A 72,089-nucleotide genomic window follows, 5' to 3' on the forward strand; every position below is an offset into this window, starting at 1 on the left:
ATATATAAAACAAAACTATTAAAGAATATCATCGTAGAATAGCTTTAGAATATATATATTTAATATATATATATATATTAAATAATTCGTATAATAGTAATATTATTACTGAATAATGCTAAATTATGTTACGTAAGTCCGTCTTAATAACTTTGTTACAAGGGACGAAGGCTTCTAGTTCATTACTAAGGGTTAACGATAATAAGCTTTGACAAAGGTAAACATATCGCTAACAAACACAATATCTTATATCTATCTTTACTTTTATTTATCTGCTATCAGAAAAGATACTATTTGTAGAAAAAATTACTGTCTTGATTTCAGGATAGAGACGATGGTTTATATACAATATCAAAATTTGTATGCGAGGATGAGGGTGACTACGGAATTTGAGAAATCCATGATTAATAATAATATTTTATATTTACTATACTAATAAAATTACTAATATGCTTTATATAATATACTTATTTAAATACTAATTAACTCATAATTAAAACAAAGAAATAAAAAAATATTTGTTTACATATTTATCTGCTGACGGTAGTACAACACTACAAACGCAAAAACTTCACTAAGCTGAGTTGCTTATAAACCGTCGGCCGTAATTAATCAAGTCACGATTCATCGAAATAGTGTTATTAATATACACATTTATCTGGTGGATTAACAACCCTTTTTTTTATTGTTATATTGGTACAACATATACGAACAATATTTTAAGTAAACTTGAAACTAAACCAAAATATTGTAGAAAATCTTATAATGGTATAGCGCCTTGATTTCCTAGTTTAAATATTTGTTAAGTAGTGACCCAAATGTTCTTACATACATACATTTATATGTTTCCAACATTTGAAACTTTATTAACTTAAATATAGTTTTATGTATCAAGATCAACCCACACACAACACTTATATACCTTATCCGAAGATCTTGGGTTTGTTACGAGCCACTAAGTTTTCATAGGCTTAATGTGTCGTAATCCATCTCTTGTTCGGAAATATCCTGCATAATATGTTATACATTTATCTATTGTAAACATAACTTTATTTTATAAAATTTATTTTCATAAGAAATATTACACTGTACAAATTAAGAGATAGCCACTGTACGGTGGCAAAAGTGTTTGGAGATTTTTTCCGTTAAATTGCGATCCACTAGACGAAAAATTAACCAGCCCTGCTGCCACTAGTAGAGGCAATAAGAGGAGGTGCTATACTTTTAATAAAGATTTTAATATATGTTATTAAATAATAAAAAGGCATAGAACATATAAATCAGTTTGGAAATGTTTTTGCGTTTGTAGTAGTGTAATACACACGGTGACTAAAGCCGGTATAAACAAGTTCGCGCTAACTAACACGTGCCTTGAATTCTCGCTAGTAGCGTTAGTAGTGTTATATTGTTTATTATTTTCATACTAATTAATTAAATATATGGTAAAGAGTGAAATTTTACGCCGCAACATAAAATGACACAGAGAATATAAATCATAAAATAACATTAGCAGGGGAAAAAAATATTGCCATAACTGTAATGGAAAAATGTTTGTCATAAAGTAATTTTTTTTTAATGTAAGAAAGGGCAAGCGAACAGGAGCTTCGCCTGATGGAAAACGACTACCACCGCCCATGGACATCAGCAACACCCGAGGGCTTGCATATGCGTTGCCGGCCTTAAAGGAATGAGTACGCTCTTTATTGAAGGTTGCTATGTCATATCGGTTCGAAAAAGTAGCCGGCGAAAACCGGTTCCACTGAGTAGTTGTGTGAAGCAGGAAATGCCTTGAAAATCGCGCTGTTGTGGATTTCCAGACATCGAGATGGTGAGGATGGAATTTAGAGTTCTGGCGCGAAGTCCGGCGATGAAACAATTTATTTTCCTCATACTATTGGTGAGGAAATAGATGGACGGATCAACATGAACCAGATATATCAGTTAACAGAGGTACAGAAAAATATATAGAGTACCTACCACGTGTCCCTCCCTCCTCAAACACGGGTGAAACTGCGGACGGTAATTATTTTATTATATATAAAACAAAACTATTAAAGAATATCATCTTAGAATAGCTTTAGAATATATATTTATTTTTTGAATAGTTATGCCATTATATATAAACAAACCGTCTGATTGACGAACAAGCTATAACTTTAAGTCGCTTATCATTTAAGAAGTTCGAGAAAGTTCTGTATTTAAAACCTCTCGAGATTTACTTTGAACGTATAAGATATCGTAGCTGATAATTTATGCCATAAATATATCAAAATAAATCTAACTTAATTGAAATTAAATATCAGATGTTGTAACACAAATACCCCCGCCGCGGCTGTCTGTGTTTCTATCTGAACGCTATAAACTCAAATACTATCGAACGGATTTTCTTAGTTTTTTTCCAATGGATGAAGTAATTCATGATTTAAGCGTCTTATATAATTGTTTTTTTTTTGTGTAAATTGGCTAAAATATGACAATAATTGTTGAAGATGTCGGTAATAATTGTAAAATTATCCCGGATGAGAGCTTTACTGGCGCACACCGCGTAAGCAAAAATAGTATTATATATTACTTTATTAACTTTATTTTATTAAAATTTATGTAGACAAACTAGGACGGGTACCTAGTTTATATAATAAGTTAACTTAAGCGAGAAACAGAAAAACTTCTTAATAAAATATTTTTATTAAGTTCCCATTTGGATGTTTGATTTTTAATTTCAGGGTTGAGCGATTGTACCGTGAGTAACGAAACCCTTATAAGATCAATCTGTCAGTCTATGTGTTACCGATTATTTTCTAATTTACTCGATGAAAAATGTATGCGTAACCAACTATTATAGAGTTCAGAATATAGAGGTTCATATCAGCAAGTTAGGAAATTCAAAAAGATATATTTTATATTTTTACGCCGTATTAACATAACAATAACACGTTTTTAGAAACATAAATAAAATTTTTATTATTTTTAAATATATACTTTAAAAATCATTACATAAAATGGACCTCACCTTATTTCACATGGAATGGCCTTCTGATGGCAAATGATCATCACCACCCATAGATATTGGAACGGTATGACCGGTATGAAATATTAACCATCCCTTACATCATCATTGCGCCCACCAATCTTGGAAACTAAGATGTTAAGTCACCTGTGCCTGTAGTTACACTAGCTCACTCACACTACAAATTGGAATATATCAACACTAACTAAGTATTGCTGTTTGGCGGTGGAATATATGACGTGTGGCTGGTACCTATTAAGAAGGGTGTACCGCCGTGTAAATTTAATTTGTCACCGATTTGACGTCTTTTGGATTCAATTATGTCAGAAAGAGACAAAAATAGTACAACAATAATTTATTTATTAATGTTGGTATATTTTTATTGTTAAGCTCTGTGAGTGTATAAGAAGTAATCAAAGGGCGCTAGCAAAGTGCTTTTACAAACCAGTTACAAGGGTTTAAATCCGACCCGCCGACATCTTATCCAGTTAATATTTGATTTAAGTAAATTCACTTAAGTAGTAACAGCGCCTTCTATTGGCGACTTACCACAAAGTTTATAGTAATTATAAAGGTAAGTATAGTAATTATGAGGTAATAACCAAGAAAATATCTTAATTCTATGCCAACTTTAACGGTATATATACAGTTGAAAATAAAACATATACACCGAAATATACACCGATTAAAAAATATTTGTTAAAAAAACTACACTAAATCCAATAAAAACTTAAAAACTCTTCGAATCAAAAGCTCAGAAATACTCTCACACCTGTTAATTGAACGTCCTGAGTTCAATTCCGGTTCAAAAGATCTGAGGCAAGCGTTTGACCTATATTGTTAACTCTGCTGTACCATCGCCTCGGAATCACTTCGCTTTAAGAGAGGTCTGCAGTCTGCATTTTATATTTCGTACTTCTTTCGGATTAACATCGAATAATCTTAAGAATTTTGAATTTCATAATCATTTTCGGAAATGGTTTTGCCCGTGCTTATTTTAAATCGATTTGGAATTTTCGAATTGAAATTGGAATATTCAATGGATAATTTCTTCGATTAAGCCATTTTAACGTATTTATTTGATAACGAATTTGCGTCAGAAATATATCCAGAGATATCTCCAATGTTGCTAAACAAGTTTGTCTAATTCAATTTCAGATTGTATTATTATTTTTAATCCAATCCACTCTTCTCCTACCTACAGACATTGACACTATCAGAAATATTAAACGAGCATATGGGCCACCTGATTTTAAGTGGCCACCAACGCCCATAGATATTGGCATTGTAAGAAATGTTAATCGCTTACATCGCCAATGCGCCACCAACCTTACTGGTGGTAGGGCTTTGTGCAAGCTCGTCTGGGTAGGTACCACCCACTCATCAGATATTCTACCGCAAAACAGCAATACTTGATATTGTTGTGTTCCGGTTTGAAGGGTGAGTGAGCCAGTGTAATTACAGGCACAAGGGACATAAAATCTTAGTTCCCAAGGTTGGTGGCGCATTGGCTATAAGCGATGGTTGACATTTCTTACAATGCCAATGTCTAAGGGCGTTTGGTGACCACTTACCATCAGGTGGCCCATATGCTCGTCCACCTTCCTATTCTATAAAAAATAAAAAACCATGGGTGTCCAAACAAGATGTCATGTCCCTTGTGCCTGTAATTACACTGGGTCACTTACCCTTCAAACCGGAACATAAAAATAGCAATTACTGCTGTTTTGCGGTAGAATGTATAATGAGTGTGTGGTACCTACCCAGACGAGCTTGTACAAAGCCCTAACACCAGTAAATTACTTACAATGCACCAAAAACCTTGGAAACTAGGATCACTTGTGCCTTTAGTTAATTACTTACTTTTCATACCAGAACACAAAAATACTAAGCATTGCTTTCTGGTATTAGAATACGTGATGAGCGGGTACTACCTACCCAGAAGGGCTTACACAAAGCCCTACTATCAAGCTTAAGGAAACAAAGTTTTTAAATATTATTTAAGTTAACTATATGCAAAAATTAATTACTCACTAAACCAGAGTTGTAAATTTCTTATCATAATTACATTTTATTTAAAATACGTTTAAAAAATAAAGTCTTCCCAATTCGTATTATTCTTTATAGTATTTTCCATTTCAAATTGAAAAAACAATCTTGCAGTCAACTCTCCAAGGCAAATTATAAATCAAGGAAATTAATTTAATACTCGAACACAATGGTTCTTTGGTAAAGTTTGAGGAGCCGTATTACAAGTTTATCTGGTCACAAAGGCCCTTGTTATTATTCGAATAGCTTCAGTAATTATCACTCCGTAGAATTTGATTATTGTTACTGGGAGTTAAGCCTTAATGATTCGACCTGATACGTGTCACCGCAACTTGGAAGTTGCAGATTTAATTCTGATCCTTTTGGCTATTGTTGTACTTATTTATTGAATAGTTATTTAAAATAATGGTTTATGTTTATTTCATTTGTATGGCTGAATACAAGTAAGCATGCTTTTGCAATATAATTTATTGCACACTTGTAAATGTTATCTTTTCAGATTATATAGTAGTTAATGTTGTATCCTTAACGCCGCCTTTTATATCATATAATATATTTTATAATGTGTTATAGAATATTTAATAAACAAATAAATATTTACTTGCTATTATTATTTCTAGATTTACTCTATTCATAAATTTCTATGAAGTTTTGTAGAGAATGCCTACATGAATACAGTAAGCGTTCCAGCTATGTATATAGCATACATCAAAGGTATTTTCAACAGAGATATTATTTGAGATGAGACTAACAAATGTGCAACCTGAAGGGAAGTGGTCATTATTTTTATAGACATTGGCACATACTAAGGAGGGTGTCTACTTACAAGTATGTAGCAGATGTTCCACCTTCCGCCATTATTAATAAAAAAAGTCTTAGTATTCTTCATGTTCGAAATTTAATTTTATGATTCATCGCAACATGCTTTACTATGCTTCACACAAACCATTCTCGACCATTCTCGAAAGAATGGTCTATAATAAACAATGAATAACTAATTTCAAGGTTATGATATTCTTTTTCATTGCCAGTACAAAGTACAGAAAAAAAAATATCTCAACATTGTCTGGCTTAGTCAACTAAATATTACCCAATATTCGAGAAAGTACTTAAAATTTCGTACTAATATTATAAAGCTAGAGAGCTTTGAGCGAACTAAGCTCAAGAATTACTGTCCTTTTTTCGTTAGATAGCCCATTTACGAAGGAAAGTTATGTGCAATATAACTTCACGATACAACCTTAAGGAGCGAAGCTTTGACTTTAAACGCCAATCAATAATCACGAACTCAAAAACGCACGAAAAGGCAAGTTTATTAAAAAAAAAAAATAACAGCCTGTCATTTTCTTTATGCTGAACAAAGACAGTTTCATTGAATGGAAGAGTTCGTTCGGAGCTTAATCCAACGCGATGCTCTAATGCAGATTAGTATGTATTTGTACAATCCAAATTAAACGTGGGTGTAAGCAATAACCATCAACAGTTATTTTATATTAAAAAAAATCTTAATTTAAACTCACAAAATAGTTTTTTATCTGGCAACACTGAACTGATTTCATGCGGGCAAAGCAGCGGGATTGCTGTTGTATAGAATTTAACGCTGTCATAATAAGATTATTCAGACTCTTCCCTTATTTAATATTTTATGGTGGTGACAGCGTTAGACTGAAATTATTTTCATTAAAAACAAAATAGTGAAGTGTAAGCTTAAATACATTTAGATGAATGTAGAAAAAACGTTTATGAATCTGTTCCAAATTAAGGCGATGTGTGATAATGAGGGGTTCGCTACGTGACAGTCTTTTATGCAATCAGTATCGGGCTGAGCGTTTTCATCTCTAATACTTGTAATACTGGATGTAATATAATACTATTGTGCGCCGCGTGTTATTTTTATTATGTTTTTTTTTTCAAACTAAATAAAATTCGAAATTCGATCGATATTTATATAAATAAGTAAACGTGCATAATTTTCATGCATCGAACATTACTTTTTAATCCTATTTCCAAAATTGTATTTATTGATGGGTCAAAGAAAAAAAAATGTTGACAAACAGGATAAATGAATACTAAAAAGATTTTATTTTTAAGCTTTTATTTAAATGTTCTGAAAATTAAGTTTGAAGCAAACAACGCATAACTTTGTTATTATATTATTCAATTTTATATGATATAAAATCTGTGTCGACTATGTCATACAATCAGTTACTGAGAAAATGTATAAATATAAATAAAAAAGTGAACGACGAACTACACTAAGCTAACTGGAGGAGTATAATTTTGATTTTAAGTAAAAAACCACAAAATAATAAGAATTCAATGCGAAGTACTTTCATTAAAACATATTTACAAACCTGTAAACACACTAATGCTCACGAACATCGCTACACATTGTTCAACTACGCTGTCATAATACTCGTACTATTTACACGCGCCCTTAGGTAAATAATTAATCAATCAATACAATAATAAATTAAATTATAATAAGAAATATATAGACCAATAAAGTTTATAATACTATATAATTCATTACAAGAGTAAAAAATAAGCAGAGCAGAGTATAAAAATTGCGTGGCATGTTTATTATTTAGTTTATTCCTTATGCGTATATTACACATAATATAAGCTGCATAAATGTATAAACTTTAACGTTTTTTAGTGATCTAAACGTAACGTAACGTAATCACCTTCTCTACAAAATATATTTACTCGCTTCCTGTCGTAGAAACTTCCGCATTCTAAGTTACACGCAAGATCTAAATCCTGATACTTTTAATCAAGAAACAAATCGAGTCGGGCAATCTGTAACGAGCAGTTTGTTTCTTAGACAAGGGTCCAACGAAACACGTGGTCTGAATTGAGGTGTCACGCTCACAAAGGTTTAAGGAAGTACGTCACGGAAGATTTATGTTTTAACATACGCCATTGTGTTATTAAATATTACAAGATTAAGCTGTATCGTGTACTTTGTTAGACTTGGGAAATTAGGATTTCAATCAAAATCAAAATGTACTTAATTAAATATGATTCATTGCACAATTGCATCGCCATAACTACCACCGGTTAGGGATGTAGATAACTCATGTTGATAATTAAATTTGTAAAATCTATTTTTACCTAATTTTAAGTCTAGTCTCTAATTCTAAGTATTAATGTGTGTATATTAATGTGTTGAAATGTAAATTGTATGCGTCTATTTTTTTTACTTGATTTTTTTACCTCACCAATTGCTTACACGAATAATATATGAAAATATACTTTTAGGAATCAGGATGGAAATAGGTTTTTTAAAAAAGATAAATCAAAACAACAAAAAACTAAACGTATACGTACAAATACGTAATACGTACAATTTACAAACAAAAATAGAACAAAGGAATCAAAACTGAGCAACTGAAATATTATTTATGGGATGGCCGGCCGATAAGCTCAGTAGGGCCAGTCACCACCACGACGACCATCGCGTGATCAAGTCAAGCCGCTCGGCCACGCCCCTTCGAAAGATATTTCGACCAATGCAATATTAAATATATTTAGAAAACTCACTTCTATTATAAAAAAAAGTCTATAAAAGGCGATGTACGCCAAATAATAGGTAATGTGCACGCTGACTTTCGTACAATACGGTAGTTGTCGACGCGATTTGTGAGTGGTTGCAAATATAGACTAGAGTTTGTAAAAGTGATTACAAAACTGTAAGTGCATATATTTTTTATTTGTATAATTGATTGGTGTTATATTTATTTAGTTTTTTGGCATTAAGGTTACGTAAAAAATAAATGAGGAAATAAGTTTGTATCTTTGTTTTATTATTAAATCATTTAATAATATGTAAGATAATTGTTTTTTTTCAATATTTCTGCTTCTAAATCCTAAATATATTGTCGTCGAAATATATTGCAGACCCGGAACTGAATATGTATACCTTTTTGAGATTAACACTGATACACTATTCCTCATTCTAACATCCACTAATACTTTTACAACAAATATTTAAAAAAAGTATATATAAAACCTTTTTGCGACATAAATATCAACACAAAAAAGTTGCACGTAATATCCATCTAGATACTTTTCTCCTATGATCAACGAAAACTTTTTTATTTCGTTTTTTAATGCTCTTAATATCTTGATACGGTGTTATTTTGATAAGAAATTAAAAAACTTTTAATAGAATTTATAAAGTTGAAGTAAAATTAGAATTTCATATTTAGATAAAAAAATATAACGTACTATATTGTGAACAAAATTATATACATTTAAGCGGTAATTTACTTTATGATTTAAAAATTGTCAAAATTAAACACTAACACTATTTTATATACGCAATAAGAACAGGCATTTCTTTATATATAACGTTGGCTTCCCAATAAATAGATAAATAAATAAAGAAACAAATAATTAAACAAAGAAGTCGCAATCATTAAAAACTAAATCATGAATATTAATGTACAATTAAAAACTAACCCAAAAAAATTGTTATCCCGACATTTAGATTGTAATTCTGGTGAGTAAGCACAGTAGTAAAGATATCACAATCAATTATAGAAGACAAAATATCACCTTACATTATTAACAATCTACATTCTTAATAATATACGGTCAAATAATAAAAGAAAAATTAAACGAAACTCATTCAGCCCTATTTCAAAACGGACAAATTGAAGAGATACTTGAGACGTAAAGTATATCTAATAATATTATTACAACACAATTTCCCCGCGCAATAAAGCAGACAATCTCGCACTTTGGAAGCGTTCAGCTGGAATAATCCGGCTCGTAAAAGCTGTTCCGAACAAAATTTTACAGCGACAGCACTTTTTATTTCACTTTCCATTCTTTCTAGTACTCGTCGAGTGTCCTTCCTCGCAATCTATTTATACGTCACGATTGCTTGTATCTATCAGATCAAAAGATTTAAAGCGATTATTTTTATTTAGTTCTAACCAAGGCCCGAAATTGCAATTCCTCTTTAATTTTTTGTAAACTTTCATCACATACGTCTAACTCTAAAATTCTCCGTCCTTAAATATATAACAATTGTCATTTCCATAGCTTGTAGCACTATACAAATCTGTGCTGTAGCGCCATATAGTACTGAGTTACAAAAACGTAGATAGTACAAAAACCTTCTCCATTAAAAAGATACATATTATAAATGCCAATTTTCATGATGATTGGTCAAACAGCATCGAACTCTAAAGTACTTGTACTTTAAAGCAAATAAACCGACATCATTTTTTTATTTGTAAGGTAATAAAATTGTATTGGGATAAAGGCGCCGCGTAAATAGATCAACTGATGACAATAGTCACCTCTGAAATCATTGACCTTATTAGAAACCTTTTCTAATGTTATCGGCGTGGTCATCAATTGTAGGATAGAGAAGTTATGTGTCTTCTACTTGTTCATAGACATTACCACTTACCACTTACCATCAACTGCCACCCAACCGCCAAAGAACTTGATAGAATATCATCATCAATGTATGTGCATATATTTGTAAATGGTATATTTTGAAAATTATTGGCCGGTTTCTTGAAGGCAGATAAAAGACCAACCAACACGGCTGTTAAGGTTAATCAACATTTTTCATCAACATGCTTTTCATAGATTAATTTAACCTTGATTATCAGATTATTAGTCAAGTAACGTTAATTGTCTTTAAGGAAAGGAAATTCGGAAATTGTTTGTCAATTTATCAGCTTCGTAACGAATTTTATCACATTAATTGGCCGTTCGTTCAGAATTTTTTATATTGAATAGCCTTTCAGAAACCGCAGATAATCACGTCAACGTGGTCCGAAAGTTTTCGTCCGAGAATTTCTAAAAGCTAAGGGATTTGTAGATACACAAAAATATTGGTCATAAGTTACAGAAAAATATATTCTAGATAATTATATAGACTTAACAAACCTTAAGAACCTTTTTTTCTCGCAGTGGAAACTTTCAGAAAGGTACCCGGGTCCCATGGGGGTGGATCCGGGTTATGTGGGATTATTAGCCACTAAAACCACTGCGATGGCCGTCCTCAGCTCGGATCGGAAACCTTAAGGACCTAACATAACCTAACCTTTGTAGACGTTGTTAAAATACTGACTAAATATGTGTGTAGTCAGTATATTTTGTAGGTGGTAATAAAGATCCTCTATCATATGTGTATGTAGGGTTTCAATCAAATTAATCAAATGTTTTTTTTCATTGCAAAGTAGAATAAGGCTTTATATTCTTATGTTAGCGCACTGGTAAAATTTGTAAGATACCTGGTTCCTGCAACCAACCAACCAACCGTATGCAACCGAATGTATGCGGTAGACAGCAAGCAAGTGACGGGATGGCGGTGATTACAAATATGGAATTCAATGAAATTAATTTTATATTCATTAATTGACATTATTATATATTTTTTAATTTATATTATAAATAATTAGTTGATTTTTTGGCAAAACATGCAGGGACTTATTTACTTACTTTCTTTCTACAACGGGCTAAAGTAATATAAGTAATCTCGATCGGGTCTTTATTAATCCATTTTTTCTATTTTTGCTTTTGTTTAAGAATGTGTGTCACTTTTATATTGAATTTTTTGACTAGCTGGTACAACTCAAAGATAAATTAGAATTTTGGACATTAAAAATATTTCAAACTACCTTCGTCTCATAACTAAATGTTTTTTTTTATAATTTATTTTTTAAATTAGTCTATTAATTTTTTGGGCTTTGTTAATATTTATAAATATAATCTTAGTTAGTTAACATGATGACTTCATCTTAAGAATATAAGGTCCAATTGATCAACGAAATTATTCAGCTGCACCTACATATCCATTTATCCGACTTGTCCACTTATCCACGCAACTGCTCATATAATTTAATTTTCAACTATTACACCCACGCAACCACTCGTCCGTAATTACAAATCTTAAATATTCATCTAAATATCATTTTGGTACTAACGGCCGAAAATTGAAACGTCATTCAAATATTTAAGTGCAACTCAATTATTTGAGACGCCGTTAACTTAAAATTTCGCATACTCAACATCAATTTTAACTAACGCTTAAATTTGAGAGTGACTCAAAATAAGTAGCCTTTAAACACCACTAAAAGCTAAAATCGTATACTGAAACGTCACTTAACGAATGACAAGTGTCAAATATACCGCTCAAATTATTTAAGATACCGTTAAATTTGAGAGTGGTCGCCAGCTAGCTTAAATCTATTTTCGTTGTATTATAAACTTTAAAAATGTCGTTATCTTCACTTTCTTCACTTTCCGACGATGAAACGACATCTCGTAGCAGTCGTAGGAATGAAGAAAAGTTGGACGCTTTTGAAAAATATGATGATAACCAGTTTTAAAGTCGGTTCCGTGTTTCTAAAGATACCGTGTTGTACCTAGAGTCATTGTTTGGCGAGGATATCGCGCCTTTGACGAAACGAAATCGAGCAATCGGCAACAGCCAAGAGACCAAATTTTGATAGCACTTCGATATTACGCTACGGGCAGTTATCAAAAAGTGATAGGAGATATATTCCATGTCTAACAAGTTACTGCTATTGCAAAACTTAAATGCCATTTCATTAAAATGCACGATTCCCAAGAACGCATAGAAGTAGCAAACAAATTTTATTCCATAGCAGGATTTCCGAGAGCTTTGGGAGCTATTGATTGTACACACATAAAAATCAATTCACCAGGTACGTTTATTTACTAATACTAAAAGTAACTTAAATGGAACTCAATGATTATTTTTTAATTAAACATTAACTTGGTTGCAGGGGGAAATCAAGCTGAAAGGTTTCGGAACAGAAAAAGGTTTTTTTCATGAAATGTACAAATGGTGTGTGATGCAAAATTATGTATCCGGAATGTGATAGCAAGATGGCCAGGCTACATGATAGTACAATTTTTAATGACTCTCCATTGTGTGCTCAATTTGAGCGTAGTGAGTATGCCAATTTTGTACCTTTAGGGGATAGTGGATACCCATGTCGACATTATTTGCTAACCCCTGTATTAAATCCATCTACACTACCTGAAGCAGCATACAATAAAGCTCAAATTTGATCAAGAACGACTTTTTGGTGTGCTGAAACGGAGATTTCCTTGCCTACATGTCGGGCTACGATTAAATATACAAAATATTCCACCTATTATTGTGATATGTGCAGTGCTTCACAACATAGCACTTTCTAGGCAAGACAATATGTTTGAAGATGACACTGCCTTAAATAGTGTCGAGGATCTACAATTTCATGTAATAATTCATGAAGGAAATGAGAATTTTATTGTGAGATCAGCCATAATTAATACACATTTTGCTTGATAACAATTATTTTATTTTAGTATTAATTTTTATAGTCTATTATAAAAATAAAAAACAGTTCACCTATAATAACAATAATAATTAGAACATAAAAAGTAATTTTGACTAACAACATTATATGTACATATGTTGTTGTTAATAGTAGTTAACAAAAAGTTATTGAAACAGATTAAAGTCGACAAGCAAATTTTTCCTCCTCAAATGTAGTATTTCTAATTCAATTTTATATTTGTTTTGTTCCCTTTTTTCCCCATTTATTATATTTTTTTTCCATTTTAGCACATTGCAACTTTGTTTTGAAATATTGGTCTTTTATAGACCCTCGAGCAATGCATTTCTTTTTTCTATTTTTTTGTTTTGCCTGATCTGAAATTATAAATATATATTTTACAACATTTACAATTATCACCAGTATCAGGCAAGAAATAATTAATGTGAAATAAGGATTTATTAAACACATATTATTCATATTATGGAATAAATACCATTGCTTGGACTATGTTCTTGGCTATCCAGTACAATTTTTTCTAAAAAGAAAATTACTTTAATGTAAATATATCATCATACAACATGAAAAAAAACTAATAGTTATTTACCATTTACTTGTGAAGTTGATGGAACAGCTTCTGTAGTATTGCAATTAAAACCACTTTCATCTAAAACAATTTTGTTATTCAATTTAATTTTACATATTTATTTAAATATACATTATTTAAGAAGATCAATACAAGCTAATTTTAATCAGTTTATATGATATATATATATTTATTTTATAATAATATAAAGATTAACTACTAATTTAAAAGTAATATAGTCATCAGTTCATACCGTCACACAATACAGTTTCTCTATGAGTACTGTCATGGATTTCTTCTTCACCCTCTTTTTGTGTATCCCCTAAAGTTATATAATAATAATAATAAGTAATTTATTTTGACCAACATGATCTTATCATATACAATCATAATGTTATATTAACGGTTATTTTTTTCTATACTATTTGTGTTATGTTTATAATATTTAGTAAATATTACCAAAATAAAAAGTAGCGTCATCATAAGGGCTGTGCAATGATTGTAGCTGTGGAGCAACCATTGCCAAAATTTGAGTATCCAAATCAATTATACTGCTGCTAAGTGGTCCACCACCAGTCCGTGTTAATTCTCTCTATAAAATTGAGTAATATTGTGTAAAAGTTAAATCTGGTCAAGTACTTAATAGATGTTTATTTTATTTTGTTACCTTATCATCCAATGCTTTTTTTTAAATATTTTTTAACATTTCACTATCATACTGTTTTCTCTGAAATTCAAAAAACATGTTTAGATAAAATGAAAGGTATTGAATTATAAACAAAATCTTATAATAACAATTTAACAAATCAACATTACGTTTTCTTGTGCCAATTTCTTTTTTGACCTTTGCTTGATATTCTCATATAAGTGGCGGAGTTGATGCAACGTCCTGGTCGTCCTTTAGTGGCAACAGCATTATATTGCCTCTTCAAGGAGTCCCAAGCCTCTCGTTTTTTTAATATATTGCGAGCATTTGTTTGCTTATTCTCAATTATATCTTGATATCTTAAATATGAATATTGAGTGTAAAGTGATAAAAGCAATTCAAAGTATCATATTACAGACATAGTTTAATACTTACTTATTTAACAGACCCAATAAAATTTCCTTTTCGGATTGGGTGTAATTGCAACTACGCTTAATTTTATTTTCAATTTTTTTTAAATATAATATCGACTTACCAAATGCGTAAAAACTTAAACGCGCGAAATGTTTTTGAATAAGCCAAACATGTTGCTTTCATTTTACGTACTGTTGTTTATAACGCTAGTTTTTTTTTCACAATATTACTCATTTTCATTACATGTAGTAGTTGAATAAAATGAAAAAAAAAAACAATAATATTTTATCTGAATCTTAAAATTTCGCTTTGCTATCTTCATTTGTATAACAATTTAGTATTAAAATATTATTGCAACTATAATGTTCTGCGTAAACCGAACTTAAAATAAAACGATCATCGAAAACAGACTATTTTAATTTAATGTTACCATAAACACATATTTGAGAGACACTCAGCTAATCACGCCGTCAAAACGTATGAGTGACGTTTGAGAATTCCATTTAAATATAGGAGCTGCTCAAAGTTAAGTAGCGCTCAACTAAGTGTTTGATTTGAGGGACGTTTCAGTATTCGGCCGTAACTCTGTGAAAGGTAATAGAAATATGAAAAAGTGCAAACATATATTTTAAGCAAATATAACTTTTTTTATTCAAGACCGTATTACTCGGGTAGTTAAGAAACACATTAAATCTGTATTAACATATTTTATAAAGTGATGCGTGGTCAACCGTTTCATATCAAACAGGCAGACTTAAAAAAAAGTATTTTATAAGACTTACCATCTTGTTTACTTTTTTGTAAACGTTTTAACCTAGATTCTTAAAAAAACGAAATTTTGGAAAAAAAAAACGATTACATAACAATTAAATATTCGTTGCCTTAATTACACTTAATTTTATTTCATTTTCACATGTAGCTTATACGTGAACATAACAATATAATTAAAATGATGTAATTATTGTATTGCGGAATACTTGCTACTATGCAAGCAGAGCGACGCTGAAATCGACTCTTGTATCAAGATGTCTTTCAACCATCTCAGGCCATACCTTGCGAGAGGTCTACCGGATCTGGAAGTGCCCCCGGTAGAGCCACTCTTCATCGACCGCCTGATGATGGAAAGCAACGCCGGCCCAGTTCCACTGAGGGCGACTTTCAGCAATATAAATCTGACGAGGTTGGAGAGACGAACAAACATAATTTGTAAATTATATCAAACACTTACGAAACAAAATCACGGGCGGAGCTACTACTTACGATTATATAATGTCGTCTGATTTTCTATCAATACTTTTATTAATGAAGGAAATCGATTCGGAATGTCTATACTTTAAGCAATTTTAAAGATATTTTGAGTTTCAGCGTGCCTTTAACTGAATTTCTATATTCTTCATTATTTAGTATTCTAGTCGCTGTTCGTCGCAACTGCTAGAACGTACAAGCCTGCAGTATATAAATCATTGCGGTATTCAAGGACTCTTATCTGTATAAGAATTATCTTATATATTTTAGGTCAAATATTAATTGAAATAAATTAATATTCTTTATACAAAATTTATTCTATTTTTTTATAATGATTAAAATTAATAATTAGTTAATATGAATTAATATTAAAATATTAATTAATAGAAGTGGTGGTGCAATGTTGAATTCTTGTCGTATTCTAATTAATCTATAAGAATTATTCAAAGAATATACAATGAAAATAAAAATATAGAACTAAAATAAAAACAATTTATACGGATATGATATTACAAATTATAGAAAAAAACACCAAGTATATTGCAGTGCGGCATTGTACTACGACGCTGGGTACTTTGAGCAAAATAAACGCCACCTCTTGGGCCACCAGAAGTGAAGACCAGTTTCTTATAACCGTCTTTTATTAATTATTTAGTAACTGATGACATACTTAATATTTTATCTAAATAATAATAAACCTATATAAGCCTGTTATTTAGTCTGTAGTCAGACTAAAGCCGAAGATGCCTGTTAGAGATCGCTATTAGTGAGTAGTATAAGATCGTCTTTGCAAACAATATTTTTTTCAATGCTCCTCTTTGTCTTTTTAATATTTTAATACTTTAAATACTAATGACTTACTTTGATAATTTCAAGAATACATAGCTTAGCACAACTGCATTAGGATCCAAGTGGAGTAAGATCAGATTAGGCTAAATAATAAAAATTATAAGTACTGTTCATTGTTATTTAAATTGTATTATTCATTCAATCATCATCATCATTTCAATTCATTATTATTATTCGCACTTTCTTTTACCCTCTGCTGGGTGTAAACCTCTCTCTTCGCAAGCGATCTTCTTCTTGATATAACGCATCCGCGGCCTCTCCCGTAATTTGCTCCGCTCGTGGCTAGTGGCACTGCTGGGTTTAAACTTCTCTCTTCGTAAGCGATCTTCTTCGGTCCTGTGTCAATCCGATCCAGAATCAATTCCGGGACTGTAACTTTGACCATCTTGCCGCTCCAACGCTCCGCTTCAATTGTCTCCACCACCACTCAATCACCATCTTACTCCACTTGATGTCGCTTTATCAAATCAAGTATCCTGCTTCACTTTATATATTATGTATAATCATATACATCAATTAAATTTAATAGAACATTTCATTGTTACATTTTCTATTTAAAGCCCTTTATTATTTTTATTCTTTGCTTTTAAAAAAAAACACTTAAAAATGTATTCAACATTCGAAATTCACGGAATAATTTAAAAATCCCCGCTTTTGCTTGTTCCCGGGAGACAAAATAGTAGCCCCCGTTCAGAGAACATAACTTTTCATTTAAACACTACATTTTGCTTCGGTTATTTTGTAAGCGTGAAAGTATAACGCAATGCTGAAGTCAAAATTAAATTTTTTATATATCTAGTTACAAGCGTTTCACAGAAAATAAATATAATATACCTCGTAAAACGAACGTCTATACGAATATACGAAGTCTCATAGTGCTTGTTCGATTGAAACAAATTCAAAGTAATTATAAGCCTGAAGTGTTTATTTGTTTAAACGCAAAATCCCAGGAGTAACATTCTGTTTTACAAAAAATCATTAGATAGAACATTTATTAAAAAAGGTTCTAGACTATATAAAATCACGCTACGACCCCGGGGGTGGAACAGTAACGCTTAACGCGTTATCCGCATGGAGCGGCTTATTAAAATATAAAATGAATATATTATTGCTTTAAATTAAAAAGTTAATACGGATCGAATAATTCGTTTGCGATGCGTTTATCAATACTACTATCCGCAAGTAAAACGAAGGTGGTCGGTCTTAGTGCAAGAGCGTTAAGGTTGGTATTGGTGGTCCAATCATCGCTTATTCTACAACCATACTTAGTATTGTAGTGTTATGCTTTGAAAGTTGTAAGCCCGTGTATAGGCACAAGAGACATAACGCTCTTAGTTAGCAAGGTTTCCTAATACCATCAAACCCATCTCATACGCAGACAAAGCTTAGTAAAACATAAAAATATTTCAGGAAAAAGATTTAAAAAATTTAATTAATTTAATAACCACTGAATTTTCATGTGCTTAATTTGTGATTATAATTCATCTCGTGCTTGACGGTGAAAGAAAACATTTTGAGGAAACCTGCATGTAGTGTTGTACCTTATGTATTCCACCATTAGCATTAGAGCAGCGTGGTGGAATAAGCTCCAAACCTTCTCTTCATAAAGGGAGAGGAGGCCTTAGCCCAGCAGTGGGACATTCACAGGCACTTACCTATTACCTATAATTAATTCTAAAACTAAAATAATGACTAAAAAAAATCAAAGGCAGCTAATATGAGTCAATAGAGAATAATGATATCACCATTGTTCAGTGTACCAAAATTAGGGAATGCTTCGTTTACCTTTTGTGAACTCCACATTCAATTATTTATTCTTGTTTACACTCGATCCTGTATTTGTTTCTAAAATGTGACATAAATCCTACTCTTTATTTTACATAGGAATGAAATATTTTCATATTTACCATACGACAAAGGATCTCTTTTATTTCTTTATTCGGGTTATTTGGATGTGATTAACGATCGTGTTGTTTGTTTTTAATGTTCGGTTTCATTTTGTTTGGGGCTAAAAAGTAACTTGATAAAAAAAACTATATAGACTTAACATATTTTAATATTTGAAATAAGAATATATAGCTCACTCAAACATCATAATATAACCTCCAAATATTTTTTTATACCAAAAATAATAAATAAATACATTGTCTTACTTCTAAACGTTGCTTTGCGACTGTTGAATTGTACAATAATTTCACTCTTTATCTCATCACTGATTGCATATTCGAAAGAAGACGACACAGCATTGTTTATTTAATCACCCGCTAATCAACATGTTAAGTAAGGTCGACAATATTTAACATTTATAATGTTAGCTTAGAATGTACATAATGTATGTGAATAACTGTTATAATAATTCAAAGGCCAATAAACTGTACCTGAAACCAATAAGCTCGTATGATGTACGCGAGCAATACTTGAAGCGGAAGTAATCAGAGTCGAGTATAGACTATACTCGACTCAGATTACTTCCGCTTACTATTGCTGAGTTATCTAACGACTGCTTATTACGTACATACGTGATAGTATTTTATATATATGGGAAGTTAATAATGCATTTATTAAAGTGCTATCTCACGATGCGTGTTTCTGTGGATTATGACCGATCGGATTATCGCCGAGCGGTCACGGACAGCAACGCACCCGTCTTCCAGAAGCTAAAGCTTGGAGTCATTTACGATACATAATTAAACAAACGTATGGACGATCGTAATAAATGAAAAAAGTTCACATTCATTTTGCAATTTTTGTCGCGTAAACTGCAAGTGACTAATGAAACTCCTTTGATGAAATGATGATATTTTTTTCGGCCTATTTCAAATATACGTTCAACTTTCTCGTTGCATGACGAAACTATAAAATCCAGCTCAACTCATATATCTGAAGAGTAATGCCAACACAAAATCATAAATGAAATATGAAATTATAATAATGAAGTCTTGTTTGAATGTGGAGCATGTTATTCTCATCATGACAAAATGAGATGCATTACATGAGATAGCTTAATAGGTGGTAGGGCTTTGAGCGGGCCCGTCTGTGGCCACCGACTCATCAGATATTCCGCTAAACAGCAATAATTAGTATTGTTGCGTTCTTCTTACATTCATGCGAAACAGTAAACTATTATTATATAAACTTTTTCTATGAAAAACTACATTAATACCTATATTAAATTTACATCTATATATAAACAATAATCAATTAAAATATATATGTATGTATACTTGTAAATTCTAAAAGTAAACCGTCAAGAGTTCAATGAGGGCTCCAAAATTGCGGGTCTATTATTTATATGCTAACAAGGGTTAGGGCTGTTAGTATATCTTTGAACTTTGACCGAAAAATTAACAGTTACAATTTCGGTCCTGTCCCTTTGTTCGGGTAAACTATATTTATATATAATTATACAAGCAATAACGTCGATACTGTTGTATTATACAAACGATTCACCCTGAGTAAACATAAAGTTTCTTGCTTTGAATTTAATTAAATTGTATTTTGATTAATATTGTCAGCATTTTAATATTTATATTTTTATTCGATATATATGAATGCCGCCGAGATGGCTCAGTGGTAGGAATGCGTGAATCTTAACCGATGATGTTGAGTTCAAACCAGGGCAAGCACCACTGAATTTTCATGTGCTTAATTTGTGATTATAATTCATCTCGTGCTTAAAGGTGAAGGAAAATATTGTGAGGAAACCGGCATGTGTCTAATTTCACTGAAATTCTGCCACATGTGTATTACACCAACCCGCATTGGAGCAGCATAGTGAAATAAGCTTCAAACCTTCTCAAAAGGGAGAGGAGGCCTTTAGCCCAGCAGTGGGACATTCACAGGCTGTTACGAGTATTCAATATATGTAGACAGCGTGATAAATGAGTCATCTGATGAGAAGTGGTACTTATATAGGTACTGTATGAAATATTAACCATCTCTTAAGTCGCCAATGCGACACCAATCTTGGGAAGTCACTATTCTACGTCATTTATGTCTGTAGTTAGTTACACTGACTCAATCACACTTCACACCAGAACGCAAAATAATATATATCAGTTTGTCAGCAGAATATATTATAATGAGTGGGTGGTTATAATATCAAATACAATAAAATTTTTATCATTACAAAAGCATGTGAGCAAGTAAAAAAAAATATGAACCCATCCCATAGAACGCCAACCATGGGGTATAATAAGGATCCTCATAAAACTTTATATTGTAATATCTCTATTGGTCTCTATTGGCGGCGCATGTCAGTAAAACTTCCAGTCGGCGTGTATCCGGCAATTATTGACATATTTCAGCTAATTTACAGAATACTGTAATAAATTAATCACATAAACCTTCTATCGCCTATTGATGAAAACATTATGAAAATCGCTAAATTTAAGTAGTTTTGAGGTTATCGCGTTCAGTTTTTTCTAGGCAAGCGCACTCCACCTTAGACTGTATCTTCACTTTCATCAGGTGTGATAACAGTCAAGCGCTAGCCTATATATTTAAAAAAAAAGAAAAACAGACAGACGCGAAGGGGATTTCGTTTTAAAATATGCAGCGATATCCATTTATATTTATATATCACTTCATACCACTAACTGTACAATTTTCTGAAGAGTTTCTTGATATTTTTCTCGGTAGAACTTACATTCCAAACCAGGGTTGGCAGCTTGAAATTTAAATTAATCCTGTAACAAAAGCCTGCTTGAACGAAGAACATTTTGATATATATCGTCACGGTGTTATGCGTGTACTAACTGCACAATTTTCAGAAACGCTGCGGCCACAACTGGCGTCTCTCCAAAAGGACGTACCGCCGACGATATGCTCAGATTAATTGTAACAACTTCTGCCAAATGACTACGAAGGTTAGATTTATGACAGACATTTCGCGCACTGGGAATGTTTTGAACGTTTAATTGCTTGTTATGTAGAATATTAAGAGCAATAAAAGTTAAAACTATGCTAGTTTAAATTAAGGCAATTTGACAAAAAGAAAAGGGAATTATCAGTTGTTTCGGAACTGTATAAAAAATATAAATCATATAATTTGTGAGTATTTAAGTGTTAACAATAAATTGAAAAAAAAAAAAATTTATAATACATAAAAAAAAACAAAATACATATTACAAATTTATAGCAAAAACACGCCGTCTAAAAGAGTGTCCTGTGGCATTAAAGTCAAGACGCTGGCACTATTGCCTCTCTGCACCGCTAGACCGCCTTTGGGCTAAACTAGCGCCAGCTCTTGGGTCACCAGAAGTGTGGACCAGTTTCTTAGAAAGATCTTTTATGATTTTTTTAAAAATAAATATATATTTAAAAATAGCTTTATTCGCCTATGAATTATTATTTACGATATTAAATCTTTCATTAAGTCTATAATCTAAGAAATGTTTTACTATTGAGCAGACTTAGTAAATTTCAATAATTTAATTAATTTCCAATAAAATTATAGATTTTTGGATGCTGTTATTCACCTTGGTTAAGCTTGGTCTGCCTCGTTGGTCTAGTGGCTACATGTAGAGCGCGGACCCGGAGTTGTCCTGGGTTCAAATCCCAGGTCAGGCCAAGAAAAAGTTATTGAGATTTTCTGACAAAAACTCTCAGTAGCAGTCTGGAAGTTGGAAGTGTGTACACTCCCGTGCCTCGGAAAGCACGTAAAGTTGTTGGTACTGTACCTGAATTCTTTCCGGTCGTGTCGGATTGGCGTATCATCGGGTTATGAGAGTTAGGGAATAGAGAGTGCACCTGTGTTTGCCCATACACTTGTGCACTATAATATGTCCTGCGCAGTTGGCTAATCTCTCCTGAGATTGGTCGCCGTGGCCGAAATCGGTCTGGAGGACTATTATTAATTTTAAATTAGTTATTATTTATATGTTATATTAATTAGTTATATATATTAGTAGTATTTCAATAAGTTATTTTATTATTAATTTTAAAACTGACAGACACGACCTACGAGTTACAGAATCAAGAATATAACTTTTTTTTTTATATAGAATAGGAAGGCAGACGAGCATATGGGCCACCTAATGGTAAGTGGTCACCAAACGCCCTTAGGCATTGGCATTGTAAGAAATGTCAACCATCGCTTACATAGCCAATGCGCCACCAACCTTGGGAACTAAGTTTTTATGTCCCTTGTGCCTGTACACACTTACACTGGCTTTACACTGGCTCACTCACCCTTCAAACCGGAACACAACAATAACAAGTACTGCTGTTTTGCGGTAGAATATCTGATGAGTGGGTGGTACCTACCCAGACGAGCTAAACATAATATAATAACATTTAATATAAGCAATAATATATTATTAATCTAACGCCCTGGGTTTGAACCCAGAACCTCGATATCTAATAAGCTAGGCAAACTACATCAACGATGACCTTAGATGATCATACTGTTCCTAAGTATTTTATCCTAAATATACCAAAACATAATTAAGCCCAGCTTTATTTTGTAATCCCATTTTTAATGTTTGATTTACCTTAATGTCCCATAACATAAAACATCACACAAAACGATAAAGAGTACAATTGGTACACATTTAACTACCCTTGTAATATCGTTTTGTTCCATCGTAAAAAATATGAACAGCTATCTCGTCCATAAAATATTTAAAGTGGGTGTAAAAATGGGACCGTTCTAAGCTACAAAGATAGCTCATCTTTGTAGCTTGGAAGCAGTTTGCTTATTACCGTGGTTCGAATATAAATTAAAGCATAATATTATTATATCTATGTGAATTACTGAGCGTTGATATGTTTATAGACATAATAGTTTTACAGCTTCATGTCTTGTTATTCTAGCGGCTCCGAGATCATAAGTTCAAACCGCGTGTTGTGTTTCCGTTGACAAGCAGTTTCTCAGAAGGAAGGAAGGAAGGAGAAGGAAGTTTCTCGGGTTCTGGAAGATGGATGGCCATACTCCCGTGGCTTGAAAAATACTTAAAGCAGTTGGTTCTGCACCTGAATTCGTTCCAGCTGAATTGAATTTGCCGTCTTTGCGAACACTCTTGTGCATTATAATATCTTCTTTTAGTCTATCATGAGAATGGTAGTATCAAAAATTAGGGTAGTAAAAATCCTCAATACCACAGAAACCAAAAGTAATCTTGAAAGGGTAAAATAACAATATAAATTTCCTACTGCTGGGTTAAGGTCTCCTCTCCTTGAGGAGAAGGTTTGGAGCATATTCCATTTAACTGCTCCAATGCAGGCTTACTCACGATGTTGTATTAAAAATATGTTTTTTTTTTAATTTAAAATACTAACAGCTCTTTAAGAGCAATTTACTGTTTACCAAATAAAAGGCATTATTCTAGGAAGCGCTCAAAATAACAATAAAATACTTACACTGTTATTCTAACTTTAAGGTTCGTCACACGCAAAATTCAATTTATTTGTTCGACAAAGGAAATGCTAACGATCTTTACTGAGTAATGGATGCTTTAATTTAATGTAATGGGACTAATAAAATTGTCTTAGCTGTTGCTAAAACAAACTTAGAGGATTGGTTAAATTACATTCGTATAATACAAGGTAGTATGTTTATATATGTATATATGCAAGTTATGAGGAATATTTTTTTTAAATAAAAAGTTGGTGAGTTTGATAGCGCTTATTTCAAGGTCAATGTGATTACCTTTATTTGCATACAAACTTAAGCATTTTAATTACATATAAACAGTTGGCTATTATCTATAAAAAGAATATCATATCGATATACCTTTTGTTTCCACGTTATAATATTATGTCCCAAGTAAACGTAATCCATTTTACTTGCAATCACCTTCTAGCCAGGAATTCCATCGCATAAATTACTAAATGCTTCAATGTAAAATGCACATAACTTAAGTCGTACAGTCGTACTGCTTTGAAACCACTCGGCACACTACTCTAATTGCTAATTCTTATAGCAGTGACTACTTCTCATGAGGCATTCGAATCCTTACTAATCACAAAAATAAGAATTAAAAAATGTGCGTCTCGGAATAAACTCCAGATTTACTCATCCTAATTAATGGTTATTGAAATAGATTAGAAAAATATAAACATATTTTTCATATTATTATATCAATAGTAATGGAGTATATACGTAAAACAAAGTATAGTAGACAACTATACTTTCTGGTAGAATACTATTCTATGGTGGGCTTTTAGGGCTTTGTAGAAGCCCGTCTCGATATCACTTACTCTCAAATGTTCTATCAGCAATATTTACTATAGTTGTGTTCCGGTTTGAAGATTGAGCCAGTGAAACTTTAGGTACAAGGGACATAACATCTTAGTACCCAAGGTTGGCGGCTCATTGACAATGCCAAATCGTTCCTTGAATATAGTAACAATGAATCAACTCAATTGTGTTCCGAAAATAAATATTTACCAATACTTTACTAAAATTGCTTGAAGCATTATGTTAAAATTCAAATGGTCGGGTGTGAATTATTGAAAAGCAGTGCGAATGAATAATGCATAAATTCCATTCAGGGATCGTAATCAAATATCCAATTTGAGTGCTGTATGTTAATCTAGTTTCTAGATTCCGCTACTAATACCTAACGAATGCGCTTCAATTTGGAATACGGAAACGGTTTGTCTTGGTAGCGAGCTGAGAAAACCGAATATCTAGAATATGTGAATCTTAAGGGATAATTGTCGGTTCAACCTGCGTGCGATGGATGGTATACTGTCATATATCTATTCACCAACTCGCATAGTTCTGGAATTAGCTCCAAACCATGCCCTAACTAGACGCCCTTTGCCAAGCTGTGAGACATTTTACTGGATTTTATTGTTGGTAAATCCAGTCCAGTCTAAGTCCAGCTGTGGGACATTCACACTGTTACTTTTTACTTCATTTGTATGTATGTACGTTCAACTGCTTAGAACCAATCTGATCAGCTCGATTAGAAGGGCTTTCGTGTACTTAATAAAAAATATCATACTTATTAATTATCCAAAGTTAAAAAAAAAAAAAAAAATTCTACAAAAACAAGAAAACTGTTTCCAATATTGAAAAACTTTAAATAATTATTTTCAATCACGATGAACGAATTTATGTGATAAGTTACGAAGGAAAGCTTATAAAGAAAAACGAAAAAAACGTTATAAAAAATATCAGCAAGCTTTTATTTAACTGAACCTGTTAGTACGTGTGTCGTTAGTATTCTCGCAACTGAATTTTAAGCTAGTTTCACCTAACCAATTAAGCAGAAATTTGCAAATTTTTGAACATGGAAATTAAAGGTAGTTAAAACAACAAAAATAATACTTGCATAAATTGTTATGCAAGTATTATTTTTGCGATACAATTATCGCAATTGTATTACATTCGAGTCGCGCTTAAAATTGGCTGTTTTAACTAATTCTACTATATTTTGTTTCTTATATCGTGATGTACTTTTATACTTTCCATGCAATGTCGACTTGCAATTGTCTGTTTCATTTTGTTTATATAAGCCAGCTTTAGTTCAGTCAAAAGAGCTTACTCATTTATTAATGGCTGCCAACGCATCTGCAAGCCCTCGGGTGTCGCAGGTGTCCATGCTCGTTTAAATCTTACATAAAAAAACTTAACTTATTATGGATATATGAACTTAACTTATTATGGATGGATGAAAGATTAACTCTAAAAGTGTTTAACATATACTAATATGCATAATAAAAATATGTAACCATGCTTTAACTTATTTATAGTTTCCACCCACTCAGATATTCTAACGCAAAACTGCAGTACATAGTATTGTTGTGTCCCGTATGAAGGGAGAGTGAGCTAGTGTTACTACTTGCACGAAGGACATGACATCTTAGTACCCAAGGTTGGTGGCGCATTGGCGATATAAGGGATGGTTAATATTATTTTTAATGCCAATTTATATGGGTAGTGACGACCATTTATCATCCGGTGACCTATTTGCCCGTCCGCCAACATATTCTATAAAGAATGCTACGCAATCAATCGATTACCTAGCTGCTATATTGAATATATTTAGCCTAACAACCTCACCATAAATAAACACTGCTATTGTAATAGAAGCACATTTTGTGAACAATACAATTGCATAAACTGTGAATTGACTAACATGGAGTTTTGAATAATGCAAGAGAAACGTAATTCATTTAGGAAACCCTGCGATCCAATCGCATTAATACAAGGCTTAGTATGCAACTTAACCACGCTGGATTAAGAGCATTTATGTAATAAGACGAATTGAAAAATCGCTGCCAAATTTATATCTGGATGAAATCATTTTTAATTAATAGCATCACTATTTTTCCCGTATATTTTTTTTACACAATTGTCTGTTCCTATGTTGAGTAACTTAATGTGTTATATTATAACAGCTGATGGGTAATAATAATTTTTAATAATTGTATAAATACATAATATATAATTTTACGCCTAATAAAGACACGGGGTGGGAATCAAACCCCGAAACAGATGACAGCCACCTGTGCCAATTGCGCAATGAGCTAGTCAATTAGTTTATTTCTACTGAAACTATCCCAAAACTTTTCATATATATTAATATGATACCTGATATTATTTTAATGTTTACGGGTCCAATTTGTGTTACGACTCACCCGAAATTCTACTGCAAAGCATGAATACTAAGACAGGTTCTCCACTTTTGAGAAACATTGCTCCATTATGACGCACAAGGAAAATAACATTACAATATAACATTTCGACAATATATGGCATAATTCATACTTGGTATCTCATTTGTCAATGCCTTGATTTCCATTTTTTGCTTATATATTGAATAATAATATAACACGTCACCGAAGCGATAAAAGTATTTATCATAAAGAATTAATTATTCTCAGATAATATTAAAGTAAAATACATTTTATAAATTATTTTAATAAAGTATCTTTTCCCCTATAATTAAAAAAATACGTCTCCATTTATCAGACAAATTAATCAAGACAATTATAAATTTCCTTCAGACGATTATCCTTGAATACACTTCATTAAAATGAGTGCCTTTTAATTATTTTCCTAATCAGACCCCAAAGTTAATTTTACAGTTCTATTAAATTATAAAAAATCTGTGTGTTTTTTTCTCACACATTATTATTGTTGTGTTCCAGTTTGAAGGGTGAGTGAGCCAGTTTAACTACAGTGTATAGAACGATTAATATTTTATACGACTGAGGTGTTAATGACCAGTCTACCTTTCAATTTTAAATACAAAAACTCGAGTCACATAAATTCCGAAAAAGACATCCGATCTCGAATGTGTTATTTCCTAATAAGCCTTAAAAACATCGCAAGGAAAACAATTTCACTGACTAAGATATCGAATTTAAGTCAGACAAAAGACGGAATTCTTTGAAATCCATTCCCAATAGTTATTCTCAATACGTCTAACCCCAATGGATCGTGTTGCAATTTACAACCGTACGTGAGTTACAATTTTTGTTGCTTTTTTATTTTATTGACGCCAAAAGCCGATACGGAAAATAAGGCTTTGAAATGTTACAAGACGATAATAATAATAATATCATGGGAAATTATTCACACAGGGCCATCTGACCCAAAATTAAGCAGAGCTTGTGCTATGGAAACCAGACAACTGATATACTACATATACTACTTTTCTTTCGTAAATACATACTTATACAGATAATTACACCTAGACTTAGGACAAACAGACATGTTCATGCACATAAATGTCTGTCCTGGGTGGGAATCGAACCCACAACCTTCGGCGTGAAAGGCAGGTATCTACCAACCATGCCAAACGGCTCGTCAACATGTTATATCATACATATTTTTTAGAATAATTACTTTAGTATTTTTTAGTTTCATATTATAATTTTGTATTTTTTTATTTATTTAGTAATATAAGATTGTACTTTTATTTATAAGATTTTTACAATAAATTATTATTATTATTTGTGTTTATAATTCATTCCGTGTATAAAAAATACACCATATACAATATGGGCTATATTGGTGCGTAGTGTAATAATAGCTTTGGTGACTTGATCAGACATTTATCAGGAATGTTATGTATCAATAAATATATATATATCAATAAAAATGTTAGTATTGTCATGTATTCTAGTCTCTTACTAGTCTTTAGTTTTTATAAGGAATAAAATCAAAAGAAACATTGTAAGTCGTCTGTTTGTGGTGAGCCTAAATAGTTCTTAAAACAATTTGTAGACCTTTTTTCAAATATTCCCAAGATAATAAGCCTTCTAAGGTTTTATAAAAAATAACGGAACAATACATTAGAAACATATTCTTTATAGTTATTAAATATTATATTAACTTTACTTATTATTAAATGACATATTAGTGAGATATATGAAATTACTATTAAGTCCTTTGATTTGTTGAATACTTGATTTTTTTATTTATTTATTATTTATTAATCCCTTTTTGCAGACAATTTACAAATATATAAAGAACAAGTAGTACATGTAGTATGCAAAGGCGGCCTTATCACTCAGAATGACCTCTTCCAGGCAACCTCTGTAAAAATAAATATTTATGTTTTTTAGCCAGGATCATTAATCGGGCGTAGTGTACAAACAACTTCTATGTAATTTAATGAATTTACAATATAATTAATAATCCATTATTTATAATAATCAAAAGAGTATGGATGTTCGAAACAGTCATTGATAAGATAAATATCACAACACTGCTTGTGTTGCAAACAATTTGACCTGATAATTACTTTGATAAGGAAGATGGAAGAATTATTTGATAACGCTACAAGATTATTCATGAATTAGAAAATCTTTGTGTTTCAAATTAAAAAATATAGTTCAATAATGTTTGGCAAAAAATGTTCCAGAAACTCTTCCGGGTAAAATATATTTTTCTGCAAATATATTGTTTTATATAAACAATATAGATTTGTTTGTTCGTTGTTAAATATTTACTGAATGTCAAAGTTTAACGAACCTGGGTAAAACTATTATAAAATACTGATGACAAGAGAGCTAATTCATTTTTCGTCCAGAGAATCGGAATTGCGATTCAAAGGCGAAGCGCTGCTAGCATTCTTGCCACAATTCCACGCGGTTACGATTTGTATAGTAACTATTTTTAATTTTTATTTGTATTTTTTAAGGCTTTTATGAAATCAATTGTTCGTCAAATGATATTTATATGAAATTAACGTCTTAGTATTTTTTAAATAAAGTCAAATGATTATTTTAAATAACCGGTAGTTTGTATAAATACGAAAATATTATTTATAAGACTGGCTGGTTGGCGTGGTTGGTAGATACTTGCCTTTTACGTTGAAGGTTGTGGGTTCGATTCCCACCCAGGACAGATATTTGTTTGCATGAACATGTCTGTTTGCCCTGATTTGGGTGTAATTATCTATATAAGTATGTATTTACAAAAGAAAAGTAGTATATGTAGTATATCAGTTATCTGGTTTCCATAGTACAAGCTCTGCTTAGTTTAGGATCAGATGGCCGTGTGTAAATAATGTCCCAAGATATTATTATAATTATGTCTAGTTTTTTTTTTTTTTTTTTAAATAAAATAATATATTATTTTTTTATTAAATGCCAGGACTCCTAAAAACGTATGTTGGGATATCATACGATTACACCAATAACTTATTACGTAATATACCTTTAGAGACATTAAGTATAAAAACAATGCTATTGTTATTTATTTATTTTATTGTATAAAATAAGTAGGTGGACGAGCATATGGGCCACCTGATGGTAAGTGACTACTTGGTGACCACCAACGCCCATGAAAATTGGCATTGTAAAAGATGTTAACCATCGCTTATATTGCCAATGCGCCACCAACTTTGGGAACTAAAATGTTATGTCCCTTGCGCCTGTAATTACTCATATATTTACCTATCCTATATGTTTATAGGGTGAAAACATTTAAAATAAAATTATACTACACGCATACTTATTATCACATATATAATCTTGTACAAAAAATATGCCTTATTTATTAATGTTTATTTTAATATAATATATAAATTTATTAATTTGTATGTGTAAAATAATCTCTGAGATTTTGATATAGATTGGAAAACCTTACTCCAGGGAAGGTTTATATATATTTATTGAGACTATTATACATAATACATTGATGATAAAAAAGCGTGAAATTACAGTAAAGTAACAGTAACAGCCTGTGAATGTCCCACTGCTGGGCTAAAGCCTCCTCTCTTTTTTGATGAAAAGGTTTGGAGCTTATTCCACCACGCTGCTCCAATACGGGTCGGTGGAATACACATGTGGTAGAATTTCAGTGGTGCTTGCCCGGGTTTGAACCCACGATCATCGGTTAAGATTCACGCGTTCTAACCACTGGGCCATCTCGGCTCGGCGTGAAATTAGCTTTTTATTTATTCCATATAGATTGGCAGCCAATGGGCTACTTAAGGGTAAGTGGTCTCCACCGCCCATACATCTGTAAAACATACCTTGGGAACTAGGACGTTATGTCCTTTGTGCCTTTAGATACACTGGCTCACCCTTCAAACTGGAACAAGACATGTATTGCTTATTTGGCGGTATAATAAAAATGTACCGCCCGTTTCTACACACACTTGCACAAAACCCTATCACCAAGTATAAATGTTTGATTTTCAGTCGCCATATTTGTTTTTATTATAAGCGAGTTTTTCTTCCTTTAATCTACATTTAGAACTGGCGATCCATATTTAATACAATCTTTTATACTAACAAAGACCCTATAAAGAGCCTCCTTGTTAAGGATTTTGATCTTTCATATACATAATATTACTATATATTATTTTGTAAGGAATCTTACTTTGTTTAAAAAATACTGAAGGAAGTATACAACTCCTTATAATAAGTAATTTTACGAACAGTATTCGTTATAACCCACTTCACCATATACTTAGGGAAATTTCTTCTACGAACTTCAAAGACAGAGATAGGATGTGTATACTTACTCATACTCATTTTTATTTAGTTTTTTTTTTTATTAAGCTAATCATAGTAAAGTAGCATTTAGAATTAAAAGATACTTTTCTACCAGAGTGGTCCTAAAAATAAAATTTTACTGTTCCACTAATGTAATATATTTACTTCTAAGAATTTGTCACATTTTATATCAAACGGATTACGGAATGTTTTCGAAATCAATCTACTGACAACATCTAAAGATTCACGCCAAATATTTATAGAAAATTCTATAATTTTGTAATTAAATTTCCTAGAAATTTCGAATGAAAAGGGTACTTTACAAACGACTGATTTCAAGCTTAACATAATTAAATCAAAAGTAACTATTAATATATTAAATAAATAATGAATTTGGTGGTTCCAAGAAATTCAATATGAAATTACCAAGGAAATTAACGTTTAACCAAGAACTTCAAAAGCATTGTAATATGAATAAATACAAAGCGCCTCGGTTCCGGCAGTCCAATCCTGTCACGTCGTGTTTCAATCGTTAAGATGTGTTGAAACCTACTAACGATGATATACATTTTTGCCGCGAGTATCCTTGAAATGTTATTTATTTATTTAATACCTTTTTGCACTTGCTAGCGGATGTTACATAAATAATATTTTAATAAATTTTGTACTAAGACTAGGAACATTTTATGTACACCCATTTGAAAGAAAACACTGCATGCATAGTACAATTTCATAAAAGTATTAAAGTGCTTGACTAATATGTAGCAATAGTAGAAATCTACATATATATATTATAATAATAATAATGTCCTACAGACCGATTTCGGCCACGGCAGTCAATCACAAGAGAGATTAGCCAACTGCGCAGGACATATATAGTGTACAAGTGTGTGCGCAATCACAGGTGCACTCCCTATTCCTAGCTCTCATAATCCGATGAGACGGCAATCCGACACGACCGGAAAGAGTTCAGGCGCAGAATCAACGGCGTTACGTGCTTTTACATGTGTACATTCCCGTGCACTCCCAACTTCCAGACTCCGGGCTGCTACTGAGAATTTTCTGACAGAAAAACCCACTAACTTTTCATTGACCCGACCTGGGGGAATTGAACCCAAGACCTCTGAGCCTGCGGCCTTACATCAAGCCACTAGCCGCTGGTCTCAGCGAGATCATCAAACACAAAATCATCAGCTACTTTACTGTCAAATATTGCAGTGTCCTAGTTTTGAAGGATAAGTGAGATAGTATAATAATAAGCAAAAAAATTAATCTTAAACGCATTAGCAGTGTAAATTATCTTCAAAATTACGAAGAAAATTTTTCTTCACCCAATTTTATTTAATACTTTCTAGATGTCTTTATCTTATAAATGTATTTAAAAACGATGACTTTGATACAATCAATAACATGTTGCGATAAGACCTCACCTCTCATTTACTTATATTGAATACAGATAATGATATTGATAATCAAATTGTTAAAACAGATTCTATTGCTTTCAGACAAGGTAATTAACAAATCGTTATTTTACATCAATAACTGATAATTTTTGTGTTACGAGTAACGTCATTGAAATCGTTTGTATACATTATATAACATACAGAACTAACGAAATATTTTTATATATCGTGGCTTTTTTAATTAAAACAAATCTTCAATGTATAAATTTTTTTTTTTTTTTTTATAGAATAGGAAGGCGGACGAGCATATGGGCCACCTGATGGTAAGTGGTCACCAACGCTCTTAGACATTAGCATTGTAAGAAATGTCAACCATCACTTACATATCCAATGCGCCACCAACCCTGGGAACCAAGATTTTATGTCCCTTGTGCCTGTAATTACACTGGCTCACTCACCCTTCAAACCGGAACACAACAATATCAAGTATTGCTGTTTTGCGGTAGAATATCTGATGAGTGGGTGGTACCTACCCAGACGAGCTTGCACAAAGCCCTACCACCAGTACTAACTACTAAGTAAATTAATGTATACAAAAGTAAATATTATCCGGATATTAGTGATTGTCTGTATATGTACATAATGCGATTGGATGTATTTTTTATATACTTCGTGATTATTAAAATATATTCTAACTTTTTAATTTAGTGTCGTCCCTATAGCTGATATTTTACTAATGTATACAATTTAGCTTAACTAAAAGGTACGAGGTATATGAGGTATGAGGTATATAAGGGTTATCCCTATTATGTAAAAAGAAACTATTTTTTTAAATATTTAAATATTTTCAAAATCATATTTAAGCCGTAAACATTGTGTGTCGCTACCCTTAGTTAGATTAGAGAAATTCAATTCCATCGAATAATCTGACGAAGACAGCTCTGTCAGTATCGACGTCTGATCAATTACTTCATTGTTTAAATAAATGAAGTGTTAACGAGTTTTTTTGTCAGGTTAAATAAAGCGTTGTGTATTCCAAATATTTTTGAGTGCTTTAAAAATACTTATTATATACCATATATAACATATAATTAAAAAAGTTAATATGACTGTATTTATATTAGAATACGTCAATCTTAATCAATTTATTCAATCCGGCCGAGCACTACTGAATTTTCATGCGAGTAATTTGTGTTTATAATAAAACTAGCTTCCGCATGCGGCTTCATCTACGTGACAAAGTATTATGTACTTTTCTGTATCACTGACAACGTGTACGCATAATTACATAATGACTGGTTGAGTAGATAAGATGTGAAAGCAAAACAAATAAACGCACTTTCACATTTATAATATTAGTAATTGTTATCTTGTAATCTTAAATGAAACACTTAACAATATTTACTACACTATTAAGTGGAATCTGCCTTTTAAACCGTCTTACATGTTCAATATCGCTTAGGATGTTTCAAATGTATTTTTTTTTTAATTTCCGGGAAGGCAAATGACTCCGCTCCACCTGATCGTAAGTGGTAGTAGAGTCCAAACGCGACCATGGCTAGTAAAGACGGCCAGTACTTATAAGTGCCTGCTTTAATAAATAATCTTTTGATTTTCATTTTACCAATCTTAAACAAAAACAATTGAAAAGCAAAAACTAATTAACTACTAGTAGTAAAAATACACTTCAAGAACAAAACGATATTTCTAGAACATCAATTCTCCAATTTCTAAAATAATCGCCATATTATATGATCCAACAAAGTCTATTTTCCGTCCATGTTAGGTATTGTCCACAAATCCATATTGATACTTGCTTAAGGGAATAATCGTATTGTTTTAAATAATACAATATGGACTTTATTTAATTTATATACAGAGTTTATATTCATTCGAAATTATGTTAATAGTTAAGTTAAATAATATATTATGATTAATAATAACATTTTTTGCTCTGAATTCACATTATTATTACAATCATGAGTTACATTTAATTTTAACCGTAAAAATATACGATAAATCATCGTTATATTTTAGCCAATCTATAAAAAACAATGATGAATTATAAATGCACCTAAACTTTCGTTTTAAATCACTCCGTCCATAGTTGAAAACGAGATGAAAACAGAATGAAAAACCTGTTCCGTAATGGTAGTTCGCGTTAAGACCGACAAACAAACAAACAGACACGGTGAGGCACTATGTATTACAATATGTAATGATTAACTGCCGAAGCGAGTTCAAAAAGAAATTCCTCAGACTTGATAAAGAATTGGTTAATGAAAGTCATCGCGACTGCATTGTTTTTGCCTTTAAGCGATGATGATCTGACCATAAAATAACCCTTATTTGGTAATCTGCCTACTTGTAATAAGTTAATATATTTTTGCCAAGTACTTATCAAGAGCTGGAATAGTGAAGACAAGAGAGGCCTCCTCTTAACATTTTACGACGTCGTAAAAAGCAACAAAGTCATCATTAACGTTGAGGGCGCTTGAATCACGTTAGACAATATTAATAATACGCTTATTGAGTTCTATTGAACATTATTCAGCTTTATTGCTTATTTGAGAAGATAAATATTCGAATAATATATATATATATTTATTTATTTTTCGGCCTTTTGCCGTCCACTGCTGGACGAAAGCCTCCCCCATAGAACGCCAACATATATAGCGCCAACATATAAATTACACACATATATATACATATGTGTGTAATTTATTATAATAATATATACTAGTATATAGTATGCGCGCTATATACCTATATACGAATAGAGAGTCGCGTGGAAGAGTCTTTTCTATCCATTATTTGTCCCATTTTAAGTGAATTATAAGTACAAATTATGCAAATGAAAACTTAGTGGTGCTTATCCGACTTTGAATTTGGAGTATTCGATTAAGGTTTTTTCAAACCACAAGGCATAACATATTAAATTAAAGTAATCGTAAAGAAAGTTTTCCTAATTGAAAACTTCAGCAGCCTGAAGTTTGATATTTGGAAGTGTGGAAGTCGTTAGTCCAGCACCTGAAATCTTTCCGGTCATATCGGATTTGCTAACCCATTGGATTATTTGAGTGAGGGAATATAGAGTACACCTGTGTTTGCGCACACGCTTGTGCAATATAATATGTCCTGTGCAGTTGGCTAGTCTCCCTTGACATTGGCCGCAGTGGCCGAAATCGGTCTGGAGGTCATCATCACTGTTAACAGTAGAAATCTATTTATCTGAGCTTTTTATTGGTCCATTTTCTCAACCTCTCAAACTTGTGAATCAAACTGCAATCAATACATTGTTATAAATTTTAAAACGGGAAAAACTTTGTTTATCGGAAGATTTATCCGAGAAAATGGTATTGCATTTTATTTAAAACTTCAACGTTTATCTTCTGAAGTTGCATCCGGGAGATGACAATCGGGAAAAAATATTGTACCACTTTAACTTTAGTTTCTTATCAGAAGCCAATGGGAATATGAAACTAGTTACTGTCTACGACTTTATTTTATATTAAAATAATATATTATAATATTTATTTATAAAATCAGTCGTCCTGACTGACTATCAAAGCGTAGCCAAAACTATTGTATATTTGGTACAAAAGTTTATATTATAACGAAAACATCCACTACGAAATAAATTTAAAAATTTCAACTTTAAAAAGGGATATGTGAAATTTTATGAATTTTACCCGTGCGAAATCGGGGAGTACATTTTGTGAAGATATAAAATTAATGTTAAACTCTTCGATATATAGACCGCTTAACGATGTGAAACTCGTTCGATCCTAACCTCTTGGGTTATCCTCGTACACTTTATACATACAAGCTTCACGCCTAATTGAAGGGTATATATAAGTATAGCTAAGTATTTAAACACACAATAACAGTGTTCTTATTTCAAAAAATTTATTTATTAATGACTGCCTCTTTGGTCTAATGGCTTGATGTAAGGCCGCAGAGCCAGAGGTCCTGGGTTCAATTCCCAGGTCGGCCCAATAAAATGTTATTGGATTTTTCTGTCAGAAAATTATCAGTAGCAGCCCGGAGTCTGAAAGTTGGAATTGTGTGTGTACACAATCCGAGGCACGGGAGTGTTCCCGTGCCTCGGAAAGCACGTAAAGCTGTTGGTCCTGCGCCTGAACTTTTTCCTGGTCGTGTCAGATTGCCGTCCCATCGAATTATGAGAGTTAGGGAATAGAGAGTGCACCTGTGTTTGCTCACACACTTGTGCACTATAATATCTTCTGCATAATTGGCTAATCTCTCTTGAGATTGGCCGCAGTAGCCGAAATTAGTCTGGAGGACATTATTTCAAAAAACGTATTAAACTTTTTATAAATACTTTTTAAAATATACATAAATATAACTTAAATAAAATATTTCACAAAATATGACACCATTACAAGCACTAAGTCTTATTAAGCCTATTATGTTACGTCTACATATAAAGAATATTAGATACCATATAAATCACATATCGCATATGTCTATAGACACACACATACACACGCCAAAATAATAATTATTACTGTTTGTACGCCCAAATCAAGTACACAGACAATACAACACACAAGTAAACAGAAATAATTAATAATAATAGGTCGACAACGCACCTGCAAGCCCCGTGTGTTACAGGTGTCGCTGGGCGGTGGTAGTCACTTTCCTTCAGGTGAGCCTATATGTATAATAATATAATGAACAAAATAAAATCCTGTTCATACTATACCAGAAAGTTTGTGACGGTTGGAAACCGAAGGCGATAACGGGAAAAGTTCGAGGTCTATTGACTGTGTGAACACGACCGAAGAATCTCGAGAGCGGTTCAACTTTCAAAGTAGGATTACACTTCGGAAGCTGTTCGATGTTATAGCTTAATGTAGTTGGCTTAATTTTAAACATAATGTAATAGCTAACATTATTGAAAGTATTGTGAATCATATATTTAAATATAAAGACGTAGTTCGCGTTACTTATTACTTGTTCGCGTCTTTGAGGCATGGCATGGCAAATAATAAGATTTGAATAAAGTATAACAGTGAAAGCTAAAGGTGATTGACTTGCTTTATCTATTCATAGCTTAAAAATAATACAGGGACTAGTACTAGAGGCTCTAGTTTTATAATTTTAAGTCACGCTAAGAAACCGTTCTTATTATAATATTAGGGCTCGTCCCTTTTGGATTTTGGTGGAGCTTAAATTTTCAACAAAATTTATAATATATTATTATTTTAATTCTATTTTAATTTCGGAAACAGATTATGATATGAAAATGAGATACAATCAGACCCTGCATATTTCCAGTTAGTGCATAAAGTTGGATTCCGGCCAAGAATATGACCTGCAAGCTGATGCGAGACGTGCTTTAAAAAGGATTACATCCTGGCCGTTCTACATTTTTCATCATAATGATACATTCTTTTGCATGCTTAGAGTTTCTCTACATTTATCTGTAAAAAAATATTAATAAATAAGGCATATTATTCCGTACAAAATTATTTAGATGACGAAAAGGCTTGTTGGTTTTCATGCGGGATATATAGTTTTTTTTTATATCATGGGACCGGCCATCTGATCCCAATTAAGCAGAGCTTGTACTATGGAAACCAAAGAACTGATATACTACATATACTACTTTTCCTTTGTAAATACATACTTATATAGATAATTACACCCAGACTCAGGAAAAACAGACATGTTCATGCACATCACAATATTCTGAAACTAAAATGTAGAAATATCCAAGGATAGTGAACGATTTTATTGAATCTTCAATATATCCCTATTTCCACTTCATACACTAATAAGGTTATGCATGAGTGTGTTTCTTGGTTTATTTTACATTTACTGGCAATGTAAAATCAGAACGGTTTGATATTTTGCACAGAGGTTGTTATAAGGCTGAAGAGTGACAGAGTTTTCTTTATATCCCGAAACAATATTTACGCCAAAATCAATGTCATGAAAAGAACGTCATGGGATATTTGACGCTTGTTTATATAAATAAATTTACATAAAATGTATAGCTAAATAAATTTCGAATATATATTTTTTTTAATCATAGAACCTTTATAGTTACTATATAGAATAAATTATGAAAACCAAAGAATTTTCTTCTTCCAGCTTTTTATATATCGAGTAAACACAACATTTCTAAGCTTATTTAAAATATTTTTGGCACTACAAGCTGATGTGTAGGTGATAAGGATGCAATCAGGCTTTCCATATCCGAAACTCGCGTAAAGCCTTGGACTGCTGCCAATCACGCGACCAGCGAGCTGATGCGATCCTCGCTTTTAAGCGAAAAAATTCCTTTGCTGTTTTTGGATTCGCGTGTAGAATACAAAATAATAAAACGTGTTTATTTTTCTTTATGAGTTCGCTTATCTGCCCGGTTGTTCTGGTTCTACAGCTGCAAATTACGGGTCAGATCAGACGAAATGATTATATTATATCTATCAAGTATTGTCACATGATATACCTTGCTCTTTCTAATATCTCCTAACAAAAACGTCTCGTCTGACTGGCTTTTTGAAAAAATAACAAGTACCACAGAATATGTACTGTTGGTCAGATAGTGTTCTCTCATACTTTAAATAAGCCAATCCTTATTAAGTAGTTCCAAATATAAATAGTTATAGCGCGAGGTAAAATATAAATAGCACCATCTATTGATAAGAAGAGAAATTAAAAATGACATTCGACATAATCGTTTTCAGCAACCTTAGAGAAAAAAGGGAATTCAGAAGACATAGACGCTGTTTTTAACGGAAAAAATCTTGATTATAAATTCGTTTAAAAAAGTTGATACTGGACAACATTAAGAGGTAGTTTGGAATTTATAAATATAAAAATAATTAAATAACGCCACAAAAATCTGAGCGATTTCTCGATACTTCGACATCGCGTACTTTTAATTAATGGTAATTATTATTACGTTAGGAATAACGAGTTTTTAATATCTAAAATAAACTAATTTAATTGAAATAAATATTCAATAACAACACGACAAATAATTTTATTTAAAAAAGTGAAATAATTTTTTTGTGTAGAAATAAAAACTTAATTAAAATACAAGAACGAAAATGAAGTTGTTCCTTAAGTAATTCAATAACAAAAATAATTATTTTTTTTTTCATAAAAAGTTGATTTATATTTGTGTTTAATATAAATTAAAAGAAAAATCTCTAGTTTATGAAAAATAATCTGCTAATATTGTGAATTTACTGACCAAGCTGCAAGCGATAAATCAGCTTTTAAAGTCAAACTAAGCTCAGTCGTCAGACTTAATAAAGATTTATGAAGTCAGTAAACATCTTATTGTAGGAAGATACAAGTATTACAAATAAGTTGCTTGTACCTAGTGGTAGGTCCTTGACAAGGAACCCTTGGGAGGACACCATCCATTCATCATTCTACCACCAATACTTTATATTACTGTTGCAATTTGTTTCGCTTGTGGCAATTTATTAGTAAATAATATCACGTGAGTATTAAAAATATGTAAAACAGTAAAACCAATTCAGCAGATATGGTCTGACTGACACCACATTTTTTATATCCTCAAATTGTATTTTAATGGTATCACGTGTTGAACGCTAAAGGAAAATATTGCGTGTTATAACATATTGTATTGACTGTTATTTTACTTTATTTAAAAATATAAATGAAAAAAAAATTAACTCGAAATCTTATAACCAATAAATTGAATAAGTAATAATGATATATATGAAAATATTATATATACAATATTTTATTATATTATAAATATAATATATATATATTATTTTTATTTTATATATTATTAAAATGACTGTAGTTAGTGACTTTATATAGATAATGAAATATCATCAAAATAAACATATTTTATACTATATGAATAATAATTGAGAGTTTTTACAAAAACACAAATCAAAAAGTGTGTTCTCGCTTCACAAAATGTATTCAGTCTATTTGCAATCACATGGATATTAATTTCTCTATAGTAGAACTATTCTTTAAGAACACACTTGAAAATCGAAAACGATTGTGAAATGTCAGAAAGTCATATGAGACATTGACTATAACAATTATAGCATTTAAATGATATACACGTTTTTACTGGTGGTAGGGCTTTGTGCAAGCTCGTTTGAGCGTTAGTAGGTACTACCCACTCATCAGATATTCTAACGCAAAACAGCAGTACTTGGTATTGTTGTGTTCCGGTTTGAACGATGAATGAGCCAGTGTAATTACAGACACGGGACATAACATCTTAGTTCCCAAGGTTGGTGGCGCATTGGCGATGTAAGCGACATACATTTCATAAAATGCCAATGTCTGTGAGCGTTGGTGATCACTTACCATCAGGTGGCTCGTATGCTCGTCCGTCTACTATAAAATAAAACACGTATCATAAAAACGTGTGTCCGAAAATCTAATTTCATAATTGATACAAAGATCTTACAGAATAGCACCGTTGAGAGCATATCGCATTTTAATATCTTATCTTTGCGTAATCTATATTATTGTAAGACGAGTTGGTTTCATGTCATTTTCGTGTATTACCTGAGCCTTGTCACACAAGGGCTATGGAGTGCATTCATATATTATTTGTTTGTTTGTCAGTATTTACTGTAGTGAGTGCTCAGCTTTATGAGTTGAATATTGTACATTACAATGACTTCCACGCAAGGTAAGTCTTTAATGGTTATTAAATTGTGTTTAAATTCAGTTTCAAAGATTTCGTAAAAGAACAACAAACATATGTCATATTATAAGAAGATATAATAGAAGTTTTTTAAATATAATATTGAAATAAAATATGATTACAAATATGCGTTTAAGTATTGTATTTAGATGTTTTTAAGTAATCTTAATTGATTGAAATATTTTGGCTGTCATATCGAAACACGGTTACTTATCTAATATTGTTTTACAATTAGTTGTATTTTTTGATAATCAATAAATCTACGTTCTGATATGAAAAATGTTCGTAAAATATTTTTCTAGTGTAAATTATAAAATGAATGAAGGTTATGATTAAAAAGGTAATCTGTAAAGGTATTCTGGTAGGAAAATTTTCGAAGAAAAATTGAAAAAAAAATACTTTACGACCATATGCAAATGCACCTAATAACTTAAAATAACTCCGGTCCTCTGAAATAATAACCCGTCACTGAAGTAACAGGCCTTCATACTGTTATTGTGTCAGTTGAATTTTTTAATTTTAAATTTTTTAGAAACATTTCATTTCACGCGCTAATCATGAAACATTATACAAGAAATTTCTTATCATAAGACCTTTAGTTGAGAGTTGTGCTCTAAAGATTTTATCCTACTGATTTACAGAGATATGACAACTGATCCATCGTTTGAAATGCGATAATAATATTAACTTTTGATTATGCAGGCGCCATTGACGTGATAACTTGGCAAATATAACCCCATACACAACATAATAACATTTCTACTATTTTGTAATCATAATAATTTTAAGAGATATTCATAATATATATATATATATATATTTAATGCTTATAATAATATCACAAAGTAGTCAGGGAACGATTGAAGATAAGAGCTTGTTTGTACAAGCTCGCCTGACCACCAAACCACAATACTTATTATATTGTTGTGTTCTGGTTTTAATGTAACTGAGCCATTTAGTTACAGACACAAGAGAGGCAAAATTTTGAATTCCAAAAGTTGGTGGCGCACTGACGACGTAAATATTTAATATTTCATACAGTGCCAATGTCAATGGGCGATGATGACGATTTACCGTACGATTTTATTTGCCAACCTGCCTACGTAACTCAAATAAAAAAGTAGTAATTATTTGGCCATTAATTTTTTTTTATAGTATAGGTAGGTGGACGAGCTTATGGGCCACCTGATGGTAAGTGGTCACCAATGTCCATAAATATTGACATTGTAAGAAATGTTAACCATTGCTTACATCACCATTGCTTTCACTATTGCTTCCTAAGATGTTATTTCCCTTGTGCCTATAATTACACTGGCTCACTCACCTTTCAAACCGGAACATAACCAATACCAAGTATTGCTGTTTTGCGGTAGAATATCTGAAGAGTGGGCGGTACCTACCTAGACGAGCTTGCACAAAGCCCTACCACCAGATGTCACAACTGTTTCAAACTTCGCACTTTCCTAAGCTAATTCTTATAATTTCAGATTTGTTGAAACAAGTCCATCTGGCAACGTATGTAATCCATCAGCAGCACCATGTATTGGTGGGTTTGCACGACTCACAACCCTTATCAGAGAGGCCGTGCAGGAGGAACCCGATTCCTTAGTGCTAAACGCTGGAGACACCTTCCAGGGCACGATATGGTATAATTTATTAAGGTGGAACGTCACCCAAGACTTCATGAATATGGTGCACCATGATGCCCACGTAAGTAAATAGAACAGAAATTCTATTTATTAATCACTTACCGTACACTCTGTATATAAGAGTTCAAATTTAATGTTGCTTCTAAATTATTACTTGTTGATCAAACTAGCTTTATAAAAGAAATCGATCATAAATTCGTTCGAATTCCAAATCGGGCCCTCATAAATTTTCTCAGTCGAGCAATTAGTTAATAAAAAACCTACTTGTCTTTTGTAGTGGAATATTTATCGTTAGATAGAATACAAACAAGTAAACTATTAAGTAGAAATTACAAGCAATTGTCAGTTTTACGAACTTTTTCCAGGTATTAGGCAATCATGAATTTGACAATGGCATTGAAGGTATTGTACCATATCTCCAGCATTTAAATTCTACAGTAGTAACTGCAAACATTATCGACGATGAGGAACCCACTATCCAAGGATTGTACCAACCAAGTGTCATTGTGGAAAAAAAAGGACGTAAAATTGGTATTATAGGCGTCATTATATCTACAACTAATGTAAGTAGTAAAAAATAAAATCGAAATAAATTCATTGATAGTCGCGTACCAAATTTGATTATAATTATTTTTGTATTCGTCGATAAAGGAAAATGTCGTAAAAGGGTTTTGCGAGCCGAAGCATATTATCAGATTGTTTACGATGATAAACAAATATACACACATAATAATTAAACTTTAGCAGAGCTGTGAGTTAACGTGACGTTTCAGAATTTAGACTATATAAATACGTATTACATGTAATCCCATTAATTTTGATTGACATTAACAGTACTTGCACGCATTTGCCCATCAATTTGTTTTGATGAGAATTAGTCACCCAGTAAATGACTTCATTAGCATTTCCAAGGCATAACGTTTATAGGCGTTCACCATTAAATATTAATATAACTGATTTTGTTATAAATTATAATAATAATTTAACAAACATTTTAGGAATTAGCGTCAACGGGTAGGCTGGTTTTTACGGATGAAGTCGAAGCAGTCAGAAGGGAAGCGGAAAAACTACACGCACAAGGCGTAGACATTATTGTTGTATTATCCCACTGTGGCCTTGAAATTGACAGGTAAATAAAAATCAATGACAAAATACATAATTTAAAGAAAAATGTTCATATTTGTAAATAAGAGTGAGGTATATTATGATTACAAATACATAAAAAATGAATACAACTAAAACATACTATATTTTAATGATTATTTCTTATTTTGTACTGCTTTCAGAGAAATAGCAATGCATGCCGGTCCATATATAGATATAGTCGTTGGAGGTCATAGTCACACGTTACTAAGTAATTTTGATCCCCCAGAGGGCACACCATTTCAACCACAAGGCCCTTATCCAGTCATAGTGGAACAGCCGACAAGATCTGTGAGGACATACATTATACAATAGTGATATACAGTGTATATTTAATATCTTATTAATAGTTGACTGCATGCCATATTCACTCCTTTTAATAATAACGTTTTCCCCTTAAAGGAGAAGAATCTAAATCATCACGTTGGTCCATTTTGAATTGACTCTACTAACATATCTTAGGTTTTATCCGACTCAGAAGGATGACTTAAATTGCATTATAAATTCAGAAATAAAATGTGACAAATTAACACGTACATCCGGAATTCGATATTTATTCGTACTTTTTCAGTAATTTTTTATACTAGCTGCCAAAAGTATAAATAACGCATTGCAAAATAAATACTGAATACAAGTTATAATGGTCGAATTCCGATTGTCGTAAGCCTGTGATAACTTTTGAAATGTTACAATATGAAAGTAGTTCAGAGTTCTTAAATTATATTTTCATAATATCATAAATTTTATAATCATTTGATATAAAGGTTTGTTTTATTAAAGGTACTTATCGTCCAAGCCGCTGCTCACACGGCTTTCTTAGGAGAAATTAAACTTTATTTCAATGACGAAGGTGATTTGATGAGTTGGGTCGGTAATCCTCATTTCGTTGGACATGATGTTATTCAAGGTAATTTAGCAAAGCTATACTAATTTAATTAGGAAAGGTTTTTACATAATTCTTAACTAAAAATATATAAATAATATAACCATAAAACTATATCAGAAGATGCAGCGCGCTTTGGAGAAGGTTTTAGTATATTATACAAGTAACTTCGTTTAACAGTTTCACGCGACAAGCGTGAATTTCATGTTTTTGTTGCATATATTTTTACCAGTAAATGAATTCTTTTTTCTGAGGGTACCCAAAGATTGCGGGTTCAAAGTGCACAGTTTGAATTTGCTTAATTTTTGTTTAAAATTCCTGTCGAGCCCGGTGTTGAAAGAAAATATTGTAAGAAAGCCTAAGTGAGTCGGATGAGAATACCACGTAACACAGCCTACAAACAACAACAAAAACACACTTTTAGACAAATATAAAAAAGCAAAAATTAATTTCTTCCACGATAATAAGAATTGGTAACTTTTTTAAATAAAATGACATCTACGTTATTGTTACTTAATGAATACACCGTTCGGCTTATTTTTGCTTCGTTTCTTGAACTTTCTTTAAAATCACTCCTCATTTTAGCGCCAGATGTTCTAGAAAAGATAAATGAGTACTTGCCAATTATAAATGAAAGAGCCAATGAACTGGTAGGCGTATCAAAAGTTCACTTGTCGTCAAATTGCTCCTGCGCAGAATGTAACCTTGGAAGTTTTATCTGCGATGCTTTTCTTGATGCTGTGAGTATAAATACATAATGTTTTTAGCTGACATAAAAGGGTCATTTGAGTATAACTTTCTTGGTTATTAAATCGATCTTGTAGATTATTTTTGTGGTTAGTTCAGTAGCTTCAAGGTTATTATATTGCTATTTATTAGTGAGTAACTAATGATGAAAATAAATATAAACAAAATAATCAAATAACACATGCTAATAATGAAATACGATATGAAAATGAACCGAGGTAGCAATCTTTAAAATCCGGCAACAACTGCAAACCCGACGGTGTTGGGGATGTCCATGGGCGATGGTAGTAACTTTGTAACGGGACTGCCTCCTACCCGTTTGCCCCTTTTATATAAAAAAATGGTTTAAAAAGATATCGAGTTGATGATGCAAACTGTAGTTAACATTCTTAATTTGTAATGTGATATGGTAAATTTGTATGTTTGTTCATTATTCGTCTCACGCTCCGCAATGGAACAGCATATAAGCTGCAAACGTTTACCTCAACACAAAAGAAGTCAAAGACCTCCTAAATATAATTAAAAACTTACTTTTACTTTACATTTCTAAGAACACTCATAAACGTATAAAAAGATAATAATTTAATTCGTTTGCAATTTCGACAGAAGAAAAGGTGAAAATTGCGTCTTATTATTATCTTAGGATAATTTTAAGGCTTCTAATGTTTTCTTTTGTCCAACAGACTATTGAAAAAGCTGAAGGTGATAAATGGAACTACGCTCATTTTTGCATCATAAACACGGGAGGCGTCAGATCCGATATTGAACCAGGAAGTAATTATGTTTCTTTTTTACCACTGCTATATTTTAACTGAATGGGAGAATATTTTATATTTATTTTATTAAATATCCTCCCATTATTTATGTATGGATGAGATACAATCTTTTCACTGTCGGTACTCCACTTAACCAAGTTAAAAGGTATTATGACCTTGATACCTGTAGTTACTCCGCTAGAATATATGAGGCGGTAAAATTAAAAACACAAATGCCATTACATAGTAGTTCCTTGGACAAAGAAGCATTGATTCACAGTCTTGTCATATACCTCATAATGTCAATTTCTATCGGAGGTTGTGACAAAGATGACATTAGGAAAAAATACCCTGATGACAAACATACGTTTCACAGTTGAAACTCATTCAAATTTCCTAAATCAATTTTCACATTTCCCTTAAATTAATCAGAATTAATAAGTTATGTATATCATATATTTAACAAAAGGGTACTCGATGTGAAATGATCATTTCAAAATATAAGGCCTCGCTTTCAGACGTTACGTTCGAGCAGATACTGCTATCGACACCTTTTGAGAACAGAGTTGAAGTTTTCGATTTGAGAGGCCAACATGTCTTAGAAATGCTGGAGTACGCCGTTGCGAACGATCCCTGGCCTGGCGCGAGAATGGTTCAAGTATCTGGTAAAGTATTCATTTATTTATAGAAAATCTATCATGACAATAAAATGTTTCAATAGATAAATTTCGAACAGTCGGGCAAGTCTTCTTTCAAGTTCAGTGCGGGTTTATGGATAGGCATTTAAGAATAAATGCATCGGACACGTGTCCCCCATGTTTTCCTGCACAAGATAAGATGCGTATAACGATGTATCAAAGAAGCTTTGGTGTTTTGAACCCACGATATTCGATTAAGGTTGAAGTTTCTATTTACTTCATCTCAACTCTCTCTTTATTTAATCAATTTCACAAAACACAGCGTAATATTTTTTTATATAAACACATTCAACAACCCTGTTAGTAAATAGTTTATTAGATGTCTAACAATTTGAATTTTAGTAATTTTGTTATAACTTCTATGACAAAAATTTGTAAGAATCCGTCCTTGTTCGAGTAACAAACATCCAAACGGAAATTTTTGTATTCATCAGTGCTTTGTCTTTCAAGTTACTGATGACAGTAAAAGATAAATCATGATATACCTGATTAAATTATGATTATGATATAAACTAAGGAATATAGGTGTTTTTTGAAAATTAAATAAATAAACAAACATTTAAATAATATATGATAAATATATTATAGTGAAAAATATTTTTATTCTTCTGTTGAAATTGTACTATTAGTGTTTGGCGTTGACGAAATAAAACAAATCAGCCTTTTTTTCACGCTGGAAAAACGCATTACGCTTTTCCCCCACAGGAACAGTGGCCCCACACTGTTATGGGGGGTATGTTATTCATATAATATATAATTTATTTATTTGTTTTAACAGAATGTATGTCGTTTGTCTTCAAAATTTAATTACTTGCCAATCTTCTTCGTCTATTCATATTATGTGAAACTTGGGAAACTATGTTAGTTATTTGACATAATAGCTGATACCTTGGATCAAATGACAAATATAACTCGAGAAAGCTGTCAAAATGAGCTTTTTCCGACAAAATCTTAACAAGATTTCGCACCGTGCGCCGTTATATAGACTGTACCATGCATTTTGTTTTTGTGTATGTAATGTACTGCTTGTAACGAAACTGTTTCTGGACACAGGCTTACGTGCAGTTTTCGATGGTGCTCTTCCAATCAATAGTCGTGTTATCAATGCAACTGTCCGTTGTACCGAATGTACGATACCACGCTACGAGCCATTAGATCTGAACAAAATGTACAAAGTGGTATCTCAAACCTTCATTGGCAATGGTGGTGATGGATTTACTGTGAGTTCTTTTTTATATTTATTTATTCATTCATTCAATAATTCATTTATTTATTTGGATTCCAAATCCATATGCACAAAAAAATTAAAAACAATAAGAACAATTAAAAAACGTATGACAAATGTATTTAATTCGGTAGAACGATTGCTAAAGAAAACGGTTTGACCAAACGTTTTCATATCATCTATGTGCTATTTTGTAATATCTTTTATAGAAGCGTATATTAATAAAAAAAAACATTTTTACATGGCTCAGTGGATTATGGAACGTGGTGATCATGTAGATTATGGAACATGATATTCCATGTAATTATGAGAGAAATATCACGAGATTTCTCTTATATTATTATCAGCCTAATTAGAACTTTCTTTACCCGTTTTTTTACCACTTGATATTATCTTAAATATCCAATTTTTTTCTTTACACTAGAACAGTTCGACTTGATGGGAACACAGAATTTCTTCCAATGCATGAAATGCATTCATTCATCTAGATTATAAAGTGTGTTATCAAATATGAAATGTGTTTTATGAGAAAATATATTATTTAATTTATATATTTAATCTCACTATTTTATCATCCGACAACTGGATATTTCGACAGCTTTCAACCATAATTGACATATTCATGTATTAATAATTCTGTCATTTTAACTTCCTATTATGCCAAAATTTTCTTTACAGTGTTAATTATTTTTATTATTTTTAATAATAGTTTTTAGTTGTGCTATAATAAATTACAATAAATTATTTCGCCAAGGTCACGTGGTCAAAGAGTAAATATAGGTTGATCAATGCGAGGGATTATTTTTTTTTATTTATTTATTTACAAAACATAAGTAAACATTACAGGTTTAACCTAAAGCATTTACTTATTTAATTAATACACTTATTCCTTAATTATTATTGTTTGTATGTATTCCGCTGCCGTTTTGCGAAATACAGCAGGTGATGAGTTAAACAAGTCGAGGCTTGTTTAACTTTTGTATGCTTGTTTATGTTTTGTATCAAATAATTGAAGACAGGATAATTAAATAAAATGGTACACACTACCTTCATCTAGATAATGTTATGTCCCAAACATAGTTTCTAACGATTATTTATTTAATTATTAAGGTTTACCAACAGTTGTTTACGCTGTATATAACGCATAGTACATTTGAAAAATAAATATATACATAGAATAGCGTAACATCTAATTATAGGTAAACACCGCTTGTAATTATTCATAAAAAGAAATAAGTAGTTACAGCAAATTCACTTAACACGAAATATAGATAAACTAAAACTTAATTACAATAATAGACACGAAAAAAAAAATGTATAACAAAAATAACTATTATACGAATGTCACGAAAAACGCTTATTTTATAACATATTAATTTCATTCATTTTCCATTTGTGCGTTTACTGATCACATTAATCTATTGCACAACATATACTATGTTGTAGCTCCAAAATCAAAGTTCAAATTATCGTAAAACGTATAACTCTTAAATTGTAACTCGTTTCTATAAAATTACAAATTTGTGACTTGAAATTTTTCTTGAATTGATAGATTTTATACAATTGAAGTGATTATATTGGCTGAGAATGATATTGTGATTGAAGTATTCCCCCGAGTTTAGCCATTAGCATAATATTGTTTCCATAATTTAACCGTTATTGCTTCTATCGTACTGACCACGAATAGTTTTAATGGAAACGCTATGCAGGTGATGGTTTTAAAATCAGTATTCATGGCATAATATAAGTTCGCTGAGGGTTAATTTGTATATTTTTCATAATATTGAAAATATGAGGGTGGACTTTAACTTCCAAACCTCGAAAACGTGTCCTCCTGGTCTCTCCGATCGTGTCAGATTGCCGTCCCATTGGGTTATGAGATTAGAGAATAGAGATTGTGCATATTGATATTGCACACACTTCTGCGCTTATTATATCTTCTGCACAGTTGGATAAGCTCCGTTGAGAATGGCCGCCGAAGCTAGAATGAGATAGAAGTACATTATAAATTATAATATAATATTAAAGCCTTATTGAGATCAACAGTTACACGTATTCGATGTTTGTTCACAGTCTGGTTTTAAATGAAAGTAGCTTGATAAATAAATATGATAAGGTCATGATATAGATATTAAACATATTACATTGCGATAGTTTCAACTGCATCATTGATTTAAAAGAATATCTCGAAATCCTGGGTTCAAATCATTTATTTGTTATTGAGTTTATTCAGAATAAAAGATGCTCTTGATATATTTTTTAATTATTAGAGTTCTAGCGTTTATTATTAAATAATTAAAGTGATAAGTTTAAGCACTATTTGCGATACAAATGATACAATATATTGGGTAACTGTTCCCTTCTTAATGTGTTTGTAAATAATGATCACCCTTAGTAGCGATGTCAAAATGTTAATGTTTCGCAAATTTTGTGTGTAACGTATTTAAATATCCCGTGTTAAATTTTTGTATAAAATTTAACAAGCATTATAAATTCCAGAATAAAACTGAACGACCGTAACATTTCGCGATCCAACATTTGTTTCACGGTACATAAATATTTTAAACTATCAGTATTCATATATAGCAGAGCGCTTGATGTTTTCATTTATTATGAAAATAATATAATACAAATCCCGTGAGATGTAAATAAAAAAAAATCATGCAAATCAATTCAACTTCCAAGCGTAATGTAACGTGTTATCTTCATGTAGAGAACGCAGAGACTACAAACAGTTATGACAAAAGTTTTGAAAGAAAATATTACGTATTTTATTTCAAGTATATGTCTAGAGAAGCTACTATAATTCCAGATACAAAAGAAAGCATAAATCTAATTATTTTAGTCATTATTTGTATGCCAACAATTAGTTAGTTAGTCCTACTTCAAGTGTAAGTTAGGCAGTGCTCGACTCATTGCAGAGATGTCATATCGATTGGAGATATATCGAGGTACTGAGATGTCTGTACAACGCCGCTACAATGACTGTCCACATCCAGGACTGTAAGACGAAGGCGATCCAACTGCGCAGAGGGATGAGACAGGGGGATGTAATATCCCCGAAACTGTTCACCAACGCGTCGGAAGACGTTTTCAAAACGCGGGATTGGATTAGGTATGGAGTCAATGTAAACGGCGAGTACATCTCACACCTTCGATTTGACGACGATATCGTCATCATAGCAGACTCGCTGGAACAACTCACCGAAATGCTGCGTAGCCTAGGCGAGTCTTCCCGGTGTGTCGGTCTCGGTATAAACTTGGACAAGACCAAGATCATGTTCAATAGGCATGTCGTGCCGGGACCGATATACGTCGAGGGGAAACCTCTCGAAGTTGTTAGTGAATATACCTACCTAGGACAGATAATACAAGTCGGTAGGAACAACTTCGAGAAGGAAGCCGATCGAAGAATTCGCTTGGGATGGGCAGCATTTGGCAACCTTCGTCAAGTCCTCAAGTCATCTATACCGCAATGTTTGAAGACGAAAGTCTTCAACCAATGCGTCTTACCTGCCATGACATACGGTGCCGAAACGTGGACACTAACTGCGGGACTAGTCCACAAATTCAAAGTCGCTCAGCGTGCTATGGAGCGAGCTATGCTCGGAGTATCTTTGAAGGATAAGATCAGAAATGAGATTATCCGGAAAAGAACCGGAGTCACCGACATAGCTTGCAAAATTAGCAGGCTGAAGTGGCAGTGGGCTGGTCACGTATGTCGTAGGACCGATGGCCGTTGGAGCAGACGAGTCCTAGAGTGGAGACCGCGAATCGGCAAGCGCAGCGTAGGGCGCCCTCCAGCCAGGTGGACCGACGACCTTAAGAAGGTGGCGGGCACCAACTGGATGCGGAAGGCAAAGGACAGGGAGCTTTGGCGCACCTTGGGAGAGGCCTATGTTCAGCAGTGGACAACGATTGGCTGTTGATTGATTGATTGATTTTGATTGACTTCAACCTTAGTTCTGTTACAATTTCTTTATCAATTTAGTATTTAAGATTCTATTTGACATCAGTTTATAGACATTTATTCCTCAAAAAAGACAATACAGCCACTTACATGAGAAATGTTACAATTTAAAGAAAATATTATGTAGGTAGTTCGTCGTTCTTGTGATATCAATAATTTTGTGAGAGTAATACAATATTATGTATGTTATATAATATTAATCAAATTATAAAAGAAAAAAAAAGTAGTACTACTGGTGGTAGGGCTTTGTGCAAGCTCGTCTGGGTAGGTACCACCCACTCATCAGATATTCTACCGCAAAACAGCAATACTTGATATTGTTGTGTTCCGGTTTGAAGGGTGAGTGAGCCAGTGTAATTACAGGCACAAGGGACATAAAATCTTAGTTCCCAAGGTTGGTGGCGCATTGGATATGTAAGCGATGATTGACATTTCTTACAATGCCAATGTCTAAGAGCGTTGGTGACCACTTACCATCAGGTGGCCCATATGCTCGTCCGCCTTCCTATTCTATAAAAAAAAAGTATCGTTACGAGTATAAACAAAAGAAAATAGTAATTAAAGTTTTAAACAATACGTTGGTAGTAGGTGTGTACACAATTAAAAATTAAAAATAGGTCTTTATAACATGTTATGATAATTTAGATTTAAACGTTTGCATTGACTTACAATTTTTAATTATTGGGGGTAATTTTTTATAAATTACCGCACCTTCGAAGGTAATCATTTTTTTACCGTAGTTTGTTCGAGTCTTCGGGAGTACCAACCAACTAGCTCGGCGACAAATTGACTTTAATTTTGACATTATATTAACAAAATTGAATTTTGACATTAATCAAAACACGAATTATCTTCTTTAACGGTGACGTAATAATTGAAATGTTGATTGCAGGTCTTCGCGTTTTATTTGACAATTCGAAACCATTAGGCAGTCGTGTCGTTAGTGTTACTATTCGCTGTATTGAATGTGACGTTCCTCGGTACTTACCCCTGGAACGGGATCAGTATTACAAAGTTGTGACACCAGATTTCATTGGAAACGGTGGAGGTGGATACACCGTAAGTGGAGATTTAAACTTAAAAGTACTATAGTAACAGCCTTCGAATGTCTCATTCTTAGCTAAGGCCTCATTTCCTTTTTCGAGGAGAAGCTTTGGAGCTTATTCCTCCACACTGCTCCAATGCGGTTTGGGGAAATCTCCTTTCGATATTTTTATTTACTGGCAAGCACGAGATGAATTATAAACACAAATTAAGCACATGGAAATTCAGAGGTGCTAGCCCGGGTTTGAACCCACAACCATCGGTTACGATTCACACGTTCTAACCACTGGGCCATCTCGGCTAAAAGTACTATTGGACATGTCAACATCTTAATATAATTCCACCTCACTAACAGTTTAACCGTTAAACGTTAATACTCTGCCCCTGCCTAGTCTAATAGTACAATATATATTCAATAAAGTTAAATAATAAAACTTGTTCTTTTTTGAATAGGACTGGTTTAAAATCTCTTCAGTGTTATTCGGTACAATGATATCTTATCAAATTTATTTGTAACAAAATTCCTTCTTGAATTTTTCGTATCAAATTATATTAAAAACGTTTTATTATTATCATTCAATTACATTAACAAAGGATTAATTCAACAATTGAACATTTAATAGATATGTAATTTAGTTTAAACTTGAAGCAATTTTGTTCCTGTATTCAATATGTAATTATATGTTTTCAATATGATAATTCTCTTTTTTTATTATATTACCTATATTATGGTAGTAGCTTCCCAGACGGTCTTGCAAAATACTCTACCACCAAGCAATAGGTTCAAAAAGCAACACCACAATGGTAATTTTCCATCAAATATCACGTTACACCGTTCTATGTAGTGGAATTCCGATTTAATGAACCCGATGTACGAGAATAGATACGATTCATGAACTTAACGAATACAATTATTCGGCTACAATTTAAGCTTGTATATTTGAAGTATAATAATAATCTCCTCCAGACCAACTTCGACCACGGCGGCCAATCTCAAGAGAGATTAGCTAACTACGCAGGAGATATTACAGTGCACAAGTGTGGGCGCAAACACAGGTGCACTATTCTATTCCCTAACTCTCATAATCTGATGGGATGGCAATCCGACACGACCAGTAATAGTTCAGGCGTAGGACTAACGGCTTTACGTGCTTTCTGAGGCACGAGAGTGTACATAATTCCAGACTCCGGGCTGCTACTGAGAATTTTCTGACAGAAAAACCCAATAACTTCTTATTGGCCCGACCTCGGAATTGAACCCAGAGCCTCCTTCGGTCAACGGCCTTACATCAAGCCACTAGACCAAAGTATCTGCGAGTGCATACACTTGTCGGGAGTGTGGCCGAAGGATCCTCTCTCGCATTGGTCTCTTTAGATAGAACGCAACTGCCTTCGTGATGCTGCTTAAATCATCTGTCAACGATGCAAAGATATATATAATTTTCATTTAATATTATTTTTAAGGACCAAGTATTTTTGAGGACTTAATGTACCACCAAAATGGTCAAATCTATTTGTTTTAAAATGATTATGGTGTTATTCGAACCGACCATAGAACTTGTTATTCTCAACGAAGACTACCAGAAACAAAGTACAAATTTTATTGATTAGGAACTCGAACTCGGCACCTCATTATCTGCCGTACAAGCTAATATAATAATATGTATATAATTATTTTAGAGATAACAGTACAGAGTGCACTAGAAAATAAACCAATTATGGTTTCTTAAAGAATTTTATCTTTTTCAGATGATTTCAAATAACCGCCAGAATATTGAAGTAATTGGCGTCGATTATGACGTCGTGATGCAGTACATGAGACGACAAGCACCAGTTATCAAGGACCTGGATGGACGAATTCAGATATCAGATCCTTGTATACGTAATTAGATCGATTAGAAAATAAATTTTAAAACAAGATTGATCAACACCAATCCATACAAACTCACATCAAATCTGATTCATGACATTTTTTAAACCGATTTAACTCTTGTTCTGACAGCATAACGATGACACGATTTTAGATGGTGGCGTGTTGTGTTCTATTATACATATTAGCAGTAACATCGATGGCAGAACGTGGTCTGATGAGCATGACGACTCGTGGTCGTTACTGTCCCTTCCCTTTCCTGCTGATACCATAATGATACGCTATTATGCTGCTTAAGTGTATAATTGTTATAGTTAAAGTCACGTTATCACTTAATAATTTACGATCATATAATGCGGTGAGTATCCACTGTTTTCTCAGAGAATAATTCTGAAGAAAAACTTCCGTGTTATTTAAGATTGTAGAGGCGTAAAGTGTTTACTAAATATTTATATCTGTAAGAACAAACTCGAAACTCAACGCAGAAAACGGTCGTAAAACGTATGAAAGTGATATGCGACATTGACCGTAATAATTATAACATTTCAAGAATACACGCATCAAAATGGTATATCGTATAAGTCAGTTGTCAACATTTCACTTGCATTTAATTTGAAATGAAGATTTAACAAGCGAAATATTGACAACCAACTTACGGTAATATGTATTTTGTATGTATATTTTTGTACATTACATGTGTGTTATTAAAACTCATTGATATTTTACGATTGTTTTCAAAGATGAGTTTCTAGTTCTCAAAAGACGTAGACGCCGCCTCCGAATTGAACAATAATTATTGTATTTTTTACAAATACATAAAATAAGAAAACATTTTATAACATCTGTATTTTTTTATTATTATTTTTTCATTATTAAAATTCCTATTTGAGGAAAAGGATTGGAGCTTATTTAAAAGTCGAGATGGCCCAGTGGCTAGAACAGGTCAATCATGACCGATAAATGCGGTTTTTTTTAAATTATTATTAATTACAAATTAAAACAGTCATGGAAGAGTCCTGTGTTCGATGGCTTGTTTCTACCAGCAAGCCAAATTTACGGAATAATAAAATAAGAACTTACTTAGCTTTAGAACTTACGAAGGCTTTAAAATAATTTGTATATGAAAACTAGCCAAGTAAAACCTTGGGCTTCAATATATATATATTATCCTAACTAAGAGTATAGTCGACTTTCGTATTTATTACGTAATTAATAATTATTTATCAGTAATGAGATAAAATCCTTTCATTAGAGGCACTATAAGTAAGTGTTCCTAATAGAATCAACCAATTGAAAAATTATTAAAAATAATAAAAAATTACTATTTTTTTATTTATTTCTTTGTAATTCACCCAACTACCTATCTGGATGCCAAATTTGAACTTTCTAGGTCATCTGGAACTGTCTGTCAGGTCAGTCAGTAATAAAAATGACGATTTTTGGACGTTTATATCGAAATAACCGCTTGTGGTGTGTTTATGAAATTTGGAGCACGTATATATCTCAATATATTTGACATGCTTATGTGAAATAGTTTTTGAGTTATGAAGCGGTCAAAAGTGGCTCCAAATGGTTCGTGTAATATTAATTACACATGGTGCTACCCGCCAGTTCTGTTAGCTTGAACTTGGCTTGACACGCTACCGCGTGTCTAGATGATTATTTTGGAACAAATCGAGTGCAAGCCCGCAAGCTTATTTCAGCTCAGTAACAGAGTTAAATCCACATTGGAAACGAACGGTAAATGTACAATTGATAATAATATAAATAATACAACACATTTAAATGATGGAGTAAAATATAATATAGGATAAATAAACCTATAAAATACGAAAATTTTTGTATTTAAAGAGTTATTTTTATTTCAACAATGTATATATTTTGATTTCGTAAATGCTTATTCATTTTAATTTTATATTTTAACATAAAGTACTGTTTTGTTTTTGGCTTTATATATATCTTTGTATTGAACTTGAGCAAAATTTCGATTTTTATTTAAGTCTGAAAGTGGATAAAAACTTAATTGTTTTTCACTCCCTAACATCATCATCATCATCATATCAGCCGAAAGACGTCCACTGCTGGACAAAAGCCTCCCCCAAGGATTTCCACGTTGGCCGATCTTGCGCTGCCCGCATCCAACATGCTCCCTCACATTCCTAAGAATATTTTTTGAGAATAAAATAAATTAAAAATTATTTTTCAGATTTCAACCGTATCTGCTAGAAAAAAAATATGAAAAATCATATTAAAAAAAATAAACTTATATTTGGAGTGATAACCTCTAATCTTTTGCAACTACTAATACGGTCTAAAAAGTGCCGTTCCGAACATTCAACTTAAAAAAAAGTTGTAAACCGGATTATTAAGCACATTCGTTCCGTTCATTTATTCGTTCGTTATTATTTTACCGCAAAGCGCAAGTTGCAAAGTTGCACTCGGCGCAATATACCGTGAAATTGCAATGGCAAAACTTAAACCAATTACTGGCTTCGAAATGTGTTATTTTAATTGTTATTAGTTGTAATCCTTGTGTATTTAAAATATCCTTTCGTTTAACCGTAAAGTTCGTGAATCGTAGTATTATTAATCTAAGCTTTTAATAGGTTGTCCTTATTTCACGCAGTAACGGTGCAACGGGCCATCAGTGCAGACAAACAATACAAATGTCACAAGGTCGTAACCATCGCATATAGCCAGTGGCACTGCAAGAAATATTAAATATTATTTATATCGTTAATGCCTACCTTTGAGGCTAAGATGTTATGTCCCTTGTGGCTGTAGTTAAACTGACTCGCTCACCATTAAAACCGGAAAATAACAATACTAAGCTTACTGTTCAGTGATAGAATATGTGACGATAATTTTTTTCCATTTTTTTTTTCATTCCGTAAAGAAAAACAAATGAAATGGAACTGCGGATGAAAACAGTATGCTATTTATGACCGTTTATGGAAAAAAAAAGAAAGCGAAGAGGTGTAATTTTTCTACAATTTTTCTTTGTAGTAGAAATTCATATGTTGGTAGGACTCATATTCAAATACCCTCATCATTTATTGAATCAACAACTCAAATCAAAATCTTGTGCTGTAATTAATTTTTAATAAATATGAGGATTTTAAATTGATATTTATTTTAATAACCTTTCTTCATGTTTAAAGTAAATGTTCCTTTTATATTGAAATGCCCAGTAATTAAAATAAAATAATTATATTCCATTATTTGCTCCTTTTATAAAGATTTAACTTTATCAATATATATTTGGGTTTTAACCGCAATCATACGTTTTTATTCTATTTTAAAAAACGAAGGTAATTATTAATTCATCCTTGTTTTGTCAATGATATACCCATAAGGAATGGTTGTTTTATAATTTGAAATGAAAAATAAAACAAAATAAAAATTCCATGCCCAAGAATGCGATAAGGCAAGAAAACTATTGATTTTTTTCACTGTTTTACAGTTATTATGTAATGTATACTGACCTATATTGTGCAACCTACCTCGTTGGCTAGACCAACGAGGCTTGTTGTTGTTGGCTTGATGTAAGGCCGCAAACCCGGAGGTGCTGGGTTCAATTAAATGGGCCAATAAAAAGTTATTGGGTTTTTCTTTCAAAAAATTCTCAGGATTATGAGAGTGAGGGAAGAGAGAGTGCACCTGTGTTTGCGCACACACTTGTGCACTATAATATCACCTGCGCAGTTGGCAAATCTCTCTAGATATATATAATCAACAGACGTTGGGTATATTTGAGATTAATTGACTTCGACACTGTTTAACCGATCATCCTGAAAGTTATCAATAATATTTTATTTAACAGGAACAGGGATTTCCATTTTAAGAGGACGCTACAGCACTTAAATTTTATACTGACAATCGATATTATATAATGTGTAAATCACAGCAGAGCAACGTCTACCATATTTTGTAAATACTGCAACGAAACTTCTTCACAATCTACTACCATCATAAAATAAAATTTTAATTGTCTATAAAAAATATTATAATTACAAAAAATCATTCAACAAGATAACTGTTTTCAACATTTTTACGATATTCCAATTGAAATCAAATCCATTGTTTGGTCAGCGTCGATTACGTTTGCATAATATTAAACGGTGAAGCGATTTTATCTTCATTTAAATTCGAACTTTCCTTTCAAATATTTGCCAACAGAATGTGTAAAAAAATTGTTCCATATACGATTTAATGAGCAAAGAATATATTTACCATAAATCTTATTTTAATAATGTTTTAGAATTATAAATACTCTTTGTAAATAGATATAAGTTTAACATTTGTAAATAGAATTTTAATGAAGATTCAATCGGATATTCTTTACGCTGATTTAAATTGGATTTGATTGAATCATAAGTGTGTATTTCAGTTGGTAAAAAAGATTAACTAATTGATTAATAAAATAAATATATTTTAATTATTATTACAACAACGTATATCTACGACGCATATATTATACACATAATAAACACAAGGGAGTAGAAAGGGGGTGGAAGAAACGTAATTCTGTTTGCCGTGATACCCCCAAGCCATACCCTATGGAATGTTTCACCCATTCAAATTATAAAACGATGATGTGTTAGTCCCATCTCGTATTTAGGTATGTTTACATTATTTTTATTTTCCTTCTTAAGTGTACAATAATATAATACAAATAAATCTCTTCGATGGAAAAGCAACCTTATACTTTTTTTTTTATTACATCCACAGGCTCAAAGGTGCCCGTGCTTTTTTTAAATTACAATTAGTTTTTTATTAAGGGAACAAATTTTAACGCACTGAGCGCTACAGTAGTTACTCTATGCTTACAATATTTGCTTACAATAACTTAACCACTATAACGGCACCAACGGTAGCAGCAGCTGGTCTTATTTTCCTCCGAAGGTCTTCATTTGGAGGGTTACCCGTACTGACCATAACTATATATATATATACATTTTTTTTTTTTCAATATATGTATTATCCTTACAGGCGTTATATTATGATATATTAATTTCATACATTTATTACATATTACATTTATTACATCTTATGATAATAATTTTATAATTTTATATGAGTATTTTTCTATTATTGGGTAGCGGACGTTGCACCATGTTTGATCAGCGAGAGCACAGCCTCTGCGACAGTGCTGTCGCGTTTGTGAATGGCCATTTTTAGGCTGTGCTCTACGATGGTCTTTCTTGAGACCGCCACCGCTCGGCCGATGAAACCGCCGATTGCATCGTCACCGTCATCCGTGTAGTAGACACAGGAGTTGGTGTGTCTGGTGATAGCTACTACCGCGTGAGGAATGCTTTCAAGAACTCGAAGCCTCACGCGTCTGGTCTGGATGATGATGACTTTGCCGTAGGTCTGTCCCTGCGATTCATGGATGGTCATGACGCGTGGCCCTACGTCTTTGCCATATCCCTGGTCCATCAGGAGTTTCTTTTCTTCCTGCGTGTGGACCAGGTATAGGGTTCCGGTTTGGTCTGATGGTACTTTCGCGCCAGTTAACCTATCCATTTTTAGGGAGTGGACGATGGGATTGGCTTCTTGGTGTTATATTTGCGCGTTGAGATGGGCCGCAAGGGTTCTAGGGCGTTCTCTAGGCGCAGGGCGAAGGTAATTGCGTTGTGGTCTGATGTTATGAGACTTCTATCCACTCTCCAGTCTTCCTTTCTGCCTAACAGGGATTGGCGGGTCAGCGTCACGTCCACGCAGCTGTACACCAGCTGCGTGGACGTGACGCTGCTCCTCGATAAGTTTCGAAGGTTGGAACATTACCAGTGTTTAGAATATGGAGGTCCATCTCTGTGATGAAGGCGTGATATTCCGCTCCTCGATGATCTTTGGAGCTGCTGCCCCACCAGTGGCTCCAAGCGTTCACGTCCCCTGCCACGAGCAGTTTCTTCGTTGGAACTTTGTTGGTGGCAGCCCTTATTTGGTTTAAATATGGGTTCAGGTCTTGGTCCCCCTCGAAGTAGACGGACAGGAGGCCTAGCTTTAGCTGGCCCGCTCTCAGGAAGACAGCTGCTACGTTCTCGGTGACGATTTGCGGGTCGTGTATGACATTCAATTTGTCACCGAATACAATTATAGCTGCCTTCACAGGTTTATGTCGATTCAGGGTGCACTGGATGACTTGCGTGCCGGGGTAGTGCTTCATCTCACCTGTCCTTCCTACATATGGTTCTTGGACAAGTGCGACGGTTATTCTCTTTTCCTGAGCCGTTTGGAGCAGTTCAGCCGTGGCCAGTTTTGAGCGTTGCAGGTTTGCTTGTAAAAACAAGATCCTGCCCGCCCCTCCGTCTGACCCCCGAGGTGGGACCGATGCATCAGTTTCCAGGGGGCCTTTAGTAATATTGGACCCTAGTCCTCGCTATGTGATCCCATTTTTGTCTTTCCTGGCACTCCGCACTGAAGGCCGTATGTGCCAGTTGTGCGGGCGCAGTTCACGCAGCGGGGAGCTCGGCTTTCCTCTTAGTGGGGCAGTCCTTTCCCGTATGGTCGCCACTGCAGTAGCTGCAGGTGTCACCTTTCGCCCTGCATAGTTGCTTAGTGTGCCCGTATCCCAGGCACTTGGCGCATTGGATGAGGGGGGGCTGGTCCTCCACAGAGCATCTGCCGAAACCCACGTATATTTTTCCCGCTTGCGTGAATCGTTTCCACGCCTCCGGGGACAACTCGAAGACGGGGTGGCATTCGTGCGGGTTCCGGGCTCACTTTCTGTAGCGAACCCTCATCCTTAGGTCTGCTTCATCAACGCCGTGCAGAAGGTGTTTGTTCTGTGATTTTGTGTAGTCAACGATCTCATCGTTGGTGAAACAGGCGAGGACGCCCCGCACGCAGACGAGGGGGTTCCTATTTGCTGGCTCCCTGATGTGTAATTGTTTGTCTGCTTCGACCCGACTCTGTATGAAATCCAGGTCCTCCTTGGACGCGCACCTCAGACCACCTTTTGGTCCCTGGCCTTTCGGACGCTGTCCACTCTCGCCCCGGTAATTTTTAGATCCAGGGTGGTCCTGATCTTTGTGATGACAATTTCACTCGTCTCTCCTGGATCTTTGGAGGAGATGATCAGGGTGTGGTTAGAGGGCTGAGGAGCTTTTGGTTTCACCGCTGTCTGTGCGAATGTAAGTGGGCTCATTGAGGGTTTTTCTCCCTTACTGAGCTCCTTTGCTCCCTTTTTTATTGAATTAAGGGTCTCTTTCACCTCCTGGACCGCCAGTTCTGTACCTAAGGACGGTCTTGGAGGTGAGGTGGCCTTGGACTTAGCGTCCCTCAGCGCATGTACCTCAGAGGACATGATGTCCAGTTTTTGTGACATTGTCTGTATATATGGAGACGGGTCTTTTGTTGTCGGCTGATTTTATATTCTCTGTTTGTCGGTTTTGTTGAGATTTGTTATGCTAGACTCGATCCTGACAAGTACCTTTTTGAGGTCGTCGATGCTTTTGGTAGAGGTCGTGAGGTTATTGTGTTAGGAGGGATGTGGTATTTTTTTGACAAGGGTCTTTGTTTTTTCGACCTATTGTCGCAGGGTGTCCAGCTGATTGCCAAGGCTGATTATATGTGACTGCAGCCCTGTGATCCCTGCTTCCATCCTCTCCCATTTTTCCTTGTCCGTTTCTAGTTCGGACGTGGTGTGGGTTGTGGTCTTTATCTTGACCTCCATCCTTTTTTGGGCCTCTCGGACTTCGTATATTGCTCTAAAGGGTTCTCCGGTCTCATAGCCGAGCCAGTTGCGGACCGCCTGAGCCTCCTTTAGAGTCCCGCTGATGTCATTGCGAGCTAGGTCTAATTGTTTGACCACTGTTCTTCTGGTCTCCTGGAGGTCTGCTATGTGGGCCCTCTCGACTCGCACCAATTCTTGTGCATGACGGGAGCGCTCCTTCTCCAGGTTGACCCTGTGCCTATTTTTCGAGTCCGAGAGGGAGAGGACTGTTTCGTACAGCCCCTGCAAGCACTCATGACAAGTGGCCTTGTACTCCCGCTTCTTTGGTACTGCTCCTCAGAGTTTGGCGACTGGGACGGAGTCTTTGGTTATATCGTGTCCGCAGCGGTGCCCTATGCGATTAACCACAACACGTGTTTTTTCGTTGCCGCTTGCAGACCACGTGGTTTTTAGGTTATTTTGTTGTCTCTTTGAACCTTTATAACTCCGCCGGTTGTTTTCCAATTTTTTCGGGAAGGGTGTCAACGGATAGGTTTTTTTCCGCTCTTTTTGGATATTATAAGATCTTTATTATTTCTCACCCTTCCTAGGAGCTATTTGCTTGGGAGTTTGATTTCTTCTCGCTCAAGAACTGTTGGTACTGGAGCGCCACAAACGCTTATCCCGGTGAATCAAACCTCAATTAATCACACGAACTTATTTTTGCAGTGAGTGATGAGTGGTTTTCGAATTTTTACGATTTTTTTCTGCGGGGCCGATGTTTTTCTGTTGACGTATATGCGAGTACTAGCAACCTTATACTTGTTCCCTGTAAGAACATTTTTCTTATTATTTTATTCGCTGATACAGAAACAGTAACAGCCTGTGAATGTACCACTGCTAGGCTTAGGCCTCCTCTCCCTTTTGAGGAGAAAGTATGGAGCTTATTCCACCACGCTGCTCCAATGCGGGTTGGTAGAATACACGTGTGGCAGACTTTCAGTGAAATTAGACAGATGCAGGTTTCCTCACGATGTTTTCCTTCACCGTTTAGCACAAGATGAATTATAATCACAAATTAAGCATATGAAAATTCAGAGGTGCTTGCCCGGGCTTGAACCCACGATCATCGGTTGATTCACGCGTTCTTACCACTGGGCCATCTCGGCTCGTTTGCTGATACGTAATAAAATATTAAAACAAATCCACACAAATAATACTACACGTATTACTTATCAGAACACCATCTTAATTTATTCACGTTATATCCACTAAGCTTCCTTTCAAAACATTGCAAAACATTTAGATATACGTAACTACGGTCCAACGTAACAGATTCTAACTATAACAATATTAAATTGCTGATAACCAACTTGGTCAGCCTAACTGCTGTTTGCTGTTTTAATAGTTAAACCGACGGTTAAACATCAGGCGTTTATAACTAGGGATGTCGGGTTATATTTTAATATCGATAAAATTGTATTTTGTGCACCCACGACCGTAATATAATATGTTATAGTATAGTGAGATCTTTTGGCTCTGTTTAGTGTCTTGTAATTCGATTACCTTGATCGTACGTGGTATGTCTGTATTTCTGTTTGTTACCTTATAAATACTATGCACTGATTGCTATGAAATTTGATATTAAGCAAGTATGGGATTTAGATAAAAAGACATAGATATATGTATTATGTGATATTTGTAAGTAAAATTGAAGCAAATGGAGTCGCGGGAACGGTGTTCCTTGTATGTGAATCCTTATACGTAAAAAACCTTTTTCTCAAAAATTATAGTTGCAAGTTTAATATATTTAATAAAATTAAAATTCCTAATTTATACACACTACTGCCGATTATATACAATTCGACACGACCGGAAAGAGTTCAGGCGCATGACCAATGACTTCAAAGGCTTTCTGAGGCACGGGAGTGTCCCTACACACTACCAAGCTTCGGACTGCTACTGAGAATTCGACAGAAAAACTCAATAACTTTTTATATATTATTACAGCCGCTAGTCCAACGAGGAAGTGATACGTACTTAATTATGATTGACTAATTAATGAAAATTCAAATAAAACACAATCAAGCAAGTATAATGTTAATTACATTCAAACGTGGTTTATATTTATAAATACCAACAGTTTGAACTCATTTGTACATCACTAAAAAGTACACGGACATAGCCGTGACATTCAAAATGCAATGTTTTGAATTCTACTTAAATATGTATGATTTTTTAGTAAGGTAAAAGTAGATGTATCATTTCTGGACAAAGCCTTCTTATCTCTAGAATGCTCGGAGCTTATTCCAACAAGCTGCTCTATTGGTTGGTGGTTCACATGTAACGGAATTTCATATTCTTTGGAATTATTTGAATTGAGAATATTTTGATTTTGTTGATTTTTATGTACATTTTTTACAATGAATATACATAACATAACATTTATACAATCAATACATTTTTTTTATCCTGGAACAGTATTCACACAAAGCCAAACTAAGCAGAGCTCGAACTATGAAAACCAGACAACTGATATAATATATATACTAGTTTTCTTTTGTATATGCATACTTATATAGATAATTATACCCAGACTCAGGACAAACACAAATGTCTGTCGTGGGTGGGAATCGAAAACACAACCTTTGGCGTGAAAGGCAAGTATCTACCAACCACGCCAACCGGCCTGTCAAAATGTCAAATGTAGTAGTTACACGTAGTAGCGATTTAATTGTATTTAATTTTCTCCATTCTGATTAATGATTGCAATTTGTATAGACATTGAAGATCGCTTACTATATACGCACAAATTATTCATCGTAATTTACGCGGATTGGAATCTTCATTAAAGTTATTTTCCAGACAATTACTTATATTGGCTTACTTAAATAGTTCTAACAATTTGTTATATTAATTAAACAAATATATCAGTAATAACACTCCTGTCACATTTGTAGCAAGACACACACTTCTTTGATTTTAGTGTGAATGAAACCTTCTTCCGGATTTTTTTAATAGGAAAGTGGACGAGCATACGGGCCACATGATGATAAGAAATGTTAACCATCGCTTACATCACCAATGCGCCAACAACCTTGGCAACTAAGATGTTATGTCCCTTGTGCCTGTAATTACACTGGCTCACTCACCCTTCAAACCGGAACACAACAATACCAAGTACTACTGTTTCGCGGTAGAATATCTGATGAGTGGATAGTACCTATCCAGACGATCTTGCACATAGCTCTACCACCAGTACCGGTTATTTTCAACAGAATATAACTTCAGTAGAATTAGTCTGAACCGAATTTAATTGTGTACCACGATGTTTCAAGAGTGCTTAATTGAATAAAGAATTATTTTATTTTAATAGTTTTTTTTTTATTTTATTTGAGTTGAATTCCTGTTGTCTTAGTACTCTATTGTGTTTCGACAAAATTTGATAGGAAGGTGTTGGATGACTTGAATCCTCAAGCGCTACCACCAGTTCGTAATGTGAATTCAAACGAGAACTGGCAAGACACTTAGTAGTTACTCTTTAAGAAAAAAATTACATGCATTTAACGGTTTGCAATTTTAAGTATAGGTACTTACCTTTATTTGTTATTTTGTATTTATAAAATAAAAATAAATAAAAAATGCCGCGGATGCGGTTTCATAAGATCAAACAATTTCTTGTTTAAAAAAGATTACATACAAAAAAGTTGGGGTATAATGTGAAACAAATATACATCAAAGGACCATTTAAGTTAGTAATTAAAGAACTTGGGCGTATTATCCAAGGTTCAAGGTTGCTTATAATTCAAGTTGATCCAATACTAATTCTAAGTTGTGTAGTGACAAAGTAACCACATGCGAACAAACCGATATGTTTGTAATGCAAAGCGCCAAAGTTTTGGTCACAAAATTTGCGGTTTAACCAAGGCTTAATTAAACGCTGACTGGGGCAGACCATTCGTTCCGGTGTACGAATAGCCGAATACCGTGTGTATGGAATGACAAATAATGGTCGAAATTGGTACAAATAATTCCTCTAATTTTGATTTATTCATAACCTTTCTTTTAAATCAAAATTTAATAATCATTTAAAATTTTATAATAAAGTTAATAAATCGTTTTAAGAGCTATTTATATACATTTTTAATAAAATTCTGCAATCTATACTGAAGTTGCCACTAATCAGGCTCCAATGGTTACTAAAAATAATCTTGGCAAATAATCTTATTAGTAAAGCCTATTATTCTGTTTCTGAATCTGACAAAAAAGCGTAAATTGAAGGATTGCTGGATCTCGTGTAAGAACTAATTAAATATATGTAATTTATACTATTTTATATTTAAGAAACAAAAAGGGTAACTGAGTTTCTTCCCGGTTCTTCTCGGTAGAATCCACGGTCCGTACCATTGGTAGAGCTTGATAAATTCATAAGTACTTGTAAAAGTCTCTATTTCATTTTCCATTTTCATTCAGATCTTAGAAATAGACTAATGAACAAGTACTTTAATTATAATTAATTTATAAGATATTATTATGTATCTTTTACGTGTTAGCTCAAGTGGTACTTAATAAGTGTTGGCTTAGGAAAAGGATGTAGACTAAGGACGGCTATCAAAATTTCAACATTTTAATAATAAACACAACTAGGACTTACTCAAAAAGTCAACAGTCCTAAACACACGCTTAAAAGTCCACACAAACGTATGGTAAACATAAAAAAGTTGATAGCAGGATAGTCTGAAATTAATAAATTAAACGCTCGAACCTCATTACAAGTTGCATACAATCTAAAACATTTTAATCATTTAATTCTCATTAAAATGTAATAAAATAATAAACAATGGATTGATAGGGTATACCCGGAAACGTATAATATTTTCGAGCTCTTGGTCGTGCATCTGATTTCAGGAAATGATCCTTTGAACCAATCCAAAGCAAAATAAAAATAAACATGACAAATATTATTCCTTTTATTATTTCAGAAAAATTTACGCTCTTCTATAAATCTCCCGATGATGACAGTAGATTAATATTTCGAACAGTTGATTAAATGTACGGTTTACAGGTACATACTTACATTGGTATTAAAAGTTTAAAAATAATGATAGTCCATTACTTTTAATAAGTTTTAAATATTCGTAAATATAAAAGAGAAAATAGAAATATTAGTAATGCCTTATACGTATTAAAATATTTTATAAAATCTTGTATCCGAGATGACGAAGTTGTTAGCACGGGTTAATACCCAAGCAAGATCTTCCTGTGCTTAAATTGTGTTAATTATTCATCTCGTATTCGGCGGTGACCGCACCGCTTCTCTTGCATGTGTCGATTAAAGGTTGCCACGTGTGCTTATGACCCGCATTGGATCAGCATGGTAGAATATACTTGAAGCCTTCACCTAAAAAGAAGAGGAAGCCTTAGGCCAACAGTGGAATATTTACAATGGCTCATTTACTTTTTCATTTATTGATCCTTGAAAAAAAAAATATTATTACTTGTTTGTATATTTGTTCTAAAACAACATTTAAAGGACTGAATGAAATATTTTGTTTTACACAAAACATGGTTACCCTATCCAAAAAGCCTTGTATATACATTGCTAATTTTCAAGTGAAATGCAAACATTTTAGAGACTAAATCTCTGTAATTAATTACATTAAAACAACGGTTACATTGTTTAATGAAACTGATATAAGTACATATATAAATTTAATATCGTACTTTTTTTTTCTTAATCTTTATTTAAGAGGGGTTTGGTCACCGAGTGAATGATCACTCGGTTTCAGAGAACTTTTATTTTGTGTATCAAAAAACGCTACTCCAATTTCATTTTTATATCATACTTGTCTATTAATATACTTTCAAAAAATTTAAAATATTAAGATAAGCATCTGACAAATATTTTTACAATTTTTACAGCAACAATTTTGTTTTATATCTAATGCCTTTAATTATTACACAATTATTATTATTATTATGATAACAAAAGATAACTATAAATTTGATTAATTACTTTTTTTAATCAAATTTAAATAAGTCCCTCCCGATCGCCCCCGACGCAAAGCTGCCCATAACACAGGCCGCCTGTACGGCAATGGACAACCTTTGTACCAAGTAAGACCCGGAGCGACTGTCAAATACCCTCTCTCTAAGGTGATAACCAACCTCCCTGATAAAAGTAAGGGCATCCGACCCCCAACATCATATATCATCATCATATGATTTACAATAGAACCAGAAACAAACTTATATGCATATTTATGATTTTCATTACAAAGACAGGTTAAAAATAACTCCACTCACTTACTTAGTTAATGTACCTTATAACTTTATGTTCGAAATAATTATGAAAATAAACCTATTATATACAAATTAATTTTATAATATTTTTCTCATAGGAAAATTATAGTCAATTAAATATGTCACATAATATAACATCTCCCGTATGGAAATCGACGAATACGATTTTTCATCTATTATTGTTTTCTGTGTAATAAATCTTATATATTATTTTTGCTTTAACTTAGTGATAGGAAAATTTTAAAATATTTAAAGACTTAATTTTTATAGAGGGATTAAGGTCAAACTTTCGACATGACCTCTTGTATTTGGCATATAAGGTAAAACCCCCTAAAATAAAATCTAAAATTTTGATGCGCAATTTTGCTAAAATCGAACATGAAGTTTTAATAAGGGACGCTAACTTACTAGACTTCACTTCACTTCACTGGTATACAGCTCTTCGTCACTTGATGATAAAGTCTCCCATTTTAACTCGTCAATTTTATCACTGTTCGATAAACATGCTCCACTGAGACCTGTTAAGATAAGACTGCCACCTGCACCGTGGATAACAAAAGGGGTGCGTATAGCCATGACACGTCGTGACCCGCGCCTTCCGGAGATACAAAAACGACAGAAGTACAGAAAATCCGCTGTACAACAGCGAAATATCGTTTTACTAGAAGATGTTTGTTTGAACAGCTTACGAAAAGAACCACAAGCTAACAATTCTCTTCCAGTCAATACAAACAAACGGCATTCCCTTCTAGCCAATCCTATATTTAACAGAAAATAATTATATACTGCAAATAAAATATTTTTGCTTCATTTAGAATAACTGTGAGCACATACACAAACAATACACGAACTTAATTACAATTGTGATAAAAATGAACACAAATAATATTTGTTATAACAAGTAAAAAACAAATAAAGTCAACTCAAGGCGGACTACATAAGGAAAGAAATTGTATTCTCCAAGATATTAGATATTATATAACATTGCAGCGCGAGAGAGTCTTTTAATCTTAAAGTTAAATTATATTTTACCTCTATGTGTAGAAGAGAAACTTCTTCGGGCACATTGACAGTTTATTTTTTATATTAATTATATGCGGACGGTCAAATAGGCCACGTGATGGTAAGTGGTCACCAATACTAATCATCCCTTACCTGCCGCCGCTTGGGAACTAAGATGTAATGTCCGTTTTTGCCTTTAGTTACACATACTCATTCACCCTTCCAACCGGAACAAAATAATCCTTAGTATTGCTGTTCGGCGGTAGAATATCTGACAAGGGAGTGGTACCTACTCATATGGGCTTACACAAAGCCCTACCACCAAGTGCAAGCTTGAAACAGAGGCAACAATGTTAGCAGGATTTCTTATTTAAATCACAATTCCAATGTCTCATGGTGTAATAATAACCAGCCCTTCTGTCAACCGTGGAGACAATAAGACACCCGTCTTGTATTTGTTTGTTCTTTATTAGAAAAAGAAACTGGACTTTAACTAGAATGCAAGTTTCAAATATACCTACTGAGATTGGAATTAAATACATATAATTGTATTTTATTTCATCAAATAAGAAGCCAAATTTACATATTAAGAAAAACATTGTCTTATTGCATGTATAAAAATATATTAAAGACTCTTAACATTCAAAAAATAAACAAAGTTCTGACGAAACAAACAAAAAAAAACTTTAACTTTAAAAACCAAATAAATTACTACTTTGATATAAATAACAAAAAACAACACCTTTAACTTTAATAACAAAATAAATAAATGAATTGTGAAAAATAATATAAAAAATACTGATTTTGGTTATAGATAAGTTAATAAAAAATATCTAGGACAGTCAATTGAAGTGAAAAGTTCCCACTCCATTTAAAAAAAAGTTAATTTGACCTTGGGAGCGACATTATTACTACATTGGTATATTAAAGATTCTGGCGTTTTATTATCAAATGGTGTGATTACACGCTCGCGAATGGAGTACGTGTTGTATTTTACAGATCATCATCCAAGCCAACCATCCTT

At 33.0% G+C, this 72,089-nt stretch overlaps 2 protein-coding genes across 3 annotated transcripts in view; one reads left to right on the forward strand and one right to left on the reverse strand.

Moving 5' to 3' along the window:
* Positions 1-41,971: 41,971 nt before the first annotated feature.
* LOC126776491 (apyrase-like) lies at positions 41,972-56,150 on the forward strand. Of its 2 annotated transcripts, none has more exons than XM_050499056.1 (11): positions 41,972-42,101; positions 43,604-43,826; positions 44,131-44,328; positions 44,764-44,894; positions 45,052-45,199; positions 45,689-45,815; positions 46,377-46,531; positions 47,222-47,312; positions 47,812-47,958; positions 49,045-49,211; positions 55,980-56,150. In XM_050499056.1, exons 1-11 carry the CDS (start codon positions 41,998-42,000, stop codon positions 56,118-56,120), a joined length of 1,632 nt encoding a protein of 543 aa, XP_050355013.1. In that variant the 5' UTR covers positions 41,972-41,997; the 3' UTR covers positions 56,121-56,150. The 2 variants fall into 2 exon arrangements, with proteins under 2 accessions (XP_050355013.1, XP_050355015.1); XM_050499058.1 differs by lacking the exon at positions 49,045-49,211 and adding an exon at positions 54,079-54,245.
* Positions 56,151-62,558: 6,408 nt separating this feature from the next.
* LOC126776601 (uncharacterized) overlaps positions 62,559-72,089 on the reverse strand; it is a 14,691-nt gene continuing 5,160 nt past the window's right edge. The window contains exons 2-5 of the mRNA XM_050499248.1: positions 63,645-64,063; positions 63,539-63,557; positions 63,059-63,436; positions 62,559-62,789 (exon numbers count right to left, since the gene is read on the reverse strand). Coding sequence (XP_050355205.1) covers positions 62,559-62,789; positions 63,059-63,436; positions 63,539-63,557; positions 63,645-64,063 — 1,047 coding nt within the window. The remainder of the gene's footprint in view (positions 62,790-63,058; positions 63,437-63,538; positions 63,558-63,644; positions 64,064-72,089) is intronic.

This window comes from Nymphalis io, chromosome 20 (assembly GCF_905147045.1).
Source record: "Nymphalis io chromosome 20, ilAglIoxx1.1, whole genome shotgun sequence".
NCBI classification, from domain to species: Eukaryota; Metazoa; Arthropoda; class Insecta; order Lepidoptera; family Nymphalidae; genus Nymphalis; species Nymphalis io.

Coding starts and splice junctions, on each gene's coding strand:
- LOC126776491 (XM_050499056.1), top strand. CDS start 41,998: ATGGAGTGCATTCATATATTATTTGTTTGTTTGTCAGTATTTACTGTA. Junction 44,329..44,763: donor TCATTATATCTACAACTAAT/GTAAGTAGTAAA, acceptor CAAACATTTTAG/GAATTAGCGTCAACGGGTAG. Junction 47,959..49,044: donor GAGAATGGTTCAAGTATCTG/GTAAAGTATTCA, acceptor TTCTGGACACAG/GCTTACGTGCAGTTTTCGAT.